A 72,089-nucleotide genomic window follows, 5' to 3' on the forward strand; every position below is an offset into this window, starting at 1 on the left:
CACATAAAATTCGCTGCTCAGACGCACAAACATTTCCCCCATATCACACAAAACAATTCCACTATGAAGAAGCGTGTTTGGGTCAGAAATGTATTGACGGTCTTTAAGCGAACCACCGTCTGCAGGAGGAGGGAGCAGGAAGAGGGCAACTTCCCATAATCAGACTGCCAGCATCAAATTAAAAGGGAGGAAGACCCCCTTGAATCCGTGGAGCACGAATATGAAATCCCCAACCTAAAACTAACTTCACTGCAGTCAAAAGTCCGCCGTTTTGTGCTTTAAAGTCCTTGTCCTCATTATTGCCATGGCTGAGACAAAAACATCCTCATAAAGGCCAATGTTGTAACTTCTACGGGCAAACTTTGGAGCTTCACCAGTCCGCCTCTCCTCTCCACTTCTCCTGCCACACGCCCTCACATCACGCCTTATTTAAGTTCTGGCTGGGCTGTGTTCCAGATAATTATCCCAGTTGAACATTTTTATACATGAAAAGAACATATATAAGGAGTTCCTACATATACAATAATATAAACATTATTTGTATTTTGTTTATGTTTTCATTTTCTATTTATTCATTGTTTAGTGTTTCACACAGATTACATTAATGTGAAAATGTCACACAGTAATGCACACCAGCTGTCTGTGGGTCAGAGGAAATACAACAGATTCTATGCTGAGAGGAGAGAGCCCGAGTGGAGTGGAGCCATGCTGCCTAGTGGAAAACGGGCATAATTTATTCGTCTTCGTGTGTATTTGTGGTTGGCAAACAACTATTTGGTGCATTATCGCCACCTACCTCTGATGTCTTCATAAACAAAATTTATACTGAGATTATATTAAACACAGCTGGATTCTATTTACCAATCAGGTCTGTCCTGAAGGCTATTGGTTGCACTGGGTTTTATTTAGAGTTATCAGAGTAAAGTAGTCTGAATATAGATGCATGCCACACTTAAATACATTGAAGTTTAGGCTTGAAACATGATCAAATGTGAAACAGCTTAAGCCTTAAGGGACGTGGATACTTTCACAAGGTACAATCACGTTCTGATGCATTTTTGTAAAATATCCGAAAAAAAAAAAAAAAAAACGTGCCGAAGAGCAAATACCAAGATTTAGTATTTCTATATTAACATCCTTAATTATCTCAAAATAACGGATGGTGGTTTTGATAATGAAGCTTCACCCTCGCCCCTCCCATGAGCAGCGTTGCCTCGGCGACTGCAGGTTTACGTGATGACGTCGTATGTATATGAGCGCAGGCGGCGGGATCTCTGTCCCTTTTACCGCCATCAGAGCGGAATCTCTTTCTTCCCCGAGACTAACTGCGCAGCGCTGCTTGTCCAGTCCATCCTCCTGCCGCAGAGCGAAGGTAAGAGGCGACGCTCGGAAAGGGCTTGGGTGCCGAAGATGCAAAGTTTTGTGTCGCTTCTAGATTTCAGTTTTTGGTTAGCTGCGAAAACGATGCGAGGAAGACTGCTTGCTTTGCTAATGCTACTCAAACGAGACAGCGGCAGCAGCCATTGAGACAGGGTCCTCCATGATGTGTGATAACATTACACCCCTTTAGAAGAATAAGATAGCGGTTCTCTGTCTATTATTTTCCCGAAATGTTAACAATGGTTCCTCTAACATGACAGCACGTTGGACAATTGCTGTAAGCGTCGACGGATTTAGCATTTGTTGACACGTGTTTCGGTTCTTGCATTTTTGGACCTTAAGTGTTTTGGGACGATGATCCTCCGGGTGGGGAACAGCGGATAGGACTCTGGATTTTCGGGATAACCGAAATCGCACGGCGGCCGCTTGGGTCGTACCGGTGCGTTACATAACGAAAAGCGTGTTAAAACGTGGTACCCGAGATATGGCACCGCTTCGTAACTGGACTACATTATGTAGTTTAGGGCAGTCTGTCTGTGACGGAAATGTTCCTCCCACTTGCTCAGGTTTAGTAGTGCGCATCAAGCTAGCAGCATAGAAGCTAGCTAACTAGCCAGAATTAGTGGAGCGGCGGAAGCGGGGAGGCCTGCTGAGGTTATGCGGGGTAACACACCGGGGTCCTGCTCCTTAAAGGGATTGACTGACATACATTTCTGGTTCGACTCCATAGCATAGTATATTTTGCTTGAAGTGTTTATAGAAGCATAGCGTCGCCTGGCGCCCATTCCGGCTTTCAGTCTGATGGTCGTGGCAGACCTCAACATGCAACACGTGGTCGTGGACGGGATTAGGAGGAGGAAGGCTTTCCCCGCAGGAAAAAATGGACCCTTTAATCTGTTGCCCCTCTGTCCTGTTGGGGATATATGTAGAAAAATGTATCGAGGGCACTAAAAAGATTACTGAGAAGTATGTCCAAAGCCATGCGGCGTATGTGTATGTAATATTGGTCCGAGCTCCTTTTCCGTGTATCAATGAAGCGGAATATTGAGGCTGAAAGGGGCGAAAAAATACCAACTGATGACGCTACTCCCAAATCATTAGTGCTGTAAACGTTACACTGGACCTCAAATAACTTCTGGTCTCCAATCGTACTCCAGGCTCTGGGATCTGGTTTTCCTAAGGAAATGCCAAATTTAATTGCATATGAAATGTGGACCACTACAATCTAGTCCATTTTCTCTCCAGACAAGGAATGGTTTAACACAAGGATTGACATTTATTTGAGCATGCGTTTAATTAGTCTGTGTGGTGGCACACATGCAGCTCCTTAGTAGGCTTTACGTCACAATCCTCTCATTGCTGGCTGTGAAACATGTTCTTCCTTCCCCTGAACATTCCTTTCTTCCAGGGGCATTTTTAGGGTCTCAAAACATTGGGGGCTTTAGCCCAAATCCAAAATATTTAGATTTCAATAACACAATTTATAGGTAATTAAAATAATATAGGACATATTGTACCACATCTCTGTCTCGGCTGGTTTTAGACTGAATGTAAATTATTGTGAATCAAACAAAAAAGGTGTGCAATAATTTTACTTTTTATTTTTTTTAGAAGCTGAATGAAGGACAAGGAGAAACAGAGTTTAGGCCTGATGAAAAACCATTTTGCTGAAGCAAATAATTATGCATGTTGAGGTGTTTAGAAAAGAACTTAAATCTGAATTTTTGCAGACAAAGGTTTTTCTTAAATTCAGAGATGTTTACTTTGGGCCAGATAAATGTGCTTCTTTTATCTACATAAATTACCATTTTAAACGTTACATTCTCATCAAAGTGTTCCTGAGGCTCCATTGTCTTATATTTCAAAAAAGGAAAGTGGGATAAAGTTGATTTTCCTAAATCTTAGTCAAATGGTAAAATCCCAAAACACCTTTATTATGCCAAGAGCTTTCGAAACATTTTATTAAAATTGTTCCTTATTTTATGAAACTGTTCTCTTTTATCACCATCTTTTCAGCCCTTCAATCCACTTCTGAAGAAATATGTCCTGCCAAAAATAATAAAAAAAAACATTTGTCAACAGTCTTTTGTTCCGCAGTGAGGATGTGAGACATTAGTGCAGTTCTTACTATTAAACACTTTGAGAGGAAAGAGTGTTAAGTTGTGGTGTTTAAAATATAGCATAGAGCCTCATCCTGGACCTCACAGTACTTATATTAGTTATTAATAACAATATACATATGGTATGTATGTCTCACCTTCAGTAAAACTGTATCCTTGTTTAATTAGTTTAGTTTATACAGGTCCTTCTCAAAAAATTAGCATATTGTGATAAAGTTAATTATTTTCTATAATGTAATGATGAAAATTTAATATTCATATATTTTAGATTCATTGCACACTAACTGAAATATTTCAGGTCCTTTATTGTCTTAATACGGATGATTTTGGCATACAGCTCATGAAAACCCAAAATTCCTATCTCACAAAATTAGCATATTTCATCCGACCAATAAAAGAAAAGTTTTTTTAATACAAAAAACGTCAACCTTCAAATAATCATGTACAGTTATGCACTCAATACTTGGTCGGGAATCCTTTTGCAGAAATGACTGCTTCAATGCGGCGTGGCATGGAGGCAATCAGCCTGTGGCACTGCTGAGGTCTTATGGAGGCCCAGGATGCTTCGATAGCAGCCTTTAGCTCATCCAGAGTGTTGGGTCTTGAGTCTCTCAACGTTCTCTTCACAATATCCCACAGATTCTCTATGGGGTTCAGGTCAGGAGAGTTGGCAGGCCAATTGAGCACAGTGATACCATGGTCAGTAAACCATTTACCAGTGGTTTTGGCACTGTGAGCAGGTGCCAGGTCGTGCTGAAAAATGAAATCTCCATCTCCATAAAGCTTTTCAGCAGATGGAAGCATGAAGTGCTCCAAAATCTCCTGATAGCTAGCTGCATTGACCCTGCTGTTGATAAAACACAGTGGACCAACACCAGCAGCTGACACGGCACCCCAGACCATCACTGACTGTGGGTACTTGACACTGGACTTCTGACATTTTGGCATTTCCTCCTCCCCAGTCTTCCTCCAGACTCTGGCACCTTGATTTCCGAATGACATGCAGAATTTGCTTTCATCCGAAAAAAGTACTTTGGACCACTGAGCAACAGTCCAGTGCTGCTTCTCTGTAGCCCAGGTCAGGCGCTTCTGCCGCCGATTCTGGTTCAAAAGTGGCTTGACCTGGGGAATGCGGCACCTGTAGCCCATTTCCTGCACATGCCTGTGCACGATGGCTTTGGATGTTTCTACTCCAGACTCAGTCCACTGCTTCCGCAGGTCCCCCAAGGTCTGGAATCGGCCCTTCTCCACAATCTTTCTCAGGGTCCGGTCACCTCTTCTCGTTGTGCAGTGTTTTCTGCCACACTTTTTCCTTCCCACAGACTTCCCACTGAGGTGCCTTGATACAGCACTCTGGGAACAGCCTATTCGTTCAGAAATTTCTTTCTGTCTTACCCTCTTGCTTGAGGGTGTCAATAGTGGCCTTCTGGACAGCAGTCAGGTCGGCAGTCTTACCCATGATTGGGGTTTTGAGTGATGAACCAAGCTTGTTGATACAGATGATTAGGTTCATAGCTCGTTTAGAGACCCTTTTAATGATATGCTAATTTTGTGAGATAGGAATTTTGGGTTTTCATGAGCTGTATGCCAAAATCATCCGTATTAAGACAATAAAAGACCTGAAATATTTCAGTTAGTGTGCAATGCATCTAAAATATATTAATGTTAAATTTTCATCATGACATTATGGAAAATAATGAACTTTATCACAATATGCTAATTTTTTTAGAAGGACTTGTATAATATTTCATGTGTAATTCAGAAAAATAAAATAGTTAACTAATTAATGGTCCACCTGTGATTAATTGCTATGATTTATTTCTTAATTATCTTGCATCTTTAAAGCCAGAACTGTATGTTTAGAATCAGCACAGAAGATATGAAAGAGAAGAATGAGGCTTACTTTTGCTCTTTCTACTATGTCTTTCTGCAATCAGGAGATATTTTCCTGGTTTATTGAGGAACACGTTTTGTGTCTACATGTAGAACTAGACTATAAGAACGGCTGCAGCACTGAGATGTAATGTGTTGATCTAAAGGACCTTGTAATGTGTTCAGCTACGTTAGGATTAAATGGTTGTATTTTGACTGCAGTAAAGGACCAGATGTTTTCACGTTATGATGCAAATCCAACTAGAAGCTCACAGAGAAGGTTGCTACTGTTTTCTATCAGAGACAGATTATTTAACTTCACCTGTAGCTCAGGTGAAAGTCCCTCATCATGACCCTGAAGATGCGCATTAGAGTGAACCTCCACCTCATGTCTTGGTGGGTGAATCAGTGATTAGCTGTAACTTACAATTATAGCCCATTCCGAGTCAGCATTCAGGTTTTACGACTATCTTCGTTTGGGTTATACCGCTCTGCATCCACCTGTTCCTGAACCCACACCCACCAGGCTCCTACTCTCTGGTTGGCTCTGCGGTTGCTCTGAAATGAGCCCTGTTCGAGGCGCTCAGTGTAACTTTTCAGGTAATGAAGGAGGCAGGTCAACCTGGAGTAAAGTGCTGTTCTGGACTTCTCCAGATGGCTGTGCCGCGAGTGCGCAAATAAGTATTTTTTGTCTTCTCCTTTTAACTTATTGTCAGGTTAGGTGGAGCGGGACATGATTATATGGAACACAACTGAAAAAGTCTGATTGTTTTTAAATAAAAATGTGAAGTAAGTCCAATACAATTTTGTGGCTGCATCTTTTTAATACTTCTAAATTTCTTCTATCAAGAAGTCCGGGGCTATTCAGAAAACATCCGGGGCGGAACTACGTGCCTGCTTCCTTCCTTCCTTTTTTTTTTTATAATAAAAATTGCAGGACTAGTGCCTTTATTTTCCTAATTCCCCCCCCATAGTAAGCTGACAGGTAAGGGGTGGAGGAGGGCATGCTGCAAAGGTCGCCGGTAGTCGAACCTGCGAAGCCACATTCAACCCCCTGCGCCACCGACTTCCCATTTGACAAGCTTGGGTTCAGAGCTCCCTTTGCTTACTCTTCTCTGAATGTCTCTTTAAAAAGTCTTCAGTGACCACATCTTGCTTCTGCTGAAGCTCTTCGATAGTGAAGCACTCATGACTTGATAGACTCATAAAATGTTTAATATGCAGTTTTTTGTTTATTGTATGCAGGCAGAACTTACAAAAAGATCTGTTTCCTGCTTCATAAACACAAAACATGGTGGTAATGTTTAATAATAGGAATGGCGTTACAGCAGCTTTCACAGCCGTTATCAGCTCTTCCATGTGGGTGGTTGACAATGTCATTAAACGGTGAGTAGCAGCAACCAATAGGCTTTGACTTTCACTGTGAACAACAGTACAAAGGGTGAAATTGCCGATTGTCTAGTTTGTGAACTAGATTTATTAATCCTGAGTGATCCTCTGTCAATACAGTGAATTTTTTTTTTTGTCCCATTTCAAGATTGCACTTGTGTCTTCCCTATAATAGAGGTCAAATGGACCCTACCATGTGCTGGTGTTTACAGTCCTACCAGTCACTTTAGCAAAGTCAGACTATTTTTTATTTTTTTGAGTTTGAATTTTTTATTAAAGCACGTGTTTCTTTGTTTAGACCATCTGTAGCTATGTTAATACCACCCAGTTAGGAGTTTGATTTGCCCCCTGGTTTAAAATTGGGGTTGCGTATCGTTTGAATTTGAAAAATTCCGGTTCCTATCGATTCTTTTAAGAGGCAGGGTCAAAAAATATAAATGAGCTAGTTTACCAGAGTTCTTTCTGGATAAATGGTCTGAACTTCTGTATGAAGGACGGCGCAGCACATCGAAACAGGGCTCTCCGGTTCTTGTATACCATGAATCCGGAGGTGTTTTGCCATATTCGTCGTGCACCCTCCTTTGCATGATACAAGACAATTGTAAGTGTTGCACTGAGCCAACTGGTCATTTGTTTTAGTAAAGTATAGCTACATTTTTGATCGCTGCTGCACACTATCCATTATTGCGCTCAGACTTCCTGCGGATACTTCTTCGTTTGGTATTAGGTGGCCTCTTTTTCTGGCTGGTGGGGTAGGTATTGAAAGGAGGAATCGAAAAATAAATCGAACGATTCCGGGAGAATCGAAAGTCAAGTCCCGGTTCCAGTCGATTCTCAGTTCTCAAAGCCCAGCCCTAATTTAAAATATTGGGTGAATGTCATTACCAGCTATGAGCATGGGAACACTAATCCATTCTTTCTAGATGGTCAAACACCATCCACCATTTCTTCAAAATCCAGGGTTCCTTGTTAGAACGAAAAGGGGACAGTTCAAGTAGAACAAGATTCTCCTTGTTGTGTTTTCCCCCACGACAAAAACCAGAGTATATAACTATGAGATGCTGGATCAAAACTAAGTTTCCCCAACTGCTATGGAAGAAGGCGAAACTCTAGGTGCCTCCGCTCTTTGTGGTCCACCGATTGTAAACCAGTGTTTGCTGTCCTGAGAGCAAGAAATCTACACTACAAGTTTGCTGAAATGAATTGTTGGGTTCTGTATTCATCCACATTGACACTCAGAAATCTTCAGTCTTGTTTCTTTGAACTATTAAAAGGTTTTATTCTTTGATCTGTCATTGCATGCAGGCTCTTTATGTGAAGCAGTGTGTTGTCTACCATCTAGAATTGGATTTTTTTGCGTTCCTTTGTAAGCACCAGTGCTTCACACAGCTGTACATTGCAGGCGTGGGCGTACTTGACCTGATTGTCATGCAGATAATCTTTAAGAATATATATTTTGCAGCGTTCTTCAAGTTTAAAAACATCCTTAAGCTTTATGTGTCTGTTTGACCTGCTGATCACAGATCCGAGCCGATTAAGGGGAAATTAGCCGGTTTCTATATTAGTAGATAAGATGTCCAGATCACTCATTTAAAGCACCAACATGCCGTTCAGTGTCAGCATTTTTTTGTCATAGACTGTAGCAGTAAGCATACAAGGAGTCTGAAAAAAGTAAAATCCTCAGAGTGATGACAGGCTAACAGCTCTTCAGATTCCCTGTTATGGTGTTTACCAATTTAACTCGGACCTAAAATGTTTATCCATGGAATATTGCGCCATGCTGTCAGAAATTTAGTCTGAAGTTTCACAATTTAGCAAGTTTGCTGTCCTTTTCTCAGCCGATCATCACCCACGCCACTACACCAAATGTTGTGTAGCGTACAAATCCACCCAGTCAGCTGGTTGTGAGACTCCAAAGCATAACTTAGGCTGGGAAAATTGTGACAAGTTTGATGGGGAATAACTGTTTTTCTGTTATAACACTCTGATTTCTTCACTTTTTTCCAAATTCACTGATAAATCTGGCTACTACAGGTAAGGAACCATTACTGGCAGCAAAGCATCATCAGCTTCTTTATATTTTGCATCTACTCATCTTAAAGTCATAGAGAAGTCCTTCAGAGAAATAGCATGTATGAATTGTTTTGCTTTGAGTATTAGAATATAAATCCTTTGTTTTATTTGTTTTCTTTTACTCTCCAGCATCACCTAACACTCAGCTAAGATGGCAGACATTGACAAGTAAGTAACAGTAGTTGACTTTGGGTTTGTTGGGGTCTGACTAACCTGGTCTGCATAACCTCACTTCTAGAGGGCAACCTAGGCAGCTGAAAAGAGTGCTTGCTAAACTGGTCTGCTTGCTGCCATCAGGGATTTTTCCTCTGCTTGCTAAAGAGCGCTTTGCCACAATTGAGTGATAGAGACTACAGCCTTAGAGCTGAGCGAGGCTCTGGGAATGTCACAGCCGTCACTGGAGGGAAGGGTTTGGTCTCCCTGAACACCATCCACTGTCGGCCATTGATTATTCCCCCCCCCCCACCCCCCCTTTGAATATCAGTATCATGGCTAACATCCTCCACTTGATTGATTACTGTATATCCTTTGTCCTAAAGCAAAGACTGGGTTAATTTAAGCTCATTTCTGCGTTTGATGTTGTTCTAAACACATGACCCAGTTTACCTGCTGAAACGTGTTGTTTAGTGACGCTTCTGTGCACCGGAACAGTGTGAAGTGTCTTGTTTTGGTTGACCTTCCCCTGTTTGCCTCCCCGAGCAGCAAAGACCAGGCTGAGATGGACCCTGCAGACATGGAAGACGTGGAGGACGTAGAAGAGGAGGAGACCGGAGAAGATGAAAACAGCAAAGGTCAGCTGGCAGTGTTAATGTGGTGAAATATCCTAAAACGCAATGCTGTGTGAAGAATGATTAAATCACTGGTGTGTAAAAATCCCAGCCTAGCAGCCGTGTTTATCTGTCTTTTATTTCCACCTAGCATGATGCTCTGAGCCGAGAGGCACTAATCCTCTTTATTTTGAATGCTGCTGATGTTCATACACCCTTTGATGCTCCAGAAAGAAATCAGACGGCTCCAAACACACTGGCCTGACTCACAGCTCGTGGATATAAATGGCTCTTCTGCCTCATCTTTTTAGAGTCTATGATCCAAAGAGAGTTTAGAGAAGACTCGTTCGGGCTGCTTGCAGCTGATCTCATGATCTGTGAGCTTAGGTGGTTACAAATGCCTGAGTAACAGTTTCAGGTTGGTAGAGCTGGCATGAAGCACTAGTGTGGAGATACTAGGCCTGCAGGCATGGTGCACCCCAGGAGCTGGAGATATTAAAGTGAACCCAGAAGACGGGTTGGGTCAGTGACAGAGTTTAAAGCAGATATAGGTTGGCAAACATAACCCCAACGCTGTGAACATCTCACTGTTCAAGTCAAATCTGACCTTTCTGGAAAAGTCACAGGAACAAAGCAGCTGTGGAAGGAACGCCATGAGTCATATAGGAGATGCAGGAAATTCATGGAAGAAGGTGACACCTTGGTGGGAACATCATCCTGCAAGGGGGTGGGAAAGGTGGCAGGAGGATTTGTTAGAACTGCCCAGTCATTGTTTCCCAGTGAGGTGACTGCAACACATTTAATGCCCATCACACATTTTGCCTGCACCTTTTTAGCAGTGTTGACGAGCAGCTATGATTTATTAAAACTATGGCGGTCAATATTGTGTTGAAACACTGTTTTATCACCTTCGAAGTGGAAGCTGTCCTCTTTTGCTGCAGCTTCTCATTGATTTCTTCTTCACAGAAGCATTTTATTTGAAAACTAACAGCTTAAAAAATGTCTGATTCCTTATCGCTAATCTTCACGCCTGCTGGCAGAGTTGACAGATCTTTGATAGGTGCTAGTAGCCTATGGAACACAGCAGCTGAGCCATTTTTCATTGGTCTGGTTGCACAATAGAGGAGGGCACTTTGTTGCTGAATGGGACCTGTAATGAATTTAGAGTGTTTGTGGCGGCCATCCGTTACCTGACTGGTATTGGCATTGAAACTGTGTCAACATGGCATCCACATTTTCAACACATCTCTGCTGATTGAGATCAGAGTCAGTTTGCATCATGTTACTGGACCTGTTAACTCCTTGCTATGAAATGAAACTTGTTTCAGGCTGACATCACAACCTTTCAGACCGGAAGTCTTTATGCTGTATTCCTTCCTCCTTAAACCTGGTAAAACCAGCTTAACCCACCAGTCTACTCTGACCTTTTGCCCTCGTTTGTCCACAGCTCGTCAGCTCACTGTGCAGATGATGCAGAACCCACAGATCCTGGCTGCACTGCAGGAGAGGTTGGATGGTCTGAATGGCTCTCCATCAGGATACATGGAAAGGTGAGAGATGCTGATTCTTGGGTTGAGTATTTAACTGCATCTCCACCTGACCACATGGGAATGTATGTTTTTAGAGCACCTTCAGCTGTTTTCATTCACTGCATCTCAAACCTCCAGGCCACAAGCAACTAACTGGAATGGATGCAGTGGGTCCAAAGTTTGATTTTATTTTTAGGGAAATGTTTTATCTTTCTTCTTAAACATGGCATTTGTGTGAAATAATTGAAGAATAAATGCAGACTAAACACGTGCAAAAAAGCATTGCCTCTTTACTGGCATTCCTGGTAGAGATGTGTTTTAAAATAAACACTGAAAGTGCAAAAGCAGCTGCAAAACATAAAGCTTCATTGTTTGCACAGGAAACCTTCATGCTTCTCTGCAGGTTGCTTCTTGGTCTGTAATGTGCTGTGGAAGCCATTGCTATGACACACTTCATTAATTATTAGAGGATAATTGAGTGAGTGGTTACTTATCAAGTCTTTGACACATTAAGGCATTTTTCAGAGCTCAATGAGCACAGTGAAGGAATAGGAGGAAATCAAAGATAAGCATCAGACAATTTTCTCTTCATTTGCACTGACGTGATCAGCAAGTCAGATTCTAAACCCGTTTTATTTGCTAGTTAAGTGCATCAAAACTAAGAATTCCCACCATTTTTAGTATATGAAGGCATCAACCAACAGCATGTAATTTGCACCTTTTTAAAACAAAATAATAAAATAAAGTTTGGGACCTAATGCTTTGCGTAAATGGAAATCATTTTGGAAAAGAAAATGGATCCCATCAGAATCAGCACGTCGGGCCCCAATGAAAGCCTGTAACTAGGCCTGCATGATATCAGGAAAACTCTATATCAATAATGATTAATCAATATTTCCCTGACTCCTTTCCCTCATCATAATGTCTGCCATGATTTGATGCTTCATAATTCCTTCCGGTGTGGGCTTCAAGGGCAGTCCAGAATTTAAATACATGTCACTTTAAATATCATTGACTCTCAAGCTTGAATCATTATTAACCTTTTATAAGAGCACGCTGTTGCTCGTTGTTTGTGCACTCTTCAACCCACATGCTTCCTGTTTTTTTTTTTTTTTTATCTATGGCCTTTTTTTTTTTTTTTTTTGTAAACCCAAGAAATTGTCACCAGCTGCTAAATGTAGCTCAGCACCTGGTGTCCTCATCTCTATTAGAGTGCCTTTCTCAACACTCCTTCTCTCCAGGTTGGCCCCATCTAGACCAGAGGTGTTTAAGCCCCAATTAGATCCCTGAAGGGACGGTGACTCTGCCTTCTTTGTCCGCTTCTCGATCCCCAGTGAAACGGCTTTTAAGTTTACTCATGTTTAAGGTAGGAGCAACCCTGCCTCAGCATAACGTAAGCCCGCTGTGGGAAAGAATCTCTCTGGACCGTAGTGATGTGCCACCCACTGCTCTTCTCCTTTGCAGAACCTCCTAAGCAGCTCTTTGATCAATGTGTCAAGTATTTGGCAGTCGCCAGCAAACTCACCAGTTACATCCCAGCATTGGGGGCTGAACACTCGCTCCCTTGCCAAAGAATCTCCTCAGCTGGGCGGGCTGAACATCAGGAGCAGGCAGCTGATTCCTCAACAGTAGCTAGATTTTTCTTGAGGTTTATATGGCGGTCAAACAACACACCATAATGAAGATGCTAAATATAATCATTCGCCTGATAATGCTGTCATTGCTGTATTGGGACTGAGTGTGGAAGGGAAGCAGCTAAATGGCTTAAAGATGGGAATGTGACGCTGGAGGGCTTAACCTGGAACCTACTGGACCTATAAGTTTTAGTGCCTTACAAAGTGTTTACCGGCCTAGAACTTCTTCAGATGTTTTCATATTATAGCCACAAATGGTGTGGGTTTTATGTAGCGTGTGATGATGGCAAAGTGTTTTCTAGAGTGACAGAGGAGGGCTGTGCATAATCTAACAGCTCACACAGTATTATAGCATAGATGCAACACATTAGCACATTGTTCAATGAGGAACTATTGGTACAGCAGCCTGGTCATCCTGGATGACTTTTTACTAAAAGGCTCGTTCATTTAACCCCGTTCTTGCCACCGCTCCTAGTTTCAGAGGTGTTTTCCTTTTACAGACGAGTTGTTAGCCTGTTAATTCAGAATCCAAGACTCCAGCCAAGGATGTGTGCACATACAAGGAAATCAGTTTCACACACTTGCTTCACAGAGAAAGTGGGCATAAGTATTTAAACCTTACAGAAAATAAAATGGATAAAAGGAACCATATGTTCTCCACCTGAATCTCAACTCCGGGTTGAGATTCAGGTGGTTCTGACTGGTGTGGGTGAATGGGTCACAAGTCAACAACTAACTCTCTTTGGCCTCTTCACATTCAAGTGTTTCCTTACTCTCCATCAGTTGACCTGCTAAACCAGGGGTGCTCACACTTTTTCAGCATGCGAGCTACTTATAAAACAACCGAGTCAAAAAGATCAACCTACCCACTACAAAAATGCAAAACATATAACTATTTTCAAATTTATTAAGGATTCTTTGTATGTACAATGTATGTTGATGTACCTTGCATTACTGAATAAGCCAATATTGCACAACACACATAATGATTATTAAAATTTTTTGTAATTACCTGAATTACTTGAGTCAGCTGCTTCAACAAATACTTCTTTTACTTGGAAGGACTTATTGTTTTTAACGATGGCGTGACACACCCGGAACGATGCTTCGGTGGCGGCTTTCGCTTTTGAAGTTTGTTGAGTGAAAAATGACTGCTGTCCGGACAACTGGGATTTTAATTCCTCCACCTTTCTCTTTCACAGCTGGCTTTTCGGCGGAAAGTCTATGTCGTATTTTCCATGAACAGTCTGAAAATGCCGCTCCACATTTCAAGTCATCTGAATGGTTGCCCTGTATGTCAATCAAGTGACGGGATGTTTGATAGGCTGACAAATATTTTTTTTAACGTCACGCTGTGATCGACGTAATAAGCACCCCTGTGCTAAACAATCTGAGCTCTCAATACAATCTGAGTCACAATATTGTCCCTGTGTGGCCCTGCTTGGTGTTGGTGAATCGCCTCAGATGCAGACCATTCCAAGCCACTTCATAGGTTCATGTGACTCACTAGAGTCCAGGGGTGTTGAAGAGTTGTTTGTCCTCTCTGTGCGGCTACATTCACATTAGAGCTCATGATTAGAAACAAACATGGATGTGTTCGATTGTTTTGGGAAGGTCCTCTGTTGGGAATTTAGTTTTTTTATTTATTTTTTCCCAGAACTGTCCTTTCAAGCCCTGTCTGCTCCTTTTCCCACAGTTTACCAAAGGTTGTGAAGAGACGTGTGAATGCTTTGAAGAACCTGCAGGTTAAATGCGCCCACATTGAGGCCAAGTTCTATGAAGAAGTTCATGAACTTGAGAGAAAGTACGCAGCTCTCTACCAGCCCCTTTTTGACAAAGTAAGTCCTCTTTTTTTTTTTTTTTTTCTTCAGAGTTAAGATGGTTGCATTTCTGAAGCCAGTAGCTTTGTGTACAGCACTGTTTAGTATGTGATTGCTAGTGGACTCTAGAAGGCAGTGTATGCAACAGTGTTTCCATACAGTAAAAACTACACGTTCTCCTGACAAGTGAAATGTCTTGCTTCATTCACAAACTTAAAACCTCAAACTATTAAATTAGTGTGGCAGAATGGAGCTTTTAGATTGCATTTGTTTGCATTCAGTGAATGTTTTGGACAAGTCTGTTTGCTCTGTGGAAGCCAAATCAACCAGATATTATTTGAGGTGGGAGCTGCAGCCCAGTGACAAACTGTACAAGCACAAATGTTTGTGAAATTCTTCCTAAATTTGGCCCAACCAACATCTTCTGTCAAACTTTCAATAATGGTTCTTATTCATCTATGCTTGTGGAAAACACCGACATCTCTTGTTAAGGCCTCGGCTGTTGTCCAGAGAAGAGCTGCACTGATCCGACCATTACTGGCAGATACCGATTTCGGGGTTTCCTTGTAGCTTGACCTGCCATTTCCACTTTTTTAAATCCTGTAAGCATATAAACTTATGTATGCAACTTTTACATTTTAACTGTTGACTTGAACCAACATTAGAGAAGGTATACTTTCATTATACCACAAGCTGGGTGAGCTTCTAATATATTTTAGTTTTAATGCTTATAATGAATGGGGATTATTGATCTGATCAGTTGACAGATTTTAATCATTAGCTGATTGTTACATCAGATCAGAAGGGTCTAGTACCGTTTTTCGACCAACGCGGTTCGGAGCCTGTTACGGTTACAGAACGTAATTTCGAAGCGGTGACTCTTGTTTCCACTTAGGAAAAGAGGTTCAAGAGCGCAAACTCTGGTTCAACTCGCGCACCACAGAATACTTGCTTCTTCTGCGTGAACCATAACGTCACCTGTTGGCGGTTGAAGCTGCAGACAATAGAAGCAGCAAGTACGGAGGTGAAGACGGAGAACATACCATATAAACATTATTAGTTTGTAAAAACACACATGCAATGTATAACTACTCATTTGTGTTACACTTGGGGATGCTGAACGTATGCAAAACAAAACATTGTAGACAGTTATTCTTGCGCAGAGTCGCCGTTTCCTCTTCCGTATTATTAACTGTAGTTTATTGGTGCTGTGATTTTTCCTTGTTAGGAACACTGCATGCAGCCCAGCAGGGTCCGCTGTTAATGACTGGTGAAAATGGGCGTTGGTGCTCAACAAAGCACCAAAGTTTGATGGCAGCTGAACCGGTTCAAGAACGAGGGTTCTTTCAGTGGAAAAACACTCTAGTAGCCATTGGTCAGACTGAAGGACTAAAAACATCTGTTAGACTCCTTATGGATCTGTAAACGCATCTCCCTTTCCTTGACAGACCTGGGTTTACTCTGTGCTAGGCTGATGTTGGCATGTTTACTGAACTGAAATGTTAGAAGCCAGAGCTCTTCTCCTACTTAAACCAGAGGTTTTACCTCTATTGTTCTACAGCTTGTTCCAGCTGTGCTACCTGAGTGCTGCAGGCAAATACTCGCATGACTGGAGGGGCTTTTCCTCCAAAGTGGTTCCAGTGTGTAAGCAGTGCTGGTGTTAGAGCCAGTTCTTAACTGGGTCGGAGAAAGAACTGGTTTGCTGTTCCACAACCAGAGAGCCAGGTTGGAGCCACCTCATAATGAATAGCTCATCCAGCTTTGGTTGATCCTGTGTTTTAATTCTGTTGAAGGATCATAGTGGATGAACCCGGTTTAAAGACACAGACCACATGTATCCAAGTGTCCCTGTGAAACGATGCCCCAACAACACCGCCCTAATATATTAATTTGGTTTTAAACTGGCAGTGTTTTAACACTTTCCAGTCATAACCAGCTGATCTTTCATCCACTGGTTAAACACAACTTCTACAGAAATGTATTGACACCACCTGGAGATATTAAGACCGACTACATTGAAGAACTGAGTTGGAAACAGTCTTTATGGATTCAGTGAAAAATAACCAGCTGTGAACACACCTATATGCTGCTTTGACCTACTTCAAACTGATGGGTGATTTCAATATAAGCTGCAGTCAGTTTTTATTCTGATGCTAGTCCAACACTTTATTGTTGAGGTGCAGTGTTATTATTTTAAACATGGCGCCCACAAGACTTGGCTGCTGTTCCCCATGTGTCCACCTCTAACTCCTAAAGGAGTTTCTTTTTTCTTCTGCTCAGTTTGTTCCAGTGGAAATGCAAAGAGCTTCAGAAGCAGTATGGGAGACGATGCCCCAGGGAGTCACTGCACCCTCTCCCTCCTATGATGGCGGATCAGCTATTTAGATGCTGAAGCCTTTTTCCTCTTCCTGTTCATTAAATGCCTCAAATTCCTGCAATTTTCAGTTGATAGATTAATAAACAAACACTGGGCGAATGCTTTAATGCAAAAGTGGGTTATAGACACTTGTTTGTATCATTTCTCTATTATTTAAAGGTTCTTCCTTTGTCACAGAACCTGCAGTTCAGGTTCTGTTGTGTGATAAGCAGATAAGGAGTCAAAGAAAACTGGTATATATAATCGGGCATTAATGCCTGATCTGTGCATCTCTGTTCAAAGCTGCATCATAGCACCACTGATTGCCTGCTTGTTTTTTACTCGACAATCAGGCTGGAAGTTGCACATGTTGCTAACCGAGCAGGAAACGGGCGTCAACATGAAAACAAGCGAAAAACGTCCACGCTTCCAGCATCTGCTATTGTCGTTTATTGAATGCCTTTGCTGACATGTTTCCTCTGCTTTTTCACAGAGAAGTGAGATAGTGACAGCAGCTTATGAGCCCACAGATGAGGAATGTGAATGGAAGACTGATGAGGAGGAAGAGCTGACAGTAAGTAAGCAGGTACAGGTGATGTATACAACTGCATGCTTCCTGTCTGGGTTATTTTTCCCTCTGCTGGGATGAAGTCACAAATATCTGTGTGGGAAAAACTGCTGGTTTAAGCTTTGCGCCATTGTCTTTTATTCAGGATGAGATGAAGGAGAAGGCCAAGTTGGAGGAGGAGAAGAAGGACGAGGAGAAAGAAAACCCCAAAGGCATTCCTGAGTTCTGGTTAACCGTTTTCAAAAATGTGGACCTGCTCAGTGACATGCTGCAGGTATGTTTGCCCACACTGCTGTAGAAGAGGAGAAAATGGGTCACAAACAAAAGCTGATATACACAATGATAAATGTGCACGTGCTTCCACCTGCTGGCCAATGTTTGCATGGTACATTTAGGATCTAAAACGCCTTATTCTTTGCTTATCAGGAGCACGATGAGCCCGTACTAAAACATTTACAAGATATTAAAGTAAAATTCTCCGATCCAGGACAACCGATGGTGAGTCCGCATGACCTCTGTATTTAGGTGGCTGAAAGCAGGATGTGAACCGGCTTTTTAACTGCGTTTTATTTTTTTCTCCTGCACACAGAGCTTCACATTAGAGTTCCACTTTGAGCCCAATGAGTTCTTCACAAACACAGTGTTATCAAAAACCTACAAGATGAGGTCGGAACCTGACGAGAGCGACCCATTCTCCTTCGATGGACCAGAGATCATGAGCTGCACGGGGTGAGAGGCTCATACAGTCATGAACCTCGCTCGCCAGACTCCACGCAGCTGATTGGATCTGAGGCTTCAGATGCTTGTTGCTGACTTGGTCCTGCTGCCTTGTTTTCCTCCAACAGATGCACAATTGACTGGACAAAGGGAAAGAACGTCACGTTGAAAACTATCAAAAAGAAACAGAAGCACAAGGGCCGCGGCACAGTTAGGACTGTCACCAAAACCGTCCCCAACGACTCCTTCTTTAACTTCTTCACCCCACCAGAGGGTAAGAAACGGAGCAGCAGTTTGAAATAAGTTCAAGGTTCGGATCTGGTAACTTGATACGTTTTCCTTTTGTTCACAGTTCCAGAAAACGGAGAGCTGGTAAGTCTTTGTGCTTCTGCTACATCCTTCTCTCCGTGGTAATATTTCTACTCTGGATGTGTGACACTGCCTGCTTGTTTTCAGGATGAGGACTCTGAGGCCATCCTGGCTGCAGACTTTGAGATTGGCCACTTCATCCGTGAGCGTATCGTACCGCGGGCCGTCCTGTACTTCACTGGTGAGGCCATAGAGGATGATGATGATGATGTGAGTACTGTGCACACTTCCCTCAAGCTTGTTAACAGATTTTTGGTTTCCTTGTGGGTTTGTCAAGCACCAGGTCTCACTTTTCTTTCTCTCCAATTTCAGTATGATGAAGAGGGTGAAGAAGCGGATGACGAGGTAAAACTAGTTATTGTTAGAGATGCACCGATCAGCTCATTAAGTTTTCTATAGCATCAGTTGATTGACTTAATTCACCTGCAGAAATATACAACCCAATCACAATCTAATATGTAATCTATACAATCAACTGTTCACCGTTTTATGCCGCTTTGTGTGAAATTGGCTGATTCTAGTCTGCAGCAGATTTCTTGGTGCATCTCTAATCGTTGCCCAAACTTTCAAGAGGTGAAATAATGTGACCAAGTTTAAACAAACTTGCTCCTCTAAAGCTGCTTTGTATCCAATTAGGAAGGTGAGGAGGAGGCTGATGAAGAGAACGACCCTGACTATGATCCCAAGGTGAGCCAACGAGAACACAGTTATGACTTCCTGTAAAGATCTCTTGTGTCCTGAGAAAGACCTTGCTCAGCAGTTCTATACTCCACCAGCTCAGGACGCTCTTTGCAGCTCTCACTGTCAGCGAAGTGTAGCTGCAGATAATGTCCAGCCTTCCACAGCTGAGGAGCACACATAATCTCTTTGCAGTGCACTTCTCATCTTCCTCAGGGGTCCTGAGCTGCAGGAGGAGAACAGCTGTCCTTCAAAGACTTTTCAGATCTCAGCATACAGAATAGACTCTGTCCAATGCATCTAATTTACAGCTGCCTTTAGTCTGCTTTAGCTGTGGGTTTCCTCTTCAAAGACTGGAATGTAGAAGAAATCCAGAAGCTTTTTTATTCTTCCTCCTCTGCATTTCACGTAATTCTGAATGCTGCATGCTGTTACTAAAATAATACAAATAACAGAACCAGTATGCCTTTTAAAAGGACTGCAATCTCACAGGCACAGCTTGTCTTAGTTGGTGTATTTTAGGGGATTAGTGTTTAGTGTCCCTCAGGTGCATCTCTAGAAATTAGAACATCATTAGAGTTGATTTATTTCAGTAATTTGTTTTAAAGACAAACTTGAGGATAAGTTTGAGTAATTCTGTGTTTGAAAGATAGGCGCTTAAAGCTAATGAAACCCAAAGTCTTTTTTCTCGGATTATTTGAATATCACAGAAATGAATTGGAAAACCTGCTGAAATGTGCATGTGGTGTACCGCGTCTGTGTGACGTACTTGGTTGGGGCTCCTCACTGCAGCCTTGGGTGCTGCTGATGTGTCCAGGAAGCCCAGGTTGCTTTAATAGCGGCCTTTAGCTCATCCACATTGTTGGTTGTGGTGTTTCTCATCTCCCTGTTGATAATGGCCCTTAGATTCTCTGTGGGAGGGAAGGGTGGGTTTATGCTGTGTTCCATTAACATCAAACGTCTGGACTGGGAAGTCAACGTTTACAACTTCTCCAAGTTGTAGCGCTCCAGTTTCTTGCTTGATTTGTTCGTATTGCTTGCAACTGTAACAGCAGATTATAACAATGATGATGACACTGTTCTATGCTGTATTTCATGCAAATAAACCCCTTTGAAACATCTCATTTTATAAACACTGGAAAGCGGTACATGTACGACGAACTAAATGTTACATCAATGATAAAGAACTGCTATAAACAGTCAAAATAGGAAGGTTTTACTAGTATTGCTGTGAGTAGCAGCCATCTTGAATGCGGAATTTGGTTGAGGTTGGGTTGCTCCAACTTTCCAACTCAAAATTCCAACTTTCGGGGCCGTTCCAGTTGGTTTCCTACTTGGAGGTCAGAAATTCCAACTTCCAAGTATCAATGTAGCGCACCATTCGGCCACTCGAGCACAGTGAAACCATGGTCCTTGCTGTCCCAAGTCACCATCCTTGTGGTCCATTCAGCGCGGGGGGAATGGAAATCTGTAATTATCAGTGCTGCGTGTTTTTTACCATACTTTTTCCTTCCACTTGACTCTCCATTGTTTAGTAGTGATTATGTAAAAATGGTTTGTTTTCTGAGAAACTGAATTTTGGGTTTTATTATCTTCAAGTGAATAATTAAACACATCACTGAAATGAGTGACTCTTTGATGCTCTAACTGGAGATTCACCTGTATGTGAGGAGCAGGTTATGTTTGTAGGGATGCGTCATGATTGGACAGTAGCTCTGATCTGATTCATTCCCGGTTTGTTTAGATTTGAAGTCTGTAGCGCCCTGAAACACCTTATTTAAGCTTTCTTTGCTGAGCCCCAAGGTCTTTTGACATTCTGTATTCTGCTGGTTGTGTTTTAGTTTTGTTTCCTGTTCATTAATGTTCATCTTCAGTCACTTGCATCTTTTGTCAGCTACTCTTTAAATTTTTCCTCACTAGGTTTAAATGGTGACTATAGACAAATAACCCTATCCTGGTAGGTACAGCTTGCGATTTGTCAGCTTACTACCATCAAACCCCCACACCTCCACCCCAACCATTGCTTTGGTTTTAAGTTTGGCTTTCCTCTGTTTCCTTTCACCGTCTCTCTGCACCCTAACCCCCTCACCTTCCCCACACATGAGCTCCTCCGCCGCCGTCCTGCACTCTTACTAACCCACCAGTTTGTTGTTGGATTTCAGTTGTTTTTAGTTCAACCCATGAAATCGGTGTTTGCACTTATACCATTTCTGTGTATTGAGTCTTGTCCAGCCCTCTTGTTTTGCTTATTTTTGTTCCTGTGATGAAATTATCAGTTCCGCAGCCTAAAAGCTCTAGGCGAACACAAATGACGTTTGTTGGTGTCCATTAAAGTCGTGCAGCAAAAACAAACCTTGAGATAAATATTTTTATTGCAGTGGTATTTATTCTCACACTGAAAGTAGAGAGAAATCCAACTTTTAATTTGACGACACCTAAATGGAAGAAATTGTTAAAGGAATAGCCAGTGGGACAAATATTGCTACCTTGAAATGCAGCTGAAGCATTAACTACTTCTATGCTAATTAATCAGAGCTTTAAACTAGTGAACAGTGCCATCTACATCCAGCTGTCCTACCATCACAAACATAGACATGTGGATTTTACCTGATGGCTGAGCTTTTCAGCAGCAAACACTGTAGGTGGGTTGTGTGTGAATATGTGGAAAAGATCCTCCTGACCATTGTTGAGTACACTGAAGGATCTATGATGCTGTGGGTCTAAGGGAAAGTGTAACAAATCCTTTGAAATATAATTGTGAAATAAAATGTGCTGGACTCTACCAGTAAACTGGGTCATGATTTAAAAACGTGGTCAAACCAGCGCAGAAAATAAATGTCCTTCCTTCACCAGCTGATTCCCCCCAGATCCTAGATCTTATAGAAATCCTGCAGGGGTGACCTGAAGTAAGGTCAGAATCTAGAGAAATTGTTTAGAAGACTAGTCAAAGATGCTCCAACCTTAAGTGCTGTCCTATGAAAGGTTTGATTTTTGCCACCAGTCATTGTTCACCATGGAACCACAAAAACCAGCTATAAAGGTTGAAGTTGGGATGATGCTACTGCTATGGGAGTTTAATTTGAAACCTTTCTTACAAATCTTAATCAGGGGTGCCAATAAACGTGACCAGCACATTTACCAGTGTCTTACCACCCATTACCACGTCATTTGTTTTCTGAGGCCATATGTGAATCTGCTTTAATGCCAGACCTGATGGCTTAAAGACTGCAGATTCATTTCAGGTTCCCAGAGTTCAAAGGCTCACCCGAGAATCCATCTGCTGTGTTTTGTAAGAAAAACCTGAAGGTTTTCAGCTCATTTTAGACCAATATTGTAGCTTTTGCTGCACTATTAGCAGCCTGAACAGCTGCAGAGTGCCAATAATGCATGTAGACTATTACATAGACAGCCGTCCCAGAGTATGATGGGACATTAGTTCTGTTGGGAACTAAGTTCTGTATCCTGAGATGTGAAAAGAATTTGAAGTTTAGTTTTTCTTTAAAGCACCAAAACATATGATTGCTTGTGTGACAATAAGCTATAAACAGAAGTGAAGGTTTGTTTTTACCTCCAGTCTTAGTCGTCTGGAGTTGCAAGAATGTAGATGTCTAGAACATTAAAAAGTACAGTTTTTTTTTTTTTATTCATCTCAATCTATAAAAAATCTGCTCTTTGTCAGGTTCTAAATTTATTCCTAACGGTGTGTACATAAACACACTCAACAGTCATTAATGATATAATGGATGAGCTGTGTGCGGTAAATCCTATGAATTGGTGGCTATGAAATCATCAGTTATAAAAACAGGCGACACACAAACAGCGACGTACGAAATGTCTGGTGGCAGGCTGCTTTTTTACCCTGGAAAAGAGTCTGATACGAAAACTGCCAATGGACAGAATAACCGAAGAGCCCAAATAACTAGGGTCCAAACCTGGTGCTACTCCACTTCCGAGTTGAGCACAAATGCCTTTGTATACCAAAGTATTCTAGAGTCAGATGGATTCAAAGCTTGGCCCAAACTGGGAAATGATCTTAAACACAGACAATCTACAACCGCCTGACAAATGTTAATGCAGTGGTCTAGTCTAAGTCCAGACCTCAGCCCGATTGAAAGCAATTGTGTGAAACCTTATGAGGGTTCTGCAAACCTCAGTTAACTGAAGCAATGCCATGATTCATCTAGTGAGTCGTTGTCGCTGAAGTTGGCTTCACAAGCTATTGAATCATTAAATGGACTTCGTTTGAAACGGGTTGTTTTTGGTACATTTTAGAACCTTTTGAGGAGCAGATCATTTTTATTGTACAGACACACAAACCACTAGAATCAAATGAATTGAAACAAGGTTAACTTAGTGTCACCAACACCTGGACTGTCCAACTCATAATGTAGTACTTTTTTTTTCTTTTTTTTAACCAAATGTCCTGCTTGGTCTCAGAAGCACAGAAGCAGAGCCTCTTGTTCTTATTGGCCAAATAGACACTGCTCACCATGACATTCCGGGCAATATGATCTCTGACTTCTAGCTGCTTGTTATCTGTGGCTTATTTTGTGTAGGTTGTTTTTCTGTGACTGTCTGTGTGGAGAAGTTTGATCTTAACATCCCACCTTGTTGTGATTTGTTGCAGAAGGATGCAACCCCCCCAGCTGAGTGCAGGCAACAGTAAGTCCTTGTCTGGCTGCCATGAGGATCAACTGCACTGTACTGGCTTCTCAAATTAAAAAAGAATTTAAAAAAAAACAAATTAAAAAATAGTTACTTTTCGCCTTATAATGTTTTGTATTTTTCTTGGTAGGGAATTTGAAGACAAAGTTTCCAGATTTTTGTTACAAAACCAGTGGTAATATACTGCGAGCTGTTTGGCTCTATATACATATTTTACTAGACCTGTTTTCTCCTCTTCCTCCTCTGTACAATAGTTAGACTGCAGGAAAATAGCTCCCTCAAACAGCATGAACTTATTTCTTCACTGCTAAACTAGTTTGGGTTCTCGTGAAGTTTTTGGATGTGTTTGCTCTTAGACAACAGCTGTGGTTTAGACTGCAACATTGTGGCATCAATTCACACAACCCTCCCCCTCCTATTGTCCGTTCCTCCTACCAAAGGTCCAGGTTGGTTGGTTCTGGTTCTCCCAGGTGATTGATTTTTGTTATTATTGGCGCCTTGAGCATTTGAACTAGCACTGTAGCATTGCCAACCTCAGATGTAGAACCTGCTGCTGGGTGTTTGCTCCCGTATATCCGATTCTTTATGGGCGCTAGAGTTGGCGTCTCTGTCCGCCTACTGGAGCGGCTCATCCTCCATGCTTTCCACTCGATACATTCCAGTAAGCAGACTGGCGCTTTGGTGAACCTCTTAGTCTGCTACTGTTCACCTGGACAACTTGTGTTGACCTCCTTGCTCCCAGGGCTCGGCACAGCCCAGTTGAGGCCCTTGAACATTCCAGAGATTTCTGTTGAACAAGGACGTGGCTCGGTTCTGCAGGATGACCGGTTCCGTTGGGGGAGGGGCAACCAGTCCCAGTAACCTGCGCTTAAGGCTTTTCTTAGGCTCGCTGTGGCGTGGCTGTCGTCTTTTTTTTATTGCACTTTGTACTAGTGTGTATCGTGCCAGTGGTGTCCTGTCATCAGTTAGCTGAGTATTCCTTGTAAGCAGCACTTTGTCACTCTCTGTCTAAAGGGCCTGAGGGATGATGGTGTAATGGCACTCTGGAGAGTTGAACTTGTAACTCTGGTTTTTAAGTGCATTACATTTCCTACAGAAAGAGGCACACTTCAGAAGCTTTATCAAAACGTTGGGCGGATGTAGCACAGGGACAAGCATAAAGTGTCGGACTCACCTACCCCACTATATACTATCCCTACTTATCACTCTGACCTCTTGTGTCACCACCTTGTCCAGACTAAAGACCAGTGGTTGAAATCCTTTGTACATTTATTTAATTCACTGTGAAAGGGGGAAATTGTATGGCCATCTTTGGACCGTTGACCCTCCTCCATTCCCACTTCCACCCTTCTTCCTTATTTTTCTACCAAGAATGTTACAGAAAAGTACGTCAGAGCAATACTTAAAGCCAGGAAGCGACTGCCAAGAGGAATCCTAGCCTGCCACTCTCCTGGTTCCTTCACATGGTGTTGGTTGTGTTGGACCTTCACGTGTCCACTGTGGAGAGCTATGGTACCTCTCATGCTGCAGGGAGCATTCACATCATGTTCATTGGGAGAAAACTCGACTAGGCCTCTGAATGGTCACTTCTGAGCAGCTGTTGTCAAGGCAAAATGCTATGCTACAAAAATACTAATGTACTCCATACCTGTACGTGTATGTTCCTGAATAAATTGGTTAAACATGTCTCCTTGTTACATTTTTCTTGTGTATTTTTTGCCAACCTAAATGTTTGTGAGGTTCTGTTAAAATTAAATGCAGTTAATCTTACCTGCTGTAGACGATGCTGCCTTTTGTCTTGGAAGTTGGATAGCTGATTTAAGAATTTCGTCCTTGATCTGTGTTGGAAAACAGATTTAGATTTAATAGTTGTACTCAGCAATATTAGATTTCTCATTTTATTGGCCCAAACACCTAGTTTTATCAGATGCAAACAGAAGGGCTTATGAAGGGTTTTCTATGGCTTGCACCCTTCTGAGGGTTCCTATGCAGTCTGAAAGTATAGAACTTAATTTTATCATTTTTCCAGGTCTGGACAAGTGAGGAAACCCGTTTCAAAAATCTAAATGCTTTGGATTTTACTTGAACGTGTTTAAATGATATACTATGTCTTTTGCTACATCACAACCAGTGTAACTAACTCCATGCACACTCGGGAAGTGTTTTTTTTTCCCCTACCGTTTTGGAGACTACAAAACTTCAAAGCATTAAAAATTGTTCCTTACGAAGTGAAAAAAGGTGCTATTGATAAAACTGCTTTAGATGATCTGCATTTATTGTAGATACTCCAGTATGCACTGACAAACCATACGTTCATTTCTTATAGATACTGAAAGGAGCAGTTTATTCTAGATGCATTTTAAATATCTGGTTTCAACATTTTCATGATTTATAGAACTGGCAGATGGGCCCAATTACTATTAAAGCATTTGAAGGTTAATTGCAGAAAAAATTTGACACTGAAAAATTTTGGGAATTGGAAATTAAATATGGAGGAACTCTGCTCATGCCATCTTTCTTTAGTATAAATCGAGGTTAGCTGGACCCAAAGGCTGAAGCTAACAGCAAAACAAAATCGGATTTCTACTGTCTTGAGGCGACTTCAATCATGAAAACATGGAGGTTTATGTGAAACAGTACAAATGTTAATCTACATAGTTTATGTATTTTACACATGAAGTGGTTTATCACCAATGATCTTCCAGTGTGAAATGGTGTAGGAACAGAACATGTAAAACATTTATCTTACTGAGCTTTCAAATACACTAAGACAGAAGTGTTTACCTGCTTCTACAGGTCCTTCTCAAAATATTAGCATATTGTGATAAAGTTCATTATTTTCCATAATGTCATGATGAAAATGTAACATTCATATATTTTAGATTCATTGCACACTAACTGAAATATTTCAGGTCTTTTATTGTCTTAATACGGATGATTTTGGCATACAGCTCATGAAAACCCAAAATTCCTATCTCACAAAATTAGCATATCATTAAAAGGGTCTCTAAAAGAGCTATGAACCTAATCATCTGAATCAACGAGTTAACTCTAAACACCTGCAAAAGATTCCTGAGACCTTTAAAACTCCCATCCTGGTTCATCACTCAAAACCCCAATCATGGGTAAGACTGCTGTCCAGAAGGCCACTATTGACACCCTCAAGCAAGAGGGTACGACACAGAAAGAAATTTCTGAACGAATAGGCTGTTCCCAGAGTGTTGTATCAAGGCACTTCAGTGGGAAGTCTGTGAGAAGGAAAAAGTGTGGCAGAAAACACTGCACAACGAGAAGAGGTGACCGGACCCTGAGGAAGATTGTGGAGAAGGGCCGATTCCAGACCTTGGGGGACCTGCGGAAGCGGAGGACTGAGTCTGGAGTAGAAACATCCAGAGCCACCGTGCACAGGCGTGTGCAGGAAATGGGCTACAGGTGCCGCATTCCCCAGGTCAAGCCACTTTTGAACCAGAAACAGCGGCAGAAGCGCCTGACCTGGGTTACAGAGAAGCAGCACTGGACTGTTGCTCAGTGGTCCAAAGTACTTTTTTCGGATGAAAGCAAATTCTGCATGTCATTCGGAAATCAAGGTGCCAGAGTCTGGAGGAAGACTGGGGAGAAGGAAATGCCAAAATGCCAGAAGTCCAGTGTCAAGTACCCACAGTCAGTGATGGTCTGGGGTGCCGTGTCAGCTGCTGGTGTTGGTCCACTGTGTTTTATCAAGGGCAGGGTCAATGCAGCTAGATATCAGGAGATTGTGGAGCACTACATGCTTCCATCTGCTGAAAAGCTTTATGGAGATGAAGATTTTTCAGCACGACCTGGCACCTGCTCACAGTGCCAAAACCACTGGTAAATGGTTTACTGACCATGGTATCACTGTGCTCCATTGGCCTGCCAACTCTCCTGACCTGAACCCAATAGAGAATCTGTGGGATATTGTGAAGAGAATGTTGAGAGACTCAAGACCCAACACTCTGGATGAGCTAAAGGCCACTATAGAAGCATCCTGGGCCTCCATAAGACCTCAGCAGTGCCACAAGCTGATTGCCTCCATGCCACGCCGCATTGAAGCAGTCATTTCTGCAAAAGGATTCCAAGTATTGAGTGCATAACTGTACATGATTATTTGAAGGTTGACGTTTTTTGTATTAAAAACACTTTTCTTTTATTGGTCGGATGAAATATGCTAATTTTGTGAGATAGGAATTTTGGGTTTTCATGAGCTGTATGCCAAAATCATCCGTATTAAGACAATAAAAGACCTGAAATATTTCAGTTAGTGTGCAATGAATCTAAAATATATGAATGTTAAATTTTCATCATGACATTATGGAAAATAATGAACTTTATCACAATATGCTAATATTTTGAGAAGGACCTGTATATCTGTATCAGACTGGAAATGCTTTACATTTTTATTTAGTAAGCGTTTCTAGCAGGAACATCTATCTTGGTGGGCTGTGTCCTACCTCCATTTACCCTCTAAATAATCAGTAGTTTCCCTGTAAACCTCTGGGTCAGAATCCATAGCCTAGTTAACCAATTTTAAAACCATGTTGAGGCAGGTACCCATTAAAGTATGGTTAGTATAAAACTTCCTGTGGCAGGAGACTCCACGCCAGGTGCTAAGTCATTTTATCCCTTCAATATTTTTGCAGATTTGGTCCTTACATACATAAATCATAAGTTTGTACCAATGTTCTATAATCTACTCGGTGTATTTGAAAGGAATTTTGATAACTGTGGCTGTTACGTCAGTTTAAGCTGGTGCCATATTTTATTGGAGTCAACGGACCAAAATGGGGGATCGGAAACAAAATAAACCGAAACTCTAATGCAAAGTTTTCCTGAAGGGACAAAAAGGGGAATATCTATACTAGTTAATATTATGCTGATAAACATTTCAATTAGTAAGGTGAAAGTTGGACATTAAGTTATCAATAATACACTTCACCAGACGTTCTATATAGAGATAAAACAATAGCTTGTCAGTTTAACAAGTTGAATGCATCTGAAACCTGGCTTAATGATGAAAAATGTTCTGCTGCAGAAATGAAAGGATAGAAGTTCTTTACAACTGATGGAGGAAACAGGCCAGAGTTAGACTTTATGTTGATACAGCTGCAGTTGTCAAATAACAAGCATGTCTGAAACACCTAAAAATAAATCTGATTGTTTAACTATAGAAATGGATGTTAAATATACAGGTCCTTCTCAAAATATTAGCATATTGTGATAAAGTTAATTATTTTCCATAATGTAATGATGAAAATTTAACATTCATATATTTTAGATTCATTGCACACTAACTGAAATATTTCAGGTCTTTTATTGTCTTAATACAGATGATTTTGGCATACAGCTCATGAAAACCCAAAATTCCTATCTCACAAAATTAGCATATTTCATCCGACCAATAAAAGAAAAGTGTTTTTAATACAAAAAACGTCAACCTTCAAATAATCATGTACAGTTATGCACTCAATACTTGGTCGGGAATCCTTTTGCAGAAATGACTGCTTCAATGCGGCGTGACTTGGAGGCAATCAGCCTGTGGCACTGCTGAGGTCTTATGGAGGCCCAGGATGCTTCGATAGCGGCCTTTAGCTCATCCAGAGTGTTGGGTTTTGAGTCTCTCAACGTTCTCTTCACAATATCCCACAGATTCTGTATGGGGTTCAGGTCAGGAGAGTTGGCAGGCCAAATGAGCACAGTGATTCCATGGTCAGTAAACCATTTACCAGTGGTTTTGGCACTGTGAGCAGGTGCCAGGTCATGCTGAAAAATGAAATCTTCATCTCCATAAAGCTTTTCAGCAGATGGAAGCATGAAGTGCTCCAAAATCTCCTGATAGCTAGCTGCATTGACCCTGCCCTTGATAAAACACAGTGGACCAACACCAGCAGCTGACACGGCACCCCAGACCATCACTGACTGTGGGTACTTGACACTGGACTTCTGGCATTTTGGCATTTCCTTCTCCCCAGTCTTCCTCCAGACTCTGGCACCTTGATTTCCAAATGACATGTAGAATTTGCTTTCATCTGAAAAAAGTACTTTGGACCACTGAGCAACAGTCCAGTGCTGCTTCTCTGTAGCCCAGGTCAGGCGCTTCTGCCGCTGTTTCTGGTTCAAAAGTGGCTTGACCTGGGGAATGCGGCACCTGTAGCCCATTTCCTGCACACGCCTGTGCACGGTGGCTCTGGATGTTTCTACTCCAGACTCAGTCCACTGCTTCCGCAGGTCCCCCAAGGTCTGGAATTGGCCCTTCTCCACAATCTTCCTCAGGGTCCGGTCACCTCTTCTCGTTGTGCAGCGTTTTCTGCCACACTTTTTCCTTCCCACAGACTTCCCACTGAGGTGCCTTGATACAGCACTCTGGGAACAGCCTATTCATTCAGAAATATCTTTCTGTGTCTTACCCTCTTGCTTGAGGGTGTCAATAGTGGTCTTCTGGACAGCAGTCAGGTCGGCAGTCTTACCCATGATTGGGGTTTTGAGTGATGAACCAGGCTGGGAGTTTTAAAGGCCTCGGGAATCTTTTGCAGGTGTTTAGAGTTAACTCGTTGATTCAGATGATTAGGTTCATAGCTCGTTTAGAGACCCTTTTAAAGATATGCTAATTTTGTGAGATAGGAATTTTGGGTTTTCATGAGCTGTATGCCAAAATCATCCGTATTAAGACAATAAAAGACCTGAAATATTTCAGTTAGTGTGCAATGAATCTAAAATATATAAATGTTAAATTTTCATCATGACATTATGAAAAATAATGAACTTTATCACAATATGCTTATATTTTGAGAAGGACCTGAAGATTTGTTAAATCCAAATGGACACAGAAAAACAAGATTTTACTACAATGTTTGGCAACAGTTGATTTATTGTGATCTTTTACTCATCATTATAGGAGATGGAAGCCATTGATGCCAATGGGGTCAAACTAAAAACACTTAACTGGCAAGAAGTTAATGCTTATGAGGATCTAGACACATTTTATGAGGCATCTTAGCTATTTTATATGTAGCAGTATCTCCCGTGACTTAAAAACATAAGCTAAACAAAACTAAATCCTGAATTACAAAGGGAACAGCAAAGCTTGCAGAAAGAAAAATGGATACAAGACATTTCTGAAAACAATAAAATACGCAGAACTTTCATATAAGGGAAATCGCAAACTATTAGAGCAGAATGCAGCAGAAACACTTGTAAAAATAAAATAAAGTGTTGCTAATGGATTCAAGAGCAGTTTTATTAAAATAGGTTGTGCTTAAGCTACTGAGATTTCCACCCTTTGTTGACCTATAAACTTGATGGAATTTAATATTTATTGGTAAAAATAAAATAAAAAAGAAATACTGAACAGTGTTCAGAAATTCAAAAGTAAATGATCAGATTGCATAGAACTCTGTCATCAATAAGGAATTAGAAAGTAATCAGTTGACCTTAATAGCAGTAATTAAACTGCGTGAAGACATTTCTTCTTCCTTGGATAGTAGAACTACTGTGGAAATGTTTATTTCAAAAACAGTTGACACTATTAACACTTAATTACTACAGAAACTGGAGAGTAGTGGAGGGAGAGCACACTCATGGCTTACCCGTTATCTGGAAGTTCAGCACCAATAAGGTAAAATGAATGAAGACTCAAAATCAATTGTGGGGTCCCTCAAGGTTCCATCCTTGGTCCTAATTCATACATATTATACAGTAATACAAACTGTAAAGTTTCAGTTTGTATTTGTAGACTACACCAATTTTTTTACTGTTTTGAAAAATCCTTGGTGACCTAAAAGACGTGGAAAGCACAATAAATATCAAAGAGCAGTTTGACTTTAAGAATCGATCAGTTGAACTAAACCCAAGTTTATAATATTTAGTAAATATTCGCAAAGGATACATGAAAGTGAAAGATGACTTTCTGAGAATAACAATTAAGCCGGAAGGCACATATTAAAATTATAAAAAATTTAAATATCTAGAACTATTTCTGTATTTCACAAAACAAAATACATTTAAACCAAATGTCATTCTGTATGATAATTCTCCCTCATAGTTCAAGACATCACACATCTTTTGGAGATTTGGAGGAAAGAAGTATCGAAACAGCACTCCACCAGACTACATGTTACAGGAGAGCTATAAACCTTTTAAAAGAACCTCACTTCAGAAATCCCGAACTGTTCCGGTGGCGAAAGTTCCAGCGCTTCTGTGGAGTTTTCATTAGCAAAATGATCTGTAAATTCCGCCAGAGTGCGCTGTAGTGCTACATTTGAACGGTGCTTCACGGACAATACGGGGTTTGCATTGGAAATGGAATATGACCACATAAACACATCACGCATCAAATATACAGTAAAAAGGCGAGCAGCAGCAGTGATATAATAAATGCGACAGTGTGAAAGTGATGCAGATTAGAACTAGTTAGGATGGATGTGAACACAGCTTCAAAGACTCCAAATAGTCAAAAGTAGAAGATTTTATGCTGCAACAAAGCATTTTAGCAAACTTTAAAGGCAGGCATAAAAATCAGCAGCGACGATGGAGGTCTCGCTGTGCAGTATAAAAGGGAGTCTTGATGACCCGGCTTCCATGGTCTCCGGGTGTTTTACTTTACTGAGGGGGGCGGTGCACTTCTCCAGACCCCTCCCGCCCCCAAACGCCGTTCCACAAACAGTGACCAGCAGGCAGACCGGTAGTCAGGATCTTCTTCCACATCCAGCAGTCACAGCTGCACTCCATGCCCGCAGCCTCTCCGGGATAGAGCGCCATCGATCAAGCGTCCGTGCGTTCAGCGAAGCGGTCAGCAGGCTGGAAGTCCGCGGCGTTCGGCCGAACATGCTGGAGAACGGCAGGAAGGTGTACAAGGAGGGTCTGCTGGAGAAGCGGAGCGACGGGCTGCTGCAGCTTTGGAAGAAGAAGCATTGCGTCCTGACCGAGGACGGCGTGCTGCTGCTGCCGCCCAAGCAGCACGATCACCCACAGCAGCAGCAGCACCATAGCGGCGGTGGGGACACGGGCAAAGTCAAGGAGCTCCACTTCGCCAACATGAAGACGGTGGACTGCGTGGAGCGAAAGGGCAAGTACGTGTACTTCACCGTGGTCATGACGGAGGGGAAGGAGATCGACTTCAGGTGCCCGCAGGACGAGGGCTGGAACGCGGAGATCACCTTGCAGATGGTCCAGTACAAGAACCGACAGGCGATCCTCGCCGTCAAATCCACCCGGCAGAAGCAGCAGCTGCTCGTCGTGCAGATGCCCGGACAGAAGACCGTCCGGAGCTCCCCGAGCGTGGCGTGACCCGCGGCGAGCCCCGCAGACTCCGTCGCGCCTTCAGCGGTGAGACAATGAGACAGATTGGGGGTTTATATTCAGGAACCCAACTGTTGGGAACTTTATATTACAAAAAGGGCTACATTACTGATTTAATTTGATATTTCATAATTGTATTTAATTGAGTTCTTAAATTAAAAACATGTAATGTTCCATTTAACATATATTTATTAACATTTGACTAATTAGACGGAAAGGCTCACAGATTAAAATCAAAGTAGAGTAGGCCAAGTTAAATTCAGATAAGTAGTAATTTAAAGCATGACAGCTCCTGAGGTGTTGCTGCATAGGATAACTTCCAAATTTGCACCATGATGTTGTGCAGCTCTTACTGCTGAGGAGTGCTCCGCTCTCAGATTTCCACACACGTGGCTCTCTGTGGCAGCAGCTGGTTTGTGAGGTTCTAACACAACATCGATGTGTGAACCCATTTAAATATAGTTCAGTTACTGTATTTTTAAACTGCTAAAAGGAATCCAGTTTTCAATGTGCCCCACATCTGCCCAATTCTGTCCCAGCAGAGACTGTTTTCATCAGGGCTGACCCAAGGTTAAAGGGGGCCCTGGGCAGGATTTGATTTAGGAGCCCACCAGCCAGCACTGCAGCATCATTGAAGAAAAAGTGATTTTAGAGGTACCTTAAGAGCTAAAGATGAATTCCTTAAATTGACTGGATTACTGTTGTGTCAATCAGCTTGCATTATTTAGTGGATAAGTAGGATTCTGAGTTTTAAAAGGTAAAAGGTGTAAATATTCTGCAGTGACTAAGTAATTTCTTTAAATTCTTTTGTCCTGCAGTCATTATGTAGAGCGCTTTTAATACAGTTTAGCTAATCGTTTTGTAGTCACATAGGGAAATCAGCTAGTGTGGATAAAACATGAGCCCAAGTCTGATGCAAGTAACAGAAGGTTTTTAAACACAGTAGCAGCATAAAATTATTACTCTACTAACACCACTACAAAATAGTTTTTTTTTTCGTCACATACGTACGCATGGTATACTTCTCAGTTCTTAAAACCTTTTACCTTATAAATAATCTAAACTGAAATGAGGAATTTTAAATTCTCCCACATCTTGTTTAAATAACACTGGAGCAAATGTAAAATTTGCCTCATTCTCCATAAACTACAAATGACAACAAAACAAGGTCTATAATCTAGACTGTTAGTATTCAATGTCAGCCCCCTGCTGGCCTGGAGGCCCTAAGCAGTGGCTCACTTTGCTTACGCCTCAGGCCACATCGGGCTTTCATCTGTGCTGAGATTGTAGTAGAAAACGTTTTCACTAATAGGCAGCAGTGATTGGTGATCTGGACAAGACCCTCTTTCTGCTGCCTGACACACAACCATACACACATGCACTTCCCCTGTGAAACCCTTTCTGCTAAAAAAGTCCTTAAAAATGACAAAAATATTCCTGCAATTTAGCACTGAATCATAAGCCCATGGTGTACAGTAATATTTTCTTACAGTTCTTACACTGTCAATATTAAAGTCCTTAAAGGGATAGTTTAGAGTTTTAAAAGAGAGGTTCTGCGATGTTATAGTCAGTAATAGTTCCCCTACCTCTAGACAGATTAGGTATCGCTGTGTGTTTGTAGGAAAGTAAATTAATACTAAGTGCTGTGGAAAGCTAACAGCTAGTCGGACGGACACAATGTTCAAGCTCATTTTATCAATTTATATGAAAAAGAAAAATTTCCATTCCTATTAGACAGTGCCATATTAGCACATATCACAAGGGATGATTGTGTTTGTAGTCATTTCCCTGCTGACCAGTGTCTATGTCACGCCGCTAAAGTTGCATCAGTTGACCCTGCTGGACGTATCAATCCTCTTCAGCTGCTGCGACTCTTCAGTCTGCTCTAAATCCACCAAGAGGTGAGGAAACATTTGGATTACAACAGGCTGTCGTTTGTGTAACGACATTGAAGATGGTCTTTTCCTGTTTTTTTTCCGGGTCTCTTAGTTGACTGGAAGTTGTCCTGGTGGGCTCATGATTAGCTGACCCGGCAGACTGATAGCCCCTTGAGAAAGTGTAGATGTTCAGTAACTGCTAAAACAACATTATGTTCCATGGATACAGGGTCCATTTGACTAACTTACCACTGCTCAGAGGATTTGTTTCTACAAACCTACTGCAATATGACAGCTGTCAACTACAGGTAAGGGAACTATTACTGATTAGAACTTTACAGAACCTCACGTTAAAACATTCTGAACTGTCCCCCTAGGGGTGCCACTGACACAAATGACATGCCCCCAAGGGAAGAAAACCATTCAACATATATCAGACACAGCCATATCCACGGGTTTGTTTTCACACTAGCATTCTCTTGTACTTCCCCAGTCTGATTGTTTAATTTATAGGCGATAAGTCTATGGATTTTGTAATTATGCTTACATTTGCTCTATAAAACTAAAAACTCCCATTCTTGTGACTGCATGGCCTGAATGGTTTTACCTTTTCTCCTCTTCTCTATAAACCACAATTGATTGCATCCACAGGTGAATTTGACACTCACCCGAGGAAGAATTTGAACCCAGGCTTCATCTCCCCCTGCTGCTACTTCACCAAGCTCCATCCTCCAGGAGAATGCCCCCTGTTTCATGTTGTGGTCACCACACACCAGCCCACCCCCCTTTTTTTCAATACAGAGACTTACTTCACAAAAGACTGATGGACTAAAAGCATGTGAGAAAACATCTGTATTCTACCGTGCAATGGGTTTGTCCCTTATTTATTTGATGTGTATATATATTTTTTATAAAAATGTTCTGTCTTTGAATGTCAAGTGTGGGAGTTGCTGGAGTGGAACAGGAAACGTTCGGTAAACTTGGAACGCCTAACACACTCGGACTTTAAGGAAGCGTTTCGTGATGTTGCCTAAAGATTACAAAGCCTGAAACCTTCAAGAGATGTCGGTGAAGGAAGGCTCGTCTAGTGACACAGCGGTCCTTCCTTTAGCTTTTAGGAAGCATTTTCTTATCGCTTCCTGGGACGCTGCATATCTGCGGTTGGTGGCTGTAGGTTAGTCCAACCAGCTCATTATGGATGAAACATGTCAATACTCCTGGTTTTATTTTCTAACAGAGCCAAAGACTCATTTGATACATTTCTCTTATTGTGCAGTGTTTCTCCTCACTACACTAAACATGTATAGATTGAGAATACGATCCTGCTCTACATATGAACAATTGGTTTTATATGCTTGATTACAACAGTGTATTTTAGTGTTTCCACTGTGTGCGTCAGTTGTTTTCTTTTGCTGCATTTGTAATGTTCTTAAGTGTAGGACATACACTGGCTTATTAACCATGTACAATAAGGTTAAACTGACCTTTCAAAAAACTGAGCTGCTTCAGCAACAGTTTCAATGCTTGGATAACATCTTAGTAGAAACCTAAAATTACATTCAACTTAGACATTAAAAACAGCCACACTGGAATTGTCACTATCTATAAAATTTGTGCTATTTAATGAGGTTTCTGAATGGGTAATTCTGTTAAAGTTTATTTTCTGGGTGACAAGTGCTAGCAGGTTAGTGAACTAAGCCATTGTAGAAGCTTTATGCTTTTTCAGCTTATGGTGCGCTTGTTTTGTACACAGAATTTGGATTTTCTGACGTCCCAGCTGGAAATACACAAAGAAAGACAGATTTCCGACTCTGTAAATCAAAGGTCTTTAAGCAGGTCCGAGTTCTAGATCCAATGTGGCTGCCCCACAAAGTTGCACGTCTGAAGTGTTAATTTGCACTTCTGACCTAAAGTATTTTGTTAAACCAGTGGCTCGCCGCACCTTTTATTAGTGAAAATGTTCCTTTAGAGTTTCAACAAATAAACGGAACAGGGAACCATTGTTATCTGCATGTATTTCAAACAGTAAACAACAATTTTACCAAAGTTACCAAAAAAAATAAATGCCCAATTGTTAAATTACATGGGTGCATAATAGTTTATAGGCACAAAATGGAAGTGTGAAACAACAGTGTGTTGATGTGTAGATACGAACAAGATTGTGTATTGATGATCATAACAGACCTCTATAATTTAAAAGCTTTAGAGCGTCTCTTTTCCAAGCTGCTCTAAGCTGATTCATAATTATTTACTGGAGAGGGACAATAATCCTTGTCCAATACTTAAAATTACATCCAGAGGGTTTTGTATGACTCAAATAACAAAATAGTAAACATGTTGGAAGAATCTATATTGTGTTAATTGCATAAGGAAGGAAACAAACATATATCTCAATAAGTCACTGTTGCAGCTCAGTTTTTTGAACGCCCGGGAAAAATTCCAAATCTGATTTATATCATGAAGAAAAGTTAGAGCTTGGATAAGAAAGAAAACATAACAATACATGTAAAGGCTGTGCACAGAGCAATATTCAGTCACACACGGTAGACAGCAGCCTTAGAAATGTCTTGTGTTGCACCAGGACATGCTTTATCTCACTGTGGCTCATGATGTTTCCTTTTTCCGGGGAGGGTCTCCCACCGCTTACCAGTGTATCACAGTTTATCCAACACATGCCTTTGTGTTGCTGTCATCTCCCACACAGGGCCAAAGCTGTGCCCTTTAGCTAACGTAGCTGCGTGATCCTTGTCCAACATGCCTTCCTGTTTTCATCATTCCGCACCGTTAGGAACTACTGTCCAATTTCTTATTTCCACGGAGATCTATTTTCATACCTCAAAAAGATACATTCCATTAAAATAACAAACAAAAAAATCCTAAACATGCCAAGTGTTTTGTGTGGTTTCTCTTTCTCTCCCACAGCAGCAGATAAATGGCAGGACCCTGTGGCCCAGTGGGGTTACTTTAATTGTTAAATTTAGGTGGCTCCGCCTCAGTCAGTCTCCAGCCTTTCAATCCTTTACTGCCGCCGAAGCTCTCACCCCGTGTTTCCTGTTCTAAATGTAGCAGCCACACAGAAAGTTGGGTTTCAGTGCCAGTTGCTGCCACTTAGACAAACTGCCAGTGTGTAATGTGAACAGCGCATGTGGCTGCAGCCACTCTGCTGCATAAAACCTTGTTAATTCAATTCAACTGGGCCCACTTGAAGGCAACTGTACAAGAAATTCTCCTTAAGAGACGTGGAAAGGTTTTTGAAAAAACTGAACATTTTAAACATTTCCCCTCCATTTTTTTTGTACAAACCTAAAATGTCATCCATGGTTGTGGAGCGTCTGAGTGCTGTGTCCAAATTCAGAGGCTGCATCCTATGAAGGACTGGTCTACGTAGGCAGGGTGGCGGCCTACATAGACCAGCGGAAATTATCGACAGGATGGTCTAGCCTTCACCAGCTGTTCCCGCCCTTACCTCAGTGTAACTTCTGTCTCCTAGCAACCGTGACAGCGTGAAGCACAGAGCTGTGAAGCCCGAAGGTTAATCTAGTTGTCTCCACTGTAAATAACTGCACATGGTTTTTATTTACCCGTTTTTACATTCCTGATGGCTTACAAGTTTGTTTTCTTTAAAATGATTGTGTTTTATTCTCCTAATTTTATTCTCGCTCAGTAATCAGCCATTTAAATATTAAAAATAGCATTTATGTTCATAGATATAAAAAAAATAATACCCAAGTAAAGTATATTGATGACAAATACCACTAAATTTATTGGTAAAACTTTTAACAACATACACAAGACAATAACCAGGTTTAAATCCGTTTGTATTTATTAATTATAAAAACAAATAACCCAAACATTGTCAGATATAATCTGACTGAATTATATCTGTGTTTAACTTCCACTCACTGGTGAAACCCAGCGGCAATATGAAAACAATGGACGGAGAGACCGGCGTCTTCCCCCGCTACAGTGAGCCTCGACTGCCCGGTCAGCTGACAGCTGGCGAGGCGAACCAGCTGTTAGCGCAATGAGAGCAGACATCTCCGAACACATAAAGCACTTTTGCAATAAGCAATATCTTGGTAAACTGAACAGATATTTCAGTTTTACACAGCTACATTTTCCCCTAAAAACATTCTAAAAGTTAATTTTGTTTCACAGAAAATGTAATATATCCAACTTTATTCACAGCTTTTCTCTCTCCTCTGCCATTGCTACTTCCGTTTGAACTGCGACCGCTACCACTACGATCCGCAATAAATCGTAGGATAGGGTGAGCCAGTATGGATACACTGGACCAATCCAGTCCGCATTTGGAAGAGCCTTCGAAGAGCCTAAAATGCGGCCTTTGAAGGATGCAGCCCCCTAACCCTAAGCCCATTTTGGCATACTACCATGTCAAAATGTCTTCTTTACCGCTTCCAAAGTCCTATTTAATAGCCTACAGCAGCCCTGTTGGTTGTATTGGGTAATACATTGCATAGCGGCAACTTTACATGGGGTTGTAATCTGTCTTGGGCCTTCAGAAAGAACCTCAGATAATGTTATTTAAAGCCAAGGAGGCAACATAGAGCTGTGGCTCAGTAATGGAGTGGGCTTCTTTTCAGGGTATGGATGACTGTCCTGCAAATACTCCTCTGAGGTTGCATCATAAATAGTTGGATGGCTGAACAGAAAAAGGAAACCAACTTTAGTGGACTTAAATAAGTTTTTAAAAAAAGCCACAGGTAAGCACCATTTTAGGACTTTTCCGCCAGCAAACTGTGTACAGACTGGTTTCATTGTTGGGTGGTGGCCCTACAATGAAACCCATCTACTGGAAATTACAGGTAGTTTCACAAAGTATGTGAAAATAAAAGCATATGCACTTGTTTTAGATGATTAGCCACACAAAAGCTAAACAGTGTACCTTTTCCTGGTAGCTTTCAGTAGAGTAGTGTTACATAGTGAAGAGAAGATCAACAGGAAAATGTTTAGGTTAGAGTCCCTTTCTCTGCTGACAGATGCCTTTTGAACTCACCGCTGCAGCTGCTCTTCAAACATTACTTAAGAAGTCTTTGCTGGGGCTTGAAGCGGCGGATGACCGCTGACTAATTTCTCGCCGTCAGCGGCTATCTTTGATTGGGACAGAGTTGTGTGAACTTGTGACAGCAGGCGCATGTGGCTGCAAGTCATTTAAGAAGAGCATTCAATCCAGACATGCAGAGCCTCTTGGGTAACTCTTACATCTGTTTCAACACAAAACTTCCACCAGCTTAAAAGAAACATTCTATAATTGTTGAGGCTGTGTAAATACAACATTTTACTACCCTAATTTAATACAATGCATTGCAAAGGGATTCATACTGCTATCTCCTGTGCAGCCTATTGCAACCAACAGCACCTACCAAGAATTGGTGTTTACCTTAACTGATATCCATGGCAAAGAGTGCATTGATCAGAGAAGCAGCCAAAAAAAAACATGGTAACTCTGTAGGAGCTGCAGAAAATCACGGATAAGCTGGGCAAATCAGTCAACAGTATAACTATGAGCCTTTTTGGAAGGCTGGCAAAAAGAAAGAAATAAGAAGTCCTGTTTCATATTTGCTACCATCCATGTAAAAGATACAACAAATGTGGATGAAAATGGACTGGTTGGATGAAACCAAGCTTTTTTGCCTAAGCTACATTGGGGGGGAAACTAACAGTGTACATTCCCTGAACACACATTCCCATTGTGACACATGGAGGAGACAGTATAATGCTGTGGGGATGCTTTTCTTCAGCAATTACAGAGAAGATGATAAGATGGATGAATACAGGGCTATCCAGAAAAGAAAGAAATGTTATAGGCTGCAAATAATTACCAGCAGGTCAGCTATTCTAAACATGCAGCCTGAGCAAAATCATTTTGTGTTAAAATGTTCCAGTCAACTCCCAAACCAATCTAAGAAAGAATCAGCAGCAAGATTTGACATTTGCTGCTAATAGACACTTTTCATCCAGTATGAAATTGAGCTATTTTGTAAAGAATGGGCAAATAAAAATCCGCTTATCTGCCTAGAGATATACTCTAAAAGAGTTCCATCAGTAATTACAGGAAGAGATGGATAAGCAGCACTTAAAAGCCATATCTAATCTCCAGCTCGGTGATCACTAAGATAACAGGGATTTCAGACGCTCTCACGAAGCTTTAATTCCCTCCAGTCTCCGGTCAAAGATCATTCAGACACCTGGATGTAGCCTCCTCTCAGATTTTTTCGTTATGCAAAGTGGCTGGTGAAGACATAACAGGTAGGCAAAGAAAGGCCCATTATACTGGGACATCTGGCATCAGAACAACTCAATGGGCTTTGTCAGACGGTGAAACAGTTCATCAGAACCAAGAACGAGGAACAGATTGTTCACACACTCGCTGTTTTGTCTTCTGCCTGCTGTGTAGGTGGGAGATAGTATTGGATTGTTGGATTGCTTTGTGGTGCTTTGCTCAGGCTGTCTTAGAACTCAAGCCAACTTGTTTGCACCTACTGGGTCTACTGTATTCCTGAATTCTAGCGAGAGCTTCACTCTCTCTCTCTTTTTGAGCATTGCCATTTTTTTTGAAGCCCTGGATTATATGGAGCAGAAATTACATCATACTACCTTAGAACTTGTTCTCAGCATTGTCAAAACATTATGCCTCATGTGATTAGCCATTATCTGCCAGTAAATTGCGGTGTGAGCATGTAAACTCCGGGAATACTTAGCCATCTGCTCAGCAGTCCATAAACTCTGTTTGATGCTTTCTGTTTAAATGACCCAAATGGCAAAGAAATGATTATGATAAGCATGACAAGCTGGTGTGCAGCTTTGTGAGTGTGCATGGGGGTGCTGTTTCAACTATGCTATGCAAACAAGGCCTTCTCTAGTAGCTGGTAGTCTTTGTGATTCATAGATGCCGTGTCTTGTTTTGGTCTGACTCTGTTTTGCCAGTTTTCCATGTATATGCAGTAATAAAACTGAACATTGTTGAGAGGAGTGGGGAGGGGCAGATTCACTAAGGGTTTTTATGTCTTGCAAAGTCAATTTTGGTGCAACAATCTGTCTTTATTATCCAAGCAAAGCTGAGAAATATAAGCCTGGATTAGTCGTTGATTATTTCCAGCCTCCTGACTAATAACAGGTCTGTTTGCTTCAGACTTTCCAATGTGTGCTGCTGCTTTCATTATTAAAATGTGTTCATTGTATGTGTGCTTGCAAAAAGACAAAGTTCTGGACTCCCACCAATTGAAGTGAGCATTCTTATAGGTGCTAGTTTTGACTTCCGATCGCACATTTTAAATCCCTGATTAGATATGGTCTGGATTCCTGTTAGATGCTGCAAATGGTGCTCCTTCTTCACCTTTTCGTACATACTGTCAGTCAGCTGTGTATGTAAGTCCCCCCTGTTCAAAAATAAGCTATTAATTAAATCATGCTAAAGAACTTTACATTTTTATTTTAAGAGTTTTTTGGACTGCATGGTAGCATTGCCTCAAGACGGTGCTGGGTTGGAATTCTGGCCCGGGGTTTCTCTGCATGGTTTGCGTGTTCTCCCTGTGCATGCGTGGATTCTCTCTCTTGGTACTCCAAACTGTTAGGGTAATTTGTCTCTCTAAATTGCCCTTAAGTATGAGCATGTGCATCTATGGCTGTTTGTCCTGTGTGCTTCCTTGTGATGAGCTGGCAACCCATCCAGGGTGTACCCCCTTATGCTCCAATGACTACTGGTGATGGGCATCAGACCCTAGAATAAGTGGATATAGACGGATTTATTTTAATAGTGTAATTTGCTCAAATTAGTCAAAATATCCGACTTTTACACCAGCCCATCCCTCTCCCTCAGACTGTACATGTGCAGCTTTAGCTATTGCTAATCAGTATGTTGGTGGAGGAATGTATTTTATCTGTCACTGCATCTGAGTTGGTTTTCTTCAGATAATCTAGTCCTGTCCACAGTTCACAACTATTCAAACATATGTAGATTTTAAAACAAAACTGTTGAACAATATTATTTTACAAAAGAAAATAAAACAATAAAGATCTAAAGTTAAATGCAGAGTTAGTGAGCAGTGAGATGGATCAGTGTTGATATATGTTAAGCAGCAGTTCCCTGCATCTGTGTGTCTGAGTATTTAAAGTTTGCAATGTCAGTAGAGTTGGCTCCCCTGCACTTCCTGCCCTTTGACCCTGTTTTTGCCTGCTAGCTTTATTGCTGGACCACCTTGCACTCTAACCAACCACGCACACACATTCAGCAGCACTTGTTGGCCAACCACCCTGCAGAGTCAGTGCTGGTCAGCTGGCTCAGCCTCACTCAGTGATCAGAGCAGAGCAATAGTGATAGGAGTAGAAATGTCACCTTGGTCTTTGCTGCAGCTGAAAAACGTTGTAAAATTTTGACTTGGGCTGAACACAGCTGAAGCCACAGATAGGGAGGCTGGAAAGGCCTCATGAAAGAAAAATTACCTGGGTAAATTTCTATCCACAAGCAATGGAAAATGGGCTATTGTCCACAGTGAAATAAGTCCTGCACCAACATGGGCTGAGACGCCACTCAGAAAGGGGGTGTTTTGCAGCAGGAGGGACTGGTGCACATAATGAAATACAGGTCCTTCTCAAAATATTAGCATATTGTGATAAAGTTCATTATTTTCCATAATGTAATGATGAAAATTTAACATTCATATATTTTAGATTCATTGCACACTAACTGAAATATTTCAGGTCTTTTATTGTCTTAATATGGATACATACAGCTCATGAAAACCCAAAATTCCTATCTCACAAAATTAGCATATTTCATCTGACCAATAAAAGAAAAGTGTTTTTAATACGAAAAACGTCAACCTTCAAATAATCATGTACAGTTATGCACTCAATACTTGGTCGGGAATCCTTTTGCAGAAATGACTGCTTCAATGCGGCGTGGCATGGAGGCAATCAGCCTGTGGCACTGCTGAGGTCTTATGGAGGCCCAGAATGCTTCGATAGCAGCCTTTAGCTCATCCAGAGTGTTGGGTCTTGAGTCTCTCAACGTTCTCTTCACAATATCCCACAGATTCTCTATGGGGTTCAGGTCAGGAGAGTTGGCAGGCCAATTGAGCACAGTTATACCATGGTCAGTAAACCATTTACCAGTGGTTTTGGCACTGTGAGCAGGTGCCAGGTCGTGCTGAAAAATGAAATCTTCATCTCCATAAAGCTTTTCAGCAGATGGAAGCATGAAGTGCTCCAAAATCTCCTGATAGCTAGCTGCATTGACCCTGCCGTTGATAAAACACAGTGGACCAACACCAGCAGCTGACACGGCACCCCAGACCATCACTGACTGTGGGTACTTGACACTGGACTTCTGGACTTCTGGCATTTTGGGATTTCCTTCTCCCCAGTCTTCCTCCAGACTCTGACAACTTGATTTCCGAATGACATGCAGAATTTGCTTTCATCCGAAAAAAGTACTTTGGGCCACTGAGCAACAGTCCAGTGCTGCTTCTCTGTAGCCCAGGTCAGGCGCTTCTGCCGCTGTTTCTGGTTCAGCAGTGGCTTGACCTGGGGAATGCGGCACCTGTAGCCCATTTCCTGCACACGCCTGTGCACGGTGGCTCTGGATGTTTCTACTCCAGACTCAGTCCACTGCTTCCGCAGGTCCCCCAAGGTCTGGAATCGGCCCTTCTCCACAATCTTCCTCAGGGTCCGGTCACCTCTTCTCGTTGTGCAGCATTTTCTGCCACACTTTTTCCTTCCCACAGACTTCCCACTTAGGTGCCTTGATACAGCACTCTGGGAACAGCCTATTCGTTCAGAAATTTCTTTCTGTGTCTTACCCTCTTGCTTGAGGGTGTCAATAGTGGCCTTCTGGACAGCAGTCAGGTCGGCAGTCTTACCCATGATTGGGGTTTTGAGTGATGAACCAGGCTGGGAGTTTTAAAGGCCTCAGGAATCTTTTGCAGGTGTTTAGAGTTAACTCGTTGATTCAGATGATTAGGTTCATAGCTCGTTTAGAGACCCTTTTAATGATATGCTAATTTTGTGAGATAGGAATTTTGTGTTTTCATGAGCTATATGCTAAAATCCTCCGTATTAAGACAATAAAAGACCTGAAATATTTCAGTTAGTGTGCAATGAATCTAAAATATATGAATGTTAAATTTTCATCATTACATTATGGAAAATAATGAACTTTATCACAATATGCTAATACTTTGAGAAGGACTTGTAGATGGCATCATGAGGAAAGAACATTATGTGGAAATATTGTAGCAACATCCAAAGATATTAGCTGGTAAGTTAAGGGTTGGGGACAAATGGGTCTTCCAAATGGACAATGACTCCTATAATACTGGCATGTTTATTACGAAGTGACCTTAGGACAACACGGTTAATGTTTTGGAGTGGCCAACACAAAGCCTAGATTTTAATCCGAAAGAATGATTGTGTGCAGAGCTGAAAAGGTGCATGAGCAAGGCGGCCTATTTACCTGTGTTAGTTTCACCAGTTCTGTCAGGAGGAATGGGTCAAAATTCGAGCTATTGTCAGAAGCTTAAGGGAGTATCCAGTAAGTTTGACCCAAGCTAAACAGTTTATAATGTAAATCTACCAAATACTAAGGAAATGTATGAAAACCTCATTCTGAAGAAAAGTATAAAAAGTAAATCTTTTTCTCATTATTCTGGCAGCACAGATGTTCGTAATCCCATCTGATCTAAATATGTTTAGTCTGATTTAAAATCAGACATAAGAAAAAAAAGGCTCTGTGTCTCTGTTCATTTAAATATCTGGTGTTTGTGCTACTTTCTGTTCATCCATAATTATTGCTAGCTATGATAAACCCAAAGGTTGTCTCTGTTTTTTTTTAAATAAATAATTTCCCTCCTGCTGCTGTAATGTGATCTAGGAAGCAGGGAAGATATTTAATCCAGGCCTTGTCTCAGTCAAGCAAAAGTCCAATTATGCTGTCTTCTGTTGTCCACACTCACAGCTAATAAACATCCTCTTCCTTATCGGTATCAGTATGATGCTGCTGTAAGCTGTGGACTCCTTAATACAGACAGGATGTCTGCATCTGTCCCGTCACCTGTGCACACACACAAAGGTGATCTGATATCTGCCCACGATAACAGCAGTCAGGCAGCTGAGATGACTCGACTTCCTCGTCATCCCCCGGATGTCAGTGATAGGACAGGCATCAGCAGGAGCAGCTGTGTCCCAGCCAATCCCTGACCTATCTCTGTTTGTATGAAAGGCGCAGTTCCTCTTTTGCATGAGATAATGCTGTTGTTGCACTGGGATTATCTTTCCCAGGAGTGAAACAGCAGTTAAAAACAATGCAAATGGAGACGTTGAACCCATTTGCAGATGAACTGATTTTAAAAACGGAGTGCGTGCCAAAATCAGTTAAGGCTCTTTGTGTTCTCTGTCACCACCTGCTTCATTTTAGGACAAGTGCAGCTTCTGAAATAAACAATGCATTTTAGGAGCTCTTTATGATTATTAGGGATGGTCCTGTTGCATAATTTGGACTCTGTCCCTTGCCGCTTCAGTTCTTTTTTGAAAACTAAAATGTATAAAATGACCTAATTATTTTTTGTGTAAAACATCTACAGTAAAGTCCAAAATAGAAAAAACAAATTCAACCAAGAAGTTTACTTCTGATAGAAAATGAGACAGGTATCTCCTAAGATAAGATAAGACAATGTAAAAGGAGTATCAACTAAAAAAAACATCTTTTTTCCACTTTATTTAAAAAATAGCATATTACCACTTGTGTTTTGACCGTTGATCTTTTCTGATTACCTCTAAGTCTTTGAGGCTGGAAGGTCTCCTTGCCATCAGCCCAATCTTTAGCTCCCTTCACCGTGTCTCCTTCAGATTTTGGGCCAAACATAAAGAATAAACCATTTTGGGACTACCGTAACTTCAGCGTGAAAGAAACAGAAAAGAACCAGATCAAGAGGCATAAAAATATGTCAACATGCAGGACTGAAAAACAGAGGCTGCTCTTTTAAATGTTTTTTGTTTCTAATTGGAAAATGTCTGAATAAACATGATTTGTGTCACTTAGAGGAACCAAATGGGGAACAACAGCATATATTAAAAATGTGTTTCTGTGCTGTGCTGGTTTTGCAGTAGCTGACCTGACATTTCTTCTAACTTCATGAATACACAACCTTTTATCCCTTAGAGGCAGACCTGACATTTCCCTCTGAATTCTCTGCAGTTACAGCTAATCATCATCGTCTTTCCCAGCAGGAGGTTTCCCTTTATTTTGGGCATCACTGGGATAAACACAGCAATTGTTTTGTCTCCTGGAAAGTGATTCAGTAACATGAACCTAAGCTATGGTAACAGTAGTAAGGGAATGGCTTTTCAACTCTATCCAGGTCTATAACATGGGCGTGTTAGGCTTTGTGCATGCATGTAGTGAAAAGACAGGTCCTTCTCAGGTTAAACAAGGATAAACAAGGCTACTTGCAAAAGGAAGTTTTTGCTGTGCTTGCACCATCCACAGAAAAACAGAGAATATTATTGGAAAGATTGAGATTTGTGATTTCCTCCTGTGCCTGTGACCATGAGAAAGAGTTGATGGTGTGAAGGTGCAACTTTATCCATGTCAAAGCAGTTCAGCGAGGAATTAAAAACAGCAAATTTCATGCTGATGGTATGAGTCCTGCATTCTAGCAGGATTATCGGAGTCAGCTTTATTCACCAAATTTGTGGACACAAACAAGGAGTTGGACTGGTTCAACTTTGATCTCAATGAAGACATTTTAAGTGTAAATATATAAAAAGGAAAATAATATTTTTTTGTAAACATGTGGTTCATTCTTAAGGAGTGTTCATTCTGCAGAAAGCAGAATGAACATAAAAAACACACAAAGTACTAGAGTGTGAAGTACCAAGGCTGCCATCTGCAACACCATATTGGATATAATTCACAAAATCTATCTAGAAAGTCGGTAGAATAATCCAATCACCAAAATCACTCCTGTACTTCAATGGCTTCAATTTCAATTGAAAATCATAAAAATAGTCCACAAAGCACTAAATGCTTCAGCATCTCAGTACTTCTCAGAAATGCTCCCTGTCCTTAATCTCAGGTCTCTCAGGTCATAAGGTTCAGGCCTTTCAGCCGTTCTGATGACCGGGCTTTCAGTACCTGTGGCCCTTCTCCCTGGAACAACGCTTCTTGCTGATCTGATGACAGGTTATGGCTGTGCCTCTATTTACAACCAAACTCAAAACATTTTTAGTTTCACATGCCTACAGTGAATGGCTGTGTGTATGTGAAGTTGCATTTACTTTCCTGACTGAAATAAGACATACAGTACATCTGCAGTTATGACTCATCACTTGATTTCCTTTTTTTAATCAGTTTGTACAGGGATATGTTCCGTGTGCAGTGCACAGGCAACCGGATCTTTGTACAACCAAATGTGGAGAGAAGAATGACATTTTGCCCATTCTTCTGTCCAAAATAGCTCCAGGTCAGTCAGGCTGTGTTAGGAATAACCTTAATTAATATGCTCATAGCTGTTTTTCCCATCTATACTATAGTGAAATAAAATATAAGTTCTAATGTTTCCCTTTTGTAACAATAGGATAAGAATGCTCATAGACATACAGTACAAGGATAAATGGCCCAAGGTTTGTCATAAATGACCTGAAGCTGGGGCCCTGGGTTTGATAGTGGAGCAGCTGGCATAACTAGGTTGATTAGAAAGCTTCAGCACACTTAGATTAAGTATGAACACCCGCTACTACGCAATCTACCAGATAGACACCACAATGGTGACACATAATCTACTGATAATCACTGAGGGAGTGCACATCCATTGCATTGGAGTGCCAGATATAAAAGCTACATGTGACCTTCTATCGGGGCTCTTTGTCATCCTCTAACAGACGGCGACGGTCCAAGACGGGAGCCTCAGCGCTGATCTATGTAATCATTCCTCTGCCTTAATTTAGATTAAAAAGAGTTAAACGTTAGAAACGGGTTGAGAGTCGTTCCTTTAAGAGTCTTTAGATAGAGTGTGTGATCGCTTCATGGGGACCAAATACCAGAGGAGCTCCGAGGTCTGACCGCCAGCAGGGTGCGGTAGCCCGGACAGCTGGATGGAGAGCTGTAAGCATCAATCTGTAAGTCTTTCCACAGTTTCCCAATTGGATTTTGACTGGGACATTCCAACACATACATGTTGCCACACAGCAATCTAAACCATTCCCATTGCAACTTTGGCTTTATGTTTAGAGTTCTGTCCAGTTGGAAGGGGAATCTCAAAGTACTCAAAGTGTTTTGCAGCCTCTAACAGCTCCATCCATTTTCACATAACTCTAGTCAGCAGTCCCCTATGACGTACTGCAGTCCCACAGCAAAATGCTGCTACCACCATTTTCCATTGACAGTATGTTGTGGGCAGGGTTATGCATAGTTTTTCACAAAAAATAGTGTTTTCCTTGTAGGTCAGAAAATTCCATTGTGATCTCATTTGACCAGAGCACTATTTTTTTTTATGTTGTTTCCTCTTTCCACTCTTCCATTAATTCCAGTTTTGTGAAATGCACAACTAGTAGTTGTCAAGTAAACAAATTCTCCCACCTGAGCTGTGGATCTCTGCAGCTCCTCCAGAGTTACCATTGGGCTCTTGGCTGCTTCTCTGATGAATGCTTACCTTGCCTGGCTTGTCAGTTTAAGTGGTCATTCTGTATTCTCAGACCATGGGTTGAACAGGGCTGTGATAGATGTTGATTGATTGGGATATTTTGTCTGTTGTTGTAACCTAAATAGGCTTTAAAGCTCTAAATGATATTGACATTTGTGGTTGTAACATGAGGACACTTGGAAAAGTTCGAGGAGTACGAATACATGCACAAGATGGTGTCATTATTATTGCGGATGAAGATAATATGTTTTTCAAACTTTATGAAGGTTTATAAGGGGGTTAATTTGGACAGTGACTCCTTCTGAAATCCCAAACTTTAGATTGGATATTGCCATGTTTGCAGTCTGGTTCTCTTAACATCACTTAATATCATTTGTCTCTGTCACTTAATCCATCTGTCTGAAGTATGAAGGGTGTGTCTGTATGGAGGAATATGAGCATTAGGTGGAGGGTAGAGCTTTGTTGAATCACTCAAGACTGGAACCGCTTCTTTTCAAGCATGTGATCTGATAACACGGAGCAATGATGTCTTTTATCAGCAAAGAGACAAAGGTCAGAGAGGCAGGCTCAACTCACTATTGTTTGCTTGCATCTGATATCAGGAGCATAAAGCTGGTATAGGTGGCTGTGTTGGTATAAGGTGTTAACATTCAGATGAAACATCACAATCAACACCACCTTCGATCAGACTGAGCTTTCACTGCAAACTTGTTCGCCTGTTGTTGTGGCACTGCCTCAAGTAAGACTACAGGTCAGCTAGTTGGTGATCTATGGAGGTTGCTTGTCTCTACTGTTTAATTCAATTCAATTCAATTCAAAGATACTTTATTGATCCCCGAGGGGAAATTAGAATTCCAGTACAACCCATCCAAACATACATCATGACACAAGACAATGGGGGGACAGGTCACCGAGGCTTTGCTGCCCACTCACAGGTGCTGCCCTTGCTAGATGAGAAAAGAGGCCACATTAGGTAAGTAGAGGGAAAAAAAATCATATTTCACACTTTATCCTTAGCAGGATACAGTTTGAGATTGCAAAAAACCTCAGCACAAAGAAGCAACAAGTTGACAAAACAACATCATGCCAGGAACGGTGAAGGTGGTGTGAGGGGTGCATATGTTTATCTTGAGCATGCGTGTGTGTGCAAGTGAGTGTGTGCAAGTAAGTCCATGAAGCACTGTCACAGAGGCCATTGTCCTTGATGGTTCATTGGAATGTACATCAACCGGCCAAGTTCTGAGCAGGTCCACAGATGTCCTCAGGGAAGGGAGGGGGCAGAGGCAGCAGAGCGTCATGTTTACATAACTTCCAGGAGAAGTTGAAGATAGCCAGCCATCAAGGCCGTGCAAGGGAGCCAGATTCAGAAAAACAATAATTATTTGGGTTAGGCTGACTCTTAATTTTCCGTCAGCCTTGAGAGTCTCGCTGGTGCTTCTCAAAGGCGAATCCAAACAGCCAAATTCCTGGTCTTTCTGCCAGATCCGAGCGAACAACTTTCTCCAAGATTTATCCCATTTCACCCCTGAGTCCAGGAACCACAACCTGCCTGCGATCGTGTGTAAGGATCACATCCAGTCTGCTATTCAGCTCACGTAACATCTCAGTCTGAGTGTTGATCGCTCTGAAGATCCCATCACACATGCCAGGCAGCCTTACAATGGCCAGAACAGCTGCTGACATTCTCCGAATTTCTCGATATGCCAGGTAACCGCTGACCCCAAAAAGCAGAAATCTTGATATCAAACATCCAATTATATACACATCTTCCACATCCTCGACTGACATTATCGACAGACACACAATCCTCCACTTCTGCCAGGAGTCCATCGTGTATCCGGAGAAAAATGTCCCGTCCGGGCAAGTGGGCTCTCCCGACCCCTGTCTTCTCGTCGAGAAAATTTGATCAATTGCATTGAGAGACCAGCTGACCAAATCCATATTTTGGAAGAATTTGGAAGATGTGCAAAAAGAAACATATCCAGATGTTTAGTGTAGTCACTGGTAACCTATAGATTTAAAATTAATAAAACACTTTTTGACAGTGAACTTCTATGAAAGCGGCACGGCGGGATTTGTAATTTTAGCTTCTTTTTAATTTAATTTAATTTAACTTAATTTTAATTTAATAAGTCCTTTGACCAAATATGCCATTTGCCAACTTTAAAATAATCTAAAAATTGCACGACCATGTGCAGAGGCTATAGTCGTGGGCTGTCCCGGGTTCAAGTCCTGGACCCGGCGACCTTTGCCGAATGTCTCCCCCTCTCTTTGCCCCTCTTTCCTGTCTACCTTCTATCGAAAAAATGGAAAATAAAGTCCTCTACTGCCGCAAAAAAACAAAAAAATCTGTGCTGATGTTGCTTTTTACAGTAAACATCAACAAAATCAAGCAAAACATCCAGTAAATTTAGAAGATAACGAGCAATTGAACCATAAAAAAACAAAAAATTGATTTCTATACAAAAAAATATAATATTTTCATTGTAACAAACTGCAACAGTACAAACCTGCTTTTCCAATGTTGTATGAGTAACATTAGATGTGCTGCTGTCTGGATGCTTGGACTGTTTGGGGAGACTTGCCGTGTACACATTGGAACCTGTCACTTTCCAGGCTCCATGTTTAAATAAGCGAACACAAAAAACGTACATTTGTTCTGTTATTAGCTTTGATTCATTCTTTGTGTAAATGTAAATGTCAGAAGGATACTAGATTCTGTTGCTTCTCTACTTTAGTTTTTAGCGCACTCACATTTATGTCTTTTTGATCTTTGATCCTTTTGATTTGTTGAGTTAGAAATGAGGATTGGGAGAATTTACTAAAAACTGTCTGGAAATAAAGAAATCTTAATTTTATCTGATTCTAGAAATGTATAAGTGACAATTAGTAAAATATAAGTAAAAATGCATTTCATTTAAACGGTCCATATCTTACAAATCTGCATATGGAAAAAGAAATAAAAACATACATTTTTATCATAATAGTGTCATTAAACCTATAACACTGAAGAATTGCAAGTTTAGCATTAAGACATTTTAATTAAACATAAATAATAGGAAAAGATAACAGAGAAAAATCTTTTTTTTTTTTTTTTTGTCTTTCATTCGTTTTATTTATTAATAAAAATAAAAAAAACACTTATGTCTTCAGTGAATACATCATGGTTGCTTTCTATCTTGGAGCATTTTGCAATAATTCCATCATCCAACAAAATGGTTACACATTATTGGCAGCTCTGGCATACCGTACTTAATGTCGATATAGCCACTGGCAGCTCTTGCATCACTGACTCTGGGCTTGTGAGTATGAATTGGTCTGAGCTTGTTTCTGTCTGCATTTAAAATCTTACCAAAAGTGCCTGAACATTATGGTACAGACTAATGCTGCAAGAGCCAATCCGTTGTTTGGGTGATGCCGCTCGCAGCTTTTGTTTCTTCTTCCAACTTTGGGTTTCAGAAATAACGATCAGTGCATGACATCCCTATAAGTGTTTCACATGGGAAGATTATTGGTGGTGCACCATCTCAAACCTCCATTTCTTCTGTAAATAATCATCAGTTTCTGTGTATATCATCGGCCACGATGACAGTTTAAAGGGTCATAAAATAGTGAAACTTTAGATATTAAAACTGTTTGAAGATGGTAGAGGCTTTTTGCTTCAATTACCTGCTTATTACCTTTAGACAGAACCTCACTTTAAAATCATGAACTATCATCAACTTATTATGGCTACCTACATGAGAGGGCACAAAGGAAAGAAATAGTAGTACATTTAGAGACATCTTTGAAAAGGTGCGAAATGACCTGCAAGTGGACCTTTTTAACGGAATAAACACAAAGGAAATGCTTTTAAAGACAAGAAAATGGAGAAATAGTGAACAGTTTTGTGAAAGCCTACCCTTCAAACACTGCCTCCATTTAGGTGGGTCATCATCTTTATTAACTCAGTAAACATAAAAGACTTTTTTTATCCTTAATGTCTCTAACAACATCAATCTTTACGTAGGTGTTTTTTACCTTTTGCTTTTCAAATGCATTTGAAGACATCTTCCTATCAAAAACCCTATTTTAAGTCATTCTGCCCTAGAAAAATATGCTGAACTTTTTGGTTAATCTGTCCTTCCCTTCTCTTCCCTTTTTGGGGGATCCAATATATACAGATCCTTCTCAAAATATTAGCATATTGTGATAAAGTTCATTATTTTCCATAATGTCATGATGAAAATTTAACATTCATATATTTTAGATTCATTGCACACTAACTGAAATATTTCCGGTCTTTTATTGTCTTAATACGGATGATTTTGGCATACAGCTCATGAAAACCCAAAATTCCTATCTCACAAAATTAGCATATTTCATCCGACCAATAAAAGAAAAGTGTTTTTAATACAAAAAACGTCAACCTTCAAATAATCATGTACAGTTATGCACTCAATACTTGGTCGGGAATCCTTTGGCAGAAATGACTGCTTCATTGCGGCGTGGCATGGAGGCAATCAGCCTGTGGCACTGCTGAGGTCTTATGGAGGCCCAGAATGCTTCGATAGCAGCCTTTAGCTCATCCAGAGTGTTGGGTCTTGAGTCTCTCAACGTTCTCTTCACAATATCCCACAGATTCTCTATGGGGTTCAGGTCAGGAGAGTTGGCAGGCCAATTGAGCACAGTGATACCATGGTCAGTAAACCATTTACCAGTGGTTTTGGCACTGTGAGCAGGTGCCAGGTCGTGCTGAAAAATGAAATCTTCATCTCCATAAAGCTTTTCAGCAGATGGAAGCATGAAGTGCTCCAAAATCTCCTGATAGCTAGCTGCATTGACCCTGCCCTTGATAAAACACAGTGGACCAACACCAGCAGCTGACACGGCACCCCAGACCATCACTGACTGTGGGTACTTGACACTGGACTTCTGGCATTTTGGCATTTCCTTCTCCCCAGTCTTCCTCCAGACTCTGGCACCTTGATTTCTGAATGACATGCAGAATTTGCTTTCATCCGAAAAAAGTACTTTGGACCACTGAGCAACAGTCCAGTGCTGCTTCTCTGTAGCCCAGGTCTGGGGAATGCAGCACCTGTAGCCCATTTCCTGCACACGCCTGTGCACGGTGGCTCTGGATGTTTCTACTCCAGACTCAGTCCACTGCTTCCGCAGGTCCCCCAAGGTCTGGAATCGGCCCTTCTCCACAATCTTCCTCAGGGTCCGGTCACCTCTTTTCGTTGTGCAGCGTTTACTGCCACACTTTTTCCTTCCCTCAGACTTCACACTGTGGTGCCTTGATACAGCACTCTGGGAACAGCCTATTCGTTCAGAAATTTCTTTCTGTGTCTTACCCTCTTGCTTGAGGGTGTCAATAGTGTCCTTCTGGACAGCAGTCAGGTCGGCAGTCTTACCCATGATTGGGGTTTTGAGTGATGAACCAGGCTGGGAGTTTTAAAGGCCTCGGGAATCTTTTGCAGGTGTTTAGAGTTAACTCGTTGATTCAGATGATTAGGTTCATAGCTCGTTTAGAGACCCTTTTAATGATATGCTAATTTTGTGAGATAGGAATTTTGGGTTTTCATGAGCTGTATGCCAAAATCATCCGTATTAAGACAATAAAAGACCTGAAATATTTCAGTTAGTGTGCAATGAATCTAAAATATATGAATGTTAAATTTTCATCATGACATTATGGAAAATAATGAACTTTATCACAATATGCTAATATTTTGAGAAGGACCAGTATAGTTCTTCCAGCAGGTTCTGGGTTTGCCTGGGGGTTCCTCCGAATAGGAGGACTTTTTTCTTGTTTTAGAAGTCTGCTTGCCATCTAACTGTTCATAGCAATTAGAAGTCAATATGTCTCTAATTGCTATGAACAGTTAGATGGCAAGCAGAAGCTTTCAGTAGGTGAAGGATGAACAGGAAAGAGGCAGAAATTTCGTCCGCCTACCGACTCTGGCCACAAAAATGTATTATGGCAACGAGCACATATAAAACACACAAAAAATGGCTATTTATGCTTCTGAGAGTTTATATCTTATTAAATCATTTTCACACACGCCACTATACAACCTCTGCCAGTTAACATGTTGCTATGGTGTCATAGTTTGAATTCCCTATCCAAACCAAGATGAGTCTCCAATTAGTCACTGATTTAACTGATTAGGGACATGGAGAAGGGGGCCCACTGTTGATGCTGCAGCATATTTTAAACACAAAATATGTTTGCTAGGCAGAATACAGGCAACGTTGCTATTGGAAGATAACTGACAATCCTTCTGTCATGTTACATTCACTTTTGCCTAACTTGATTAGCCACATGCCTTGCAGTATTGTGCCTTGCAGTGTTAAAAGATTTTCACAAATAATAAATATGCATTCTCTTTTACTCTGACAACCCTAAACTTCCTTCCACTTTTCAACTACTCAGCCTGTTGCTGCTGTTCTTGTTTCTTTTTTTTCCTGCACATTTACTCAAAGCTGCACCTTCTTCTTTTTCTGGATTTTTGACTATAAATTCCTAATGTCTTCCACTCTACGTTTTCCTTCCTATCCTCATTTTCCCTCTCAATCTATTCTCCTCTTTATCCAGGTAACTGCATTTTTTTCTCCTCTTTTCACCATCCTCTATCACCCCATCTCTAACCTTTTTTCTCCCCATTCCAACTTGTCCTTTCGGGTTCGTGCTAAAGGACAAAGATTCCAGTGATGCACACTTGGGGGACATTTTTGTGGCACTTGAGATTGTAGAAGAGGGGGTCACACGAATCCAAACGGCAGCTGGGGGAGAGAAAAATGAGGTTGGGGGGATGAGGATAGGTGATATGGATGATATCTTGGATGAAAAGTGAACAATAGCATTAAATAGTTGAGAGGGATGGAAAAAATAGCACAGCTTCTTTCAATGTCACCATGTGGCCTACCGCACTTCCTCTCCGTGTCATCACGTCCCTCCGCCCCTACATCAGGTCCTCTCTCTCATCCCCCTTTTTCTCTCCAACCTCGAACCTTTTAATATTCCAATGTTCCCTCTTACAGACAACCGCATGCATTTTTCTCTCAGGAACGGTACTGTCACATTTATGAATGTTGGGGAGTCTGGAGAGCGGCGTATGAGAGCGAGAAAGAGCCTGAATTCAAATGTGATTGTCACTGCAAGGGAGTGCTGCCACGCTAGCCTGAGTTATAGCCTAAAGGAGCCCGCTCAGTCAACCTTGAATGGGTTTATTTTGCTTGTTTTAAACAGGAGTGTGTCATTATGTCTCTAATTGCAGTGAACGCTTGAACGGCATGCTGAAGCTGTCAGTAGACTGAGGCAAAAAAACGGAAAAATAGCAGAAAATTAAACCAACAGAGCACAACATTAGAAATCAATCTCTAAACAATGGCTGTGGTTACAAAACAGTTTAAAACACTGCAGAACAATCACTTTAATCAGCAATGGCTCCAACTAGCATTACATGAACAGTAATGTTCCAAGTCCTCAGTCTTGGTTATGTTCTGTTGCTTGTTTTTTGTTTTAAGGCCGTTATTTTTAAATTCAATTCAATTCAAATTCAAAAATACTTTATTAATCCCAAAGGGAAATTAAATGTTGTTGTAGCTCATTATGAGGGTTTCCTCAAAGAGCCGTTGTAGATGCTGATGGCTGTGGGCAGGAAGGCTCTCCTGTAGCACTCTGTCTTACAGCAGATCTGAAGAAGCCTCTGACTGAAGACACTCTGTTGTAGGACAGTCTCATGAAGAGGATGCTCAGGGTTCTCCATAATGTTCTTCATTTTATGAAGAATCTGGTTGGCTAAGTCTGTACTCACGGTTCTTCAGCCAGGTGCTTGTTGAAGAACAGTGAATATTTGTATGGACAAATCCTGAGAAATGCATTGTAATAGGCATATAGATTTATTAATATAAGTTGCATACAGGTTCTTGTTCTTTCCTTCATGGTCAATATTTCATATCTGTAGGTGAGGATCAATTCTTTCTTCACCGCAACAGACCAGAGCAGTGCTCTTATTTCTGCAGATGAGACCCCAGTCTGCTTATCCATCTCCCGCTTTGTCCTACCATCCGTCAACAACGAGACTCCAAGATACTTTAACTCCTCTGCTTGAGGCAAAGATTGATCCTTCACCAGGAGGAAGCAATCCACCTTTTTCTGGTTAACAACCACTGCTGCAGACTCAGAGATGTCATCCTGGTCGCTAATCGTGGCTGTGAAATACTCCAGTGGAAGCTGGAGGTCATGGCTTTTAGATGCCAATCACATCATCTGCAAATTGCAGATGTGGACCCTGAGGTTCCTTGACTCTGCCTATTCTATGCCTTAAGGTTCTGTCCATGAACACCACAAAGAGGATTAGTGACGAGCAGCAACCCTGGTAGATTCCAACCATCCAACTGGGAACCAGCTCAACTTTGTGTGGAGAAGGCAGACAAAGCGTTCTTTGGTTGTAGCCCATAAAAATATCTGCAGCACCCCCACAAAGTGTCTTGGAGGACATGGGTGACCAAACTCCCATGACCCCTCAGCAATACTGCAAAGGTGAAGGTCTAGTCCACTGTTCCAGAGGCAGGACAGAAGCCAAACTGCTGTTTGGAAACCTTTTCAGGTGAAAACCACACAGTCATAGTTTTCTTACTGTTTTTAAAGGTAATATGTTTTGAAATAAAAAAAAACTACAGGAGTCAGCATGTCCTGCAATAACGGCAATAAACAGTCTCCTATAGGTGCAGTACTGAAGCAGCTAACTTGGCAACTTAACTATCAGCTCTTTGGGTTTTCAGTGTTACTTTAACTAGACCATGATCAAGAAAAAGAACAAATGCTTTGAGCAATACATATTACTATTGCACTACGATTAAAAATAGCTAGTATTATAATTTTTGTATACAGCTTACACAACTGTGTATCAGTTGCAGGTCACAGTTTCAAACAAAAACTAAAGCAACATGTGAATATTTTTGTAAGACAGGCATTTTATTACTAAATAGTTCAACTGTGTAAGTTTTCTGCTTTTTTTTTTTAAAACAAAAATGCTGTTAAAGGTGTCATTTTATTCAAGGATATTTCACATTTTCCCAAGCCTACTATTGCAAAGTAAGTTTCATTTCTAGTCTGAACCAATTAGGTGAGGAACAGCTTAATATTCAGGTATGAAATAGTCACACTCAACATTTCTGAACCTGAATAGCAGTACATTTGACCTAAATCAGAGGCACCCATTTGCATCGTTAGCATTCCAAAATTTGTCAACAAAAACATAACATGTTGTTTTAAATTCAGATATTCAGCAAAAATACAGGATTTAATTTTAATTAAAAAAAACTTAAAACTCTACAGCACACAGCAATGTTTCTGAACAGTAATGATAGCAAAAGGCTGAATTATTTTGGTCACAATGTGAAACATTTGGGACTCAAAGACACTAAGCTGCAGCCTGTGGTGCAGTTGGCAGAAATATCCAGAATGTATAATTTATTATCTTCTCTTAAGCTTTTTTTCTGTACATCGTCCAACATAAAAAATGTTCCACGGGCTACGTGAGATCATTAAACTCATCTTGGGAAGCAGATCCCAAAACTAGATGCAAAACAGTTCCAGATCATTGCGTCACCCATCTTCTGGTGTCAAACTGCCGCTGGGAATATATGAATATGTCTTATGGTTGTAGCAGTGGGGTAAAACAAGGACCCCGAAAATAGGACAAAGAAGTTACATCACACTTTCACACATTGCAAATACAGCTTAGGAACTGCACTCCTGACTGCAAGTGTGTAATCAAAATTAAAACCAGCGCAGTTTCAAACAGTCATGCCATTCATTATTGATGACCAAATCCCTCTGAAGATGCCCCAAATAGACTTGTGTGGTTGTTTAAAAATAAATAGCTTTTGAGAAGCTAATGAGACTTTCCAGCAATTAGTAGAGCTTTGTTCATCAGAACATGAAAAAAGCATGGAACAAATGCAAACCTACGGCCGTCCACCTTAGCTGACAGGCTGGGCAAGGAGAGCATTAGTCAGAGAAGCAACTAAGAGGCCCATGGTAACTCTGGAGGAGCTACAGCTATTTACAACTTGGATCTGCTTATTGGACAAGGCTATTAGTTGTGCATTCCCCAAATCTGGCCTTTACAGAACAAAGCCATAGGTCCCATTTGCAGTTTTTCACAGGATTTGTATGGGGAAAGCAGTGCTGGGTTAGATTAAGACACATTCATGTGTTAGAATGAACCTATCAAAGTCAAAATCCAGCTGAGAATCTGGCATAATTTGAAAATTGATGTTCATAGATGCTTTCCATTCAATCTAACTGAGTTTGAGCTAATTCGCAACGAAGATTGGTCAAACTTTTGCCTTGATGTGCAAAGCTGTTGTTACTTTTACTATTTAGTTCACTGTTGGTTCCATGGAAGCATCAATTAATATCAAGTTATTTAAAAATATGAAATAATGCAGTTAGTGTCTGCTGTTTAGCTGTTATTTAGCAATAAATTTGCATTAGCTTATATAACTGCTGTACACTAGTAGCCTATCTGATAATGAAGTAGCCAATTTTAATTGGATTGAACTCCAGGTTTTGAGTAGGCTACCCTGAAACCTTTATTTTGTTTTTTGTGGGTTTTTTGAGACATTCATGGCGAATTTATTGATGTGTATTTGTGTCACAAAATCTATTGGCAGAAAAGACTATAATGATTTTTTTTGTTACTTTCATGGTGATTGCAATGAATACCACTAAATACTGTGCTAAAAAGTCCATATCAGCCATTCCTGATGCACACCACCATTGCCAGATTTTTATTTGTGGAATCTTTTTTTTATTATTTTCCTTCCATCTCACAATAAAGTGCTACTTTATGTTGTTTTTTAGAATAAACATTAATAATATACACTGATGTTTAGGGTTGTAATGTGACGAATGTGAAAAAAGTTAAAGAGGTATGGATACCTATGCAAGTCACTGTATGTCTGGCTATTTACATATGTCTGCTCTGGCATTTGTTTCCTGCTTAATTCTCTGCGTCTGATGAAGGTTTTTTCCTTATTTAGGGATTTGCGGGCTACAAACAGCTTAGCATTTACCTCCCACCTCGGGAGCAACTGTAGCTGCCTGCAGTGCCAGGATAACTGCAGAAAAGTGAGAACACTCTTATGGTTTCTGTCATGTTGCATTGGCTTTTATGCTCTAAGTCTAAAGCTCCAAGCTGTGAACGTCGACATAGGTTTATGCATTTCTAATGACGCGTTGAGCTTGTATCAAGCTGCTCCTCCAGTCAAAGCAACAGTTACACTTTGTGGAGAATACAGAAGTTTTCTTCCTGGCAGAAGTTTGAAAGCTACAGTCAGCATTTTGTCTTCAGTTGTCAGTGAAAGTAACAATGGGAAAAATGCCAATGTTTATGTAATTGGACAGCTCTGCTTGGCAGCAGTTATGGTAACAGCTGGGAATTTTTGCAGGAAAGGATACCTGTTATTTTCATCTGCTATATATTGCATTAAATATATATCATGTGGTATAGTTAAAGTAGTGTGCAGAAACTGTACATTACATTGGTTAAAGTAGGCTATAGATACTGTCCAGAACAGACACCAGAAGGCACGAGCTGATTTCTCTTATAGGAAGTTGTTAATCAATTCAAAAGGGCAGGTTATGAAGGTAGCCAGAAACTGAGAATGCATTAAAATTAATCATTAGAAAGCACTAGCATGGAGTTTGATAGCGGTCCTGATTTGGGTATACATCAAATCAGACTGTATTCAAACAGTTGCCCAGGAACGGAATTCAGTTCAGTTCAGTTCAATTATACAGCACAGATTCACAAAAAATTATTATCCAAAACTATTTACACTCTCTCAACATCATCTCGATCGGATCAGTGTCCAGACTTTTATGGGTCCACCCCAAAACCTTCACTTTGTTTTTGTTCAACATTTAAGGTAGATCATAATTCCATAAATTTGAGCAGGTGGTTCAAGTCCTGAAGAAGTAAAGCAACCCAAGACCATTACACAACCACCACCATATGTGATTCTAGGTATGATGTTCTTTTTCTGAAATGCTCCGGCACCTGGACTCCACAGGAACCTATGCCAGGATCCTGTTTGTGGATTTCAGCTCTGCCTTCAACACCATCGTCCCAGTTCTGCTACAGGAGAAGCTCTCCCAGCTGAGTGTGCCCGACTCCACCTGCAGGTGGATCACTGACTTCCTGTCTGACAGGAAGCAGCGCGTGAGGCTGGGGAAGCACGTCTCTGACTCCCTGACCATCAGCACCGGTTCCCCCCAAGGCTGTGTTCTCTCTCCTCTGCTCTTCTCCCTGTACACCAACAGCTGCACCTCCAGTCACCAGTCTGTCAAGCTTCTGAAGTTTGCGGACGACACCACCCTGATCGGACTCATCTCTGATGGTGACGAGTCCGCATACAGATGGGAGGTGGACCATCTGTTGGACTGGTGCAGCCAGAACAGCCTTGAGCTCAACGCTCTAAAGACAGTGGAGATGGTTGTGAACTTCAGGCAGAACCCAGCCCCACCTGCCCCCATCACCCTCTGTGACTCCACAATTGACACTGTGGAATCTTTCCGCTTCCTGGGAACCATCATCTCCCAGGATCTCAAGTGGGAGCCAAACATCAGCTCCCTCATCAAGAAAGCCCAGCAGAGGATGTTCTTCCTGCGGCAGCTGAAGAAATTCAACCTGCCAAAGACTATGATGGTGCACTTCTACACAGCCATCATTGAGTCCATCCTCACCTCCTCCATCACCATCTGGTACGCCGCTGCTACAGCCAAGGATAAGGGCAGGCTGCAGCGTGTCATTCGGTCTGCTGAGAAGGTGATTGGCTGCAGTCTACTGTCGCTCCAGGAACTGTACACCTCCAGGACCCTGAAGCGGGCAGGGAAGATTCTGGCTGATCCCTCCCACCCCGGTCACAGACTCTTTGAGACTCTCCCCTCTGGCAGGAGGCTGCGGTCCATCCGGACCAAAACCTCACGCCACAAGAACAGTTTTTTCCCATCTGCCACCAGCCTGGTTAACAAAGCCCGGAAACCACCCTGACATTCCCCCTTTCCCCCACACCCCCCCTTTTTTTGCTGACAGGACACCTGTAACCTGTAACTCTATGCGTTACATTAACGCTCAGCTTGGACTCCTGCTTACTTGCACTGCTTTACTTGCACAATGATCACCTGCACTGTTGTATTGCTCTTGCATCTTATACTGCTCTATATTTACTCTCACTCACTTAAAACTGTGCACTTATATTTATATTATATTGTAGATATGTTTGTACTGTTTAATTTGTACTGTATTGCACCGACTACGCCAAAACAAATTCCTTGTATGTCCAAAAACGTACTTGGCAATAAAGCTTTTCTGATTCTGATTCTGATTCTGATTGAAAGATTTTTTAGGCACATTCCACTGGGAGGAGACAGAACTCAATGTAGGGACCGTTTATCCTTTCTGGCCTGGGATCCCCAAGAAAGAGCTGAAGAGCATCGCAAGAGAAAGGGGTATCTGGGTTCCCCTTGTGGATCTGTTATTGCCACGACCTAATGTCTGATTGACAGAAGAAAATGCTTGGAAGGATGGATGTTAGTTTTATACTGCAGTGCCTTGCAAAAGCTAGTATTCACCCTGTTGGCAATTTTCAAGTTTTGTTGCCTAACAACCTGGAATTAAAATGGATTGTTTGAGTTTGCACCATTTCATTTACAGAACATGTCTACAACTTTAAAGTTGAATTATTTTTTATTGTGAAACAAACAACAAATAGTAAGAAAACAAACAAACAAAAAACAAAATTCAGTGTGCATAACATTTTGCTGCAATTACATCTCTAGGTGGCTTTGGCTAACTCACTATGAATTGCCACATCTTGCCACTGGGAATTTTGCCTATTCCTCAAGGCAAAAGTGCTCCTGCTCCTTCATGTTGCATGGTTTTCACTTGTGAACAGCGTTTTTCAAGTCTAGCCACATATTCCCAATTGAATTGAGGTTTGGACTTTGACTTGGCCATTCCAACACATTTAAATGTTTCCCCTTAAACCACTCGAGTGTTGGTTTAGCAATATGCTTCAGGTCCTTGTCCTGCTGGACCTGCAGGTGAATCTCTGTCCCGATCTCATATCACAGGCAGACTGACAGGTTTTCCTTCTATGTTAACATCCTGTTCTGGTTTGCTTGACCACTTCCACCCTGCCTCTCTCTCTAGTCTAAAGAAGTTTGTGTCTAGTGCCAAATCATGTGGTTCTTCATGTGAGATTGTTCCTCATCGACTGCTAAAATAAGTCTTTCCCACTTTGGGATCTTTTATTCTTAGATTAATAGATAGCAGTCTGACTTTGGGCCAGGTACCAAAGGCTTTTAAGCATGCAGTTGTTCATTCCCTGCTGAAGAAACCTGACCTAGACTCAGCTATCTTATCCAACTTTAGACCTGCCTCCAAGTTGCCTTTCTTGAGTAAAATACTGGAAAAGACGGTTTACTCTCAACTGAAGGATTTCCTGGACGAGCTTAAAATTCTGGAAGTATTTCAGTCAGGTTTTAAACAATTCCACAGCACAGAATCAGCTGTTACGTATTTTTAATGACATATTTTAGCAACTCACTGTGGAAACCATGCACTGTTAATACCCCTAGATCTTGCTGCTGCCTTTGACACAGTAGACCATGATACCCTCATCCTGTGCTGACCTTCCATGGGGGGTACCACAAGGCTTTATTCTTGGGGTGCTTCTTTTTTTCTGTACCTTTTGCCATTGGGATCTACTTTGCGGAAATATAGGATTTCGTTCCATTTATATGGGAATGATTATTCACCCTCAAGCGGTCTGACTGCTCACTCTATTCTTGACTGTCTTAGTGACATCAACTTGTGGATGGCTCTTAATTATTTTAATCTTAATGAAAGTAAAACCGAAGTGATTTTATTCAGCCCCAATAATTCATCAGTTTCACGTAACTACTAGCTGCAACATTAGGCCATTGTGACTGCCTGTTATGCATTGTTACTTTTTAATGCAACTATTAATGCCCCTTGGTGCAATCCTTGAACAGCCTTTCACTGAATGAGCTTTTACATACCCACTGTTGGTCTGTGTTATGGCTCACTTTCTCTCATAGATGTTTTTAACATATTTATCGTTTTTGGTAAAAATAATAATAATAATAATAATGATGCTAATGTGAGCTACAAGCCTGAAAACAGCATGAAAGCAAACGTTATAAAAGTGACAATATGTGCCATTCAAACACAAGACTGTAACAGCATCCACTGATAATGACATAAAATGCGTTAAACAGTGACAGATGTATTGATGATCTTACAATATTAATCCAGCCAGCCTGTCTCGCACTCAACCATCACTGTCCTTATCCCAGACTATCCACTCGCTTGTACTTTTCCACGGCCATCGGTTTCTATGGCAACCCAATGGGAGGAAGACAGAGCGCTGTCATCCAGACAGCACTGGGTTGGCTGGGATCCTCGGGAGGTAGGAGAATACCAGTAGCAAGAAGAGGAACAAAACAGGGAAAGATGCACCATGGGGAGAGCGGCATGATTAAAGCCCATTCCAAGCTCTGGCTCAGGCGCATAAACATCAGTTAAACTTGGTTGGTTTTAGTGTTTATGTCATAAGTACATTCAGTTGAGGTGCAAATCATCTGCTGTTTCTGTGAGCAGATAAGTTAGAGCCATCCAAATCGCTTTGGTGCAAAAGCCCACACTGACATTTCAAGGCTCCTTCATTCCAGTTTTGTTTGATTAATTATAAAAGCAAAGCAGAGAGAAAACTACATAGCCCAGCAGGTATTGAGGGTACATTTCTTTTTTAGAACTCAAAGCAGCAATTTGTTCCCTCAAATTAATAATTTGCTAACCTACATTGCCAGGTACGTCTGATTAAACATTTCTTCAAATGAATTAATTGATGTACCAGTAGGAACTCTTGTCACTGTCTTGTTGGGGGGAGCATAAAAGATGTTGGCAGCAGGGCAGATATATTGTATTTTTATTTTGTCTTTTAAAAGTAAGTAAAATATTTGTGCAAATTATTTTTGTTTTCTAAGCCAGAGCATTCTTTCCAACCCAAATTGAACCCCCCATGCCCCAACACTGCCCCAGGACTACCAGCACACCCGCCAGGTGGAAGTCTGGGCCAGAGCACCCAGTGATCCATGGCCCATCCCCAAACAAGTGCTGGCAGCATACAGCGATCCATAGCGAGTTTCGTTTTGCCACGAATTCTGCTCTCTGCCTGAAAATCAGGTAAATTTCTGGCCATCAATTTGTGATTTTAAGTTCAAACACACTTTATTTATGCATCAACTCAGTGACCCAACGTACACCAGTAAATCCACATCTGAATGGTTAGAAACACCAAAATAATGGCTTTAGAGTGGCCTAGTCAAAGTTTGGTCTTAAATCCGATTTTAATGCTGTGGCACAACCTTCTTGAAAATCCTCCAGTGCGGCAGAATGAAAACAATTATGCAAAGAAGACAGGATCAACAGTTCCTCAACAGCTATTGCAGTCTCTTGATATCAGCTTTTGCTGCCAACTGTTATAAGGTTAATGGGGCAATTAATTTTCACAAAGGGCCAGGTTAGTATGGAAGTCTTTATGCCAATAATAAATCAACTCATCATTTGAAAAGTACTTTTGCCATGGACTCAGGTTATCGCTTTCTGATATCAAAATGTGTTAGATGATCTCAAACATTTGACTGCATTGAATGCATTAAAAACAGAAAGAAACCTATAAAAGCCCAAACACATTTTCTCCAGTGTTTCGAGTACAGAGTTTTGGGAAAAGGATCGAACACAAGTGGGAGGTCCTAATCCTTCCTAATGATGTTTCTTTGCAGTTTCTGTAGATGCCGAAGAAACATGTTCACCAATAAAGGTTGTGCATGACGGTCTATGTGACGGATTTAATGAGATATAAACAATAAGAAGTGCAAAAACACCCAAATGTTTATTACAGCAGCTATCAATATGTGTTCAGCTTGCTGCAGCCACGTTGGATTTTGAGACTGATGTTGATGAGAATCACCCATATTCCCAGGGGGAATTAAGACTTTTTTTTTTGGAGAAATTTCTAGTCTAAGTTCTGTTCTACTACTGTTTTAAAACACCTGCCCTCATCCTGGTACTTAACCTTAGCAATTATTGAGGTGGTACTTGTTATTAGAAGTTGAGAACCTCTGCTCTAGAGTTGATGTCAGTACCATCAGCGCTGGCTGTTAATAAGAAAAATCCCTTCATTTCAACACTCCACCCACTACACACACGCTATGTCTGCATAGCCAGTCTCATGGCGAATGAGGAATGCTGGCAAAACACATATGCAAGGGACTGTTCTAAAGCAATAGGAAGTTTAATTAACCCTAACCAATTCAATTCAATTCAGTTTCAATTCAGTTTATTTATATAGCGCCAATTCACAACACATGTCTCAAGGCACTTCACAAAAGTCAGGTACATACATTCCAATTAATACTAACAATTGAACAATGTAGTCAGAGTTAGCTTTTTATTCAAATTGGATAAAAAGTTTTTCTATCTAAGGAAAACCAGCAGATTGCATCTAGTCAGTGACTTGCAGCATTCCCTCCTCTCAGATGAGCATGTAGAGACAGTGGAGAGGAAAAACTCCCTTTTAACAGGAAGAAACCTCCAGTAGAACCAGGCTCAGTGTGAGCGGCCATCTGCCACGACCAACCGGGGGTTTGAGAGAACAGAGCAGAGACACAAAAAGAACACAGAAGCACTGATCCAGGAGTACTTTCTATGGGAAGGAAAAGTAAATGTTAATGGATGTAGCTCCTTTAGTCGTTTCACCTAGAAAGAAATAACAGATAAACTCTGAGCCAGTTTTCAAGGTTAGAGTCTGAAAGAGAGCACATAGAGTCTGTTACAGTTAAGCTCAGTCAATCGCCATGTCTAGCGGAGAGAAAGGGTTAAACACTAAAAGACAGGGCTTGTGGATCATTGGTAGAGGGTGAGCATTAAGTTGTTGCCAGCAGAAGCTTGGATGATGCCCCTCTCCAGAAAGGTGTCACAGGTAGACACAGAGCCAGGCCAGGTGTAGCTTCTAGGAAGAGAATAGAGAAAACAAGGTTGAAAGCTGAAATAACAGCAAATAATGCAAAATTGGAGAGTAGTGTGATAATGTAGCGAAGAGGGTAAAGTGGTCATTGTGTCCTCCAGCAGCCTAAGCCTATAGCAGCATAACTACACAGATAGTTTCAGTTCAGATTATTTAGTTAAACGGCGCTTATTTACAACAATGTCATCTCAAGGCACCTCACAAAGGGTCCCACTGATGGTCATTGTTATACTAAAAACCACAAGGATTGGGATACCTCTCTCTGTCAGACTGATTATAACCATTGGAAAAGAGAAGGGGTCACACAGGTAGCAGAAATGGAGGGTGTGTTTGCACCTCAACCATAACTGAGCCGGTTTAGGCTAAACCTGACTCCCCCTTACTCCAACCAACAGGGAGGGAGGAAGGCTCCCTCCCTGATAAACTAAGCCACTCGAACTATAAGCTTTATCAATAAGGAAAGTTTTAAGCCTAGCCTTAAAAATAGACAGGGTGTCTGCCTCACGGACTAAAGCTGGGAGCTGGTTCCACAGGAGAGGAGCCTGATAACTAAAGGATCTGCCTCCCATTCTACTTCTAGAGACTCTAGGAACCACCAGTAAACCTGCAGTCTGAGAACGAAGTGCCCTGTTAGGAACATATGGAACAATCAGATCTCTGATGTATGATGGAGCTAGATCATTAAGGGCTTTAAATGTGAGGAGGAGAATTTTAAATTCTATTCTAGATTTAACAGGGAGCCAATGAAGGGAAGCTAAAATAGGAGAAATATGATCTCTCTTTTTAATTTTCATCAGAACTCTTGCTGCAGCATTCTGAATCAGCTGAAGGCTTTTAACTGCATTTTGTGGACATCCTGATAGTAAAGAATTACAATAGTCCAGCCTTGAAGTAACAAATGCATGGACTAGTTTTTCAGCATCACTCCTGGATAGAATATTTCTAATTTTGGCAATGTTCCGGAGTTGAAAGAAGTAAATCCTAGAAACCTGTTTAATATAGGATTTAAATGATATGTCCTGGTCAAAAATAACACCAAGGCTTTTTACTTTATTACCGGAGGTCAATTTAATGCCATCCAGGTTAAGTGATTGACTAAGCAGTTTCTTTTTTAAAGACTCCGGTCCAAAGACGACAACTTCTGTCTTGTCTGAATTTAGAAGCAAAACATTTAAAGTCATCCAAGTTTTTATATCTTCAAGACATGCTTGTAGTCTATCTAACTGGTTGGGCTCATCAGGATTTATGGATAAGTAAAGCTGAGTATCATCAGCGTAACAGTGAAAATTTATCCCATGCTGCCTGATAATTTGACCTATTGGAAGCATATATATAGTACAGAGGATTGGCCCAAGTACTGAACCCTATGGTACTCCACAATTAACCCTGGAGTTTAAAGATGATTTATCATTTACATGAACAAACTGGAATCTGTCAGACAGATAGTGGTTTCCAAGTGGTTCCAAACCAAGTGGTTTCAATGCATCTTTGCTTTTTCTATCTTATAAATAGTTGTAAAAACAGACTGTAACACCACATACCTGGATGTCAGTCTGCATGGACATGAATCAACTGATTACATGGCATGCTATCAGCTTTATTAATAACTCTAATGAGGGCTGCACTCTATTGTGATCTACTCCAGGGTGATGGTATGTAACTGTTCACAGCATTATTAGAATTTAAAATTCTTCCCCCATATAAAGGTCTGAATAATCAAGCTCTACCCTGATTGATTGTTCTGTGTAATGTTCCCCTCAGAACACTTCACTCCACGACTGCAGGGTCCTGGAGTTTCTGAAAGTAGTGGTGTTTTACCATTTTTCTTACTATGCAGAGGATATGTGATTTCCTGCTGTAAAACAACACATGGATTTGCAACCAGAAAACTTCAGCGTACACCTTTTCTTCCAAGGTAACCACAATGAGGCCGAGTGGTTGTGACGGTCTCAGGCTCCGACACACTTCCACGTTGCACTGGGGTTCCAGACCTTCGTCCAGTCATAAAAGACTTTAAAATGAACAAGAAGAGAAAGCAACATGTGACAGCCACTGGGAACCAAGCTGCTGTCTGGAAGCCGCTGTAAACACTTCAGAATGAGCTCAGACAGAGCCAGCGCACTCATTCACTGAGTAGAAACGAAGCAGAAGGCCAATCAAAGCCATTTCCTGTCCTACTGAGCTGGCTAATTGGGAAGTAAAGTCATTAATCTGTGCCTGGCTTTAGTTACACTCTCCATGAAGATGAGAATGTGTGTGCTAATATGTTTGTACTTCCATTGCAGCTGTCTACATCAATACCAGCCAGGCATTTGTGAAAGTGTAGGAGCTTGCAGCATTAGACAGGGAGAGATAAAAAAAAAAAAGCAAGGTAAACTGGGCAGATTTGAGGAGCAAGGCTGCAGCCTAAACAGAACACATACTATTGAACGTTACCAGCAGTCATGAATAAGTAATTAAAAAGAGCTCAGCAGGCACCTCATAGATAATAGTTAACATTGCACAATGCTATTTCCTGCACTTGGTTCTTATTGTAAGACAGCAGGGGTCACATGTTAAAAGCCCTCTTTAGAGGTCTTGCTAAAAAAGCCGGAATGTAGTTACTCTTTTAAATAAGTGTTTAATGTATTTTACCTTATTCCAAGCTGAAGGAGGCATAACTATTATAACAGCATACTTCACTTTTTATTACTCCACCAATCTTTCTGTAGGACAATGTAGGCACAGTTTCACTACACTTATGGTGGTGCACATCAGAAACACACATACATGTTTTAGATTTATCATTAATTTAAATGAAGTAATTCTCAGCATGTTTGTTTAAGCTCACTGGGAGAATAACAAAATTTTTCACATTATGTTCACCATTATGGTCGAGTTGTAGCTGCTTGATTATTATAATTAACATTCGGGTGACTGACATTCAGGTGCAATTTACAATTCTCTTCAACTCCTTCTTATTTCTGTAGATTCATGGAATAGTTCTTGACTCAAGTTAGACAGGCACAAGAATGAAAGCTTAAAGAAAGGAACAAACAGATTGAATGTCTTGATGGTATTCACAAAAAATAGCTAAAAATAAAATTTAATCATTACATAAAATCTTACAACATAAATCATATGATTCATCTCATTGGACTGAAGACTGGAGCGCTGGAACTTTGGAGCGCTGGAACTTTGTAAAGGAACTTTGTCTGGGTTTGGGTTGTTTTCCACACTAACTTTTAATTAAGTGTTTTTGGGAAGCATTTGCTTCTGTAGTATCAGCATATTGAACATTTTAATATTACTGTCAAGTCCAAATGATAGATTCTTGGTAGCAGCAGCAGCATAGAGGCAGTTGTGTGTTTTAATTCAATAGGTTCTATAAAACAATAACCACAAAGATGCTAACTGAACTTAAACATTAAATAGAAAAAGTTGGTTCTAAAAACTACTTGTGAGTGTGTCTCCTGCTCCATGAAAAAGCCGTTTGTATTTATTGCCTTCAGTTTGAGCGATAAAACATGTGGACGGCAGGCGTCCATGCCCTTCCCCAACACACCAACACTGCACACACAGACCACAGGTGGCCTATGACAGGGTGCCACAAACTGTTTGCCATGTATGTTTGGGAGCATGTAACCTGATTCCACTGTATGTTGGTAAGAAACCAAAGCTGCTGCAGAATAAAATTTATGTTGAGGTGAAGAAATGCATCTGCAAGGGCCATTCCTTTGTTATCAGTGTTGATTCAACTGCATCGCTGTTTTAATGAAATGGTCTGCTTGTCAGTTGTATAGAGATGCAGAGTGCACTGCATTAAGAGGAAGTCTGCTCCCTGTGACTAATCAGAGCTGCTCCTTTGATCACTCAGGAAAGAAGAAGTCCTGCAGATGCTTTATCACCCTCGTTAATTTCTTATCGCACACAGAGTTAACAAATCTAGCAGAGAATTACTGGTAGGACGATGAGTTATGAGGATGTGGCCACTTTGGAACCTCCATAGAAAATTCTTCTGAAGTGAGTAAGAATATGTAATTGACTGCACATTAAACTACCTGCCTAGACTAAGTGAAGAGTATGAATTCGCCGGAGCCATATTTTACTTTTCAAGGTCATGGGGAAGACATAGGAAAGGAAGAAGTTTATAAGGTCAAATGTTCTAAGAAGACATGTTAAGTGATATGCTAAGTAGACAGGGTACAAC

The 72,089-nt window shown here is 41.1% G+C and overlaps 2 protein-coding genes across 4 annotated transcripts; both read left to right on the forward strand.

Annotated features, from left to right (window-relative positions):
* The first annotated feature begins 1,250 nt into the window (after positions 1 to 1,250).
* nap1l1 (nucleosome assembly protein 1-like 1) lies at positions 1,251 to 25,623 on the forward strand. Of its 3 annotated transcripts, XM_047389482.1 has the most exons (16): positions 1,251 to 1,372; positions 8,964 to 9,002; positions 9,537 to 9,625; positions 11,049 to 11,151; positions 14,461 to 14,602; positions 17,434 to 17,526; positions 17,654 to 17,782; positions 17,935 to 18,006; positions 18,098 to 18,237; positions 18,354 to 18,499; positions 18,578 to 18,597; positions 18,682 to 18,804; positions 18,907 to 18,939; positions 19,231 to 19,281; positions 21,193 to 21,229; positions 23,900 to 25,623. In XM_047389482.1, exons 2-15 carry the CDS (start codon positions 8,986 to 8,988, stop codon positions 21,196 to 21,198), a joined length of 1,164 nt encoding a protein of 387 aa, XP_047245438.1. In that variant the 5' UTR covers positions 1,251 to 1,372; positions 8,964 to 8,985; the 3' UTR covers positions 21,199 to 21,229; positions 23,900 to 25,623. The 3 variants fall into 3 exon arrangements, with proteins under 3 accessions (XP_047245438.1, XP_047245436.1, XP_047245437.1); XM_047389480.1 differs by lacking the exon at positions 21,193 to 21,229; XM_047389481.1 differs by lacking the exon at positions 21,193 to 21,229 and having other exon boundaries at positions 17,434 to 17,514.
* Positions 25,624 to 30,809: 5,186 nt separating this feature from the next.
* On the forward strand, positions 30,810 to 38,007 carry phlda1 (pleckstrin homology-like domain, family A, member 1). Its single transcript, XM_047390365.1, has 2 exons — positions 30,810 to 33,276; positions 35,778 to 38,007. Exon 1 carries the CDS (start codon positions 32,479 to 32,481, stop codon positions 33,235 to 33,237), a length of 759 nt encoding a protein of 252 aa, XP_047246321.1. The 5' UTR covers positions 30,810 to 32,478; the 3' UTR covers positions 33,238 to 33,276; positions 35,778 to 38,007.
* The last annotated feature ends 34,082 nt before the right edge of the window (positions 38,008 to 72,089 follow it).

The sequence above is a fragment of the Girardinichthys multiradiatus genome, chromosome 17, assembly GCF_021462225.1.
Source record: "Girardinichthys multiradiatus isolate DD_20200921_A chromosome 17, DD_fGirMul_XY1, whole genome shotgun sequence".
NCBI lineage: Eukaryota > Metazoa > Chordata > Actinopteri > Cyprinodontiformes > Goodeidae > Girardinichthys > Girardinichthys multiradiatus.

What these genes read in the sequence shown, in the direction of transcription:
- nap1l1 (XM_047389480.1), top strand. An exon ending in CCATCAGGATACATGGAAAG is followed by an intron (nt 11,152 to 14,460) that starts GTGAGAGATGCT and finishes CTTTTCCCACAG; the next exon opens with TTTACCAAAGGTTGTGAAGA. An exon ending in GAGATCATGAGCTGCACGGG is followed by an intron (nt 18,238 to 18,353) that starts GTGAGAGGCTCA and finishes TTCCTCCAACAG; the next exon opens with ATGCACAATTGACTGGACAA.
- phlda1 (XM_047390365.1), top strand. Translation starts at nt 32,479, where the DNA reads ATGGAGGTCTCGCTGTGCAGTATAAAAGGGAGTCTTGATGACCCGGCT.